The sequence below is a fragment of the Drechmeria coniospora genome, chromosome 02, assembly GCF_001625195.1.
Source record: "Drechmeria coniospora strain ARSEF 6962 chromosome 02, whole genome shotgun sequence".
NCBI lineage: Eukaryota > Fungi > Ascomycota > Sordariomycetes > Hypocreales > Ophiocordycipitaceae > Drechmeria > Drechmeria coniospora.
Window position 1 is genome coordinate 1,735,249 of NC_054390.1, and position 72,089 is coordinate 1,807,337.

Below are 72,089 nucleotides of genomic sequence, written 5' to 3' on the forward strand. Positions count from 1 at the left end.
TAGTTACCCGGGGTAACTAATTCTACCCCGTTCCGTCCCCTCCTTGGGTGTTTACCGGGTGCTTGCCGGGTGCCTAAGGCGCCTAGTATTACCTTGCTTTTCCCCCTTACTACTCCCTCTATGTTGCCTTCTCCGTTCCTATTCTATTGCGCTTCTTATTCCTTTTTCCTTTAACTATTGTACCTATTCGTTTTTTAGCTTCTTGCCGTATAATTATTATTAACTCCTTTACTGCCTTCTATTGCGCTTACTCCCCTATTGCTATTGTTCCTCCCCTGTAAGGTAGGTTACTGCTTCCTTGTTGGGGCCGTTCCGTATATCCTTTGGGCCGTTGGCTAATAAGCTAGTAATAATAGGAACTGTTGATCCTACTCTTACTGCTATTGCTCCTCCCTTGTAGAGGACTTATTTACCTTTTCGTTACCGCTACTGCTGCTATTATATCTACCGCTATAGGTACTCCTCCCCCCCCTTCTGGATGCGGTTTGGGCCCTCGTTATAGCTACTATACCGATAAGTCGGACCGCCGTTGCGCCCTAGGCGAATACCTAGTAGAGGGTAACTCCTCCGACGAGGAGTTTATACCTCCGGAGGAGGTGCGCGGAATATACCTCCCTTGCGTTAATCGCCTTGTTACTAGCGGCCGTAACGACTGCGTGCCGGGCCGTAGTGCTGGCTGCCGTACGTGCGCGTATGCGTACGCTAAATGCATTTAGGTATTGTATTTGTTTGCTGCGCGCCCTTAACTATGTTGCGCCCTGCGCGACCTTCGTACTTGCGCCTAGCGCAACGTCTATATCCTAGTCGAGGTCCGCCCTAAGGTCGGGGCCGTACCGGGCGCTTGCGCCGTCCTGTTGCTTGAGTTTCTGGCCCTGGGCCGGGTTTGGGCTTGCACCCTGGCTCTGGCCGAGATAGAGCCTGCTCCCGTGCGCCCCGCCTATACCCTTGCCCTCGTACCGGGTGTTGTCTCTCCCCCTGCCGCCGCTAACAATAACGATAACCCGAACTGTACCCTCGTCCTTACTGCTAACGCCTTAACCCTAACTCGAGCGGGTAGCCGTTCCGGCGCTATATCGAGCATATAGCTCGGCGTATTTGCCTAGGGCGTAGCTTGGGCCCTAACGGGCATCCAGAGTAACGTATACGGCCTTACCCGCCGTTAGCAGGCGCAGGAGGGCGTTAGTACCGAGTTGGTAGCCACTTTGGCCGAGATATACCGCAATATTTGTAAGTTGCGTAAGTCTTGCGCTAGCGGTTCCCCCTTAGTGCGCCGTCCCGCCCCCTCTACTCCCCGTATTGCCCGTAATTGCAATAGGTTGTACTCGTCCTACGTAGCTAATGTAACTCCGTTGCGCCGCCCTATTGCCTTCGCCCCTTATATTGCTTAAGTCGCCTGGTGCCTTCGTTTTATACCCCCGCCCCCGCCCCCCTTAGTTACGTCCCGCCCCCGCCCGAGTACTGTAACGGATAGTTTTAAGACCCTCCCTAAGGAGGATACTAAGGAGGATAAGAGTAAGGAGGATACGGAGACCGATAAGTCTAAGTAGTACGGCTAGCGTATATCCGTAGTAGTAGTATTGGGTCGGGCCCTTATTGGGGGCGCTCTAGGGCCGATTTTTTCCTTTGGTATAGTTAAAATTTTACATTTCGTTTTACAGCTTACCCGCGCTCTACCGTTTATATAGGGATCTCCCTATTACTGTATAAATTCCTTTAGGGCTTCCGTTTATACTAGAGCCTCTATTAGTTCCTAGGTTAGTTGTTCGTAACCTAGCTATTTTATAAGGGTATTGCGTTATCCCCCTCGGCCTTAGGCCCCCCTTATAGTAAGGATACATTCGACTTAGTATTCCTCTTGCAAGGTACTATCCTTATCTTAGACTAGTAGTAGGCCTAGCTCCAAATTCCGTACTACCTAACTGGGCAAGGGGTTATTTACTGCCCTTTCGATAAGGTCTATATAGAAGGTAGGGTATAAGCCCTAAGGAATATCTAGTATTACTATAAGTAGTATTAGTACTATTAGTACCGTAAACTTAGAAGCAACTTAGTCTAGCTTCCTGTATAGCCTGTTGGTTTTAATATATCTAAGGCTAAGCTAGACCTTATTGCCTACCTAGAACTTTTCTGCTAGGCGACCTAAAGCTACTGCCGACTTATATAAGCGTTATTATATAAAGGCAATAGCCGCTTGTATAATTTTTGTTCCTTCCCTTAGGTATTATAGGAAAGCAATAGCCCTCCCTTTTGGTATTGTTATACTTACCTAGTCGTCCTCTACCCTTAGTATTATACTAATTTCGTAGCCTAATAATAGCTTATTTGGGCTAACTCCTATAACTAAAGACTCCCTATTATTTAGGGCCAGCTGGTAGGCGGTTAGGTAGGCCGGTTAGTCGAACTGCTTAAACGAGATTAGGATCCTTAGGGTAGCTTAAATTTCTTGATTTACCCTCTCGGTACCCCTATTTGTCTAGGGGTAGTGTAAAGTTAATAGGAGTTACTTCGTACTAATAAGGGAGTATAGGGATATCTAGAACTTACTAAGCTAGTCTAATCCCCAATCTATTATAATCTAGGCGGGAAAACCCCTAAATTACTACCAATAGGTCTTAAACTGTTCCGTATAAGCCTTTGCGCTTATTGTAGTTATTGCCTTAAGTTGGATAAATTTAGAAAGGCGGTCTATAATAACTATTAAGAATTAGGGGTCCTTATCGTTCTATACTGGTAGGTTGGTTATAAAGTCGATTAATATCTGCTTTTAGTAACGGTTTAGTAGGGGGATTGGCTGTAGGAGTCCCTATCTCTATAGATAGCTCTTGCGGCTCCGGTAGTAGTAGTAATTCCGAATATACTGTACTACGTCCTGTAATATACTATCCTAGTAGAAGTCCCGCTAAAGTATACGGAATATTCCGTTACAACTAGGGTAGCTCGATATAGGTAATTCGTATACCTATTGTATTATTTGCATTATTAGTAGTTCCTAGGCAGGTACCTATAGGCGTCCCCTATAGTATATTGCGCCGTAGGTATTAATAGTATAATTGGTTGTTTGTTCTTTTGTTTTTGCTTCTACTGGGAATTTCCGCGCGCCTATTATTACTGCTTATTGTTAAGCTTCGTATGTTATATTGTTTTGTAACGCTTGGTCCTATAATTCCTATAGGTAGGGTTCCGGGAAGAGTAGTTGGCCGGCTGGTGTATCCTATAGAAATAGTATCTCCCTCCCTATTGGTCCCTGTACTGCTAGGAGTAGTCCCTGTACTGCTAGGAGGAGTTAGGATATATCGATAGCTCCCTATCCCCCTTTTGTCTCTAGACGGGCCCGGTCTGCCCCTGTATTTGTAGCTATTGTGTCTTAGGTACTTAGTACTTTATAGCCGGCCTGGGCCCGGTCTGTCCCTATATTCGCCCGATTTATACTTGTATTTATAATTGCTATATCCTAGGTATCCTGGGCGTTGGGACCTTCTTGCGCGGGTTGGCCTTTAGGCGCCTCCTGCAGTATAGAGATTAATACCGGCCGAAGTATTTATCCTAGGCGTAGTGCGTCCTCCTTATCCTATTCCCAATACAAGAGTACATTCGGCCGTTATACTTATAAGCCCAGTCTATACTATAGCGAGTAATTAAAGTTTGTAAGGACTTCTGCCTATCGTACCTATCGTTCTAATATCTTCCGTAGTTTAGTAAAGTATTTAAGGTTCTTATAGTTTGTTAGAATAGTAAATAGTTCCGTAATGCCTTATAGGTCTACCGACTACGCCTTAAGATAGCTAATAACTACTAGGAGTTCCTTGTTATAGATTGTATAATTCCTTTCTGCTAGTGTAAGTTTGGCTAAGTAGTAGGCTATTGGTTGTAGGACCCCTTTGCTATCGATTTGCAAGAGGTATCCGCCTAGTACCTTGCCTAAGCAATTAGTCTTAATAAGAGTTTTCCTATCTAGGTCCTATTATACTAGGATTGGGTATAACGAAAAGGTATGCTTAAGGGATTGGAAGGCTGCGTTTTCTTTAGGTCCCTAGCAAAATAGTATACCCCTCCCTGTAAGGGCTGTAAGTAGTTCTGTAAGGCTTGCAAAATTAGGAATAAATTTGCAGTAAAAGTTCGTAAAGCCTAGGAAGCTCCTAATCCCCCTTACCTTAGTAGGTAGTTACTATTCTTAAATTGCAGTAATTTTCGCTGGGTTAGGCCTAACCTTAATGCCTACTTGGATAATAAACCCAAGGTATTTAACTTCTGTTGTTGCGAATACGTACTTATCGAGATTTAGGTAAAGACCGGCTACCCGGAGCTGCTTAAGGATTTCCCTAACCTTAGTAATATGGTCGGCCTTCGATCCGGAGGTATAGATTAGGATATTGTTTAGATAGGCTATAACCTACGCCCTTAATTTATCCTATAATACCCCGTTAATATATCTCTAGAATAAAGCTAGTACTCCGGCTAGGCCGAAGGGATAGACTAACTATTCGAATAGACCAAATTGTATACGGAATACCGTAAGCGGTTTGTCTCCTAGCGCTATACGTAACTTATGGAATGCTACTTATACGTTTAGTTTGGTAAACTAGCGTACCCCTAAGAGTAAGCAGAGCGTTTCTTTAACTAGTAGGAGTAGGTAACGGTCCTGTTATATAATTTTATTTAGGGCTCAGTAGTCTATATATAGCCTTTATCCTCCGTTTTCTTTCTTAGTAAGTAGTATTAGTACTACTACTACTAATAAACTTACCTATATCTATCCCTTGTCCAGTAGGTTTGTAATCTACTTGCGGACTTCGAGTAGTTGGTCTTATAGTATATTATATAGTAGACCTTAGGGTAGTTATAGTATTTCTCCCTTATCGTTTTGTTATAGTCGGATGTAGTAGTCTTAGGAGCCCCGGTGTAGTAGTAGGCCTAAGGCCTATTCCTTATCGAAAAGGTTAGTATAGTTCTAAAGGGCTACCGGAAGAGTAGGTAGGGCTGTTATTGTTATATTTATGCTTCCGGGTGCTTGTAGTACTGTTTCTTATAGTTTCGTTACTATTTCTCGTAAGCTTATTACTATTAATACTCCCTGTTATTTCCGTAAAAAGGTTTATACTAGCGTAAGGTGTACCTCTTGGGATCCGTCGGGAGGGCAGATATTGTTTGCTTATACGATTTAGTTACCTACCGCCCTAATTGTAAGAGTCCGATCTATTGCGTTTAGGGTTACCCGTCGGTGTTCTATCTATAGTAGGCCTAGTATAGCGTCTCGACTTAGGCCTAGGATAACGTATAGTAGTATTGGGCTCTTCCAGCTATCTATATCGATTGTCGTACGGACTATATTAGTTATTGTAGGGTAGGCGAGGGTATTACTTATATTCCGCCGAGATATTATAATAGCCGTTTGGAGTAGCCGTTTTGTTAGGAGAGGGATAAGCTTAAGTTGCAAGCGTTAGGCTATCCTTTCGCTAATAGCCCTATAGCAATTGTAGCTACTATTAATTTAAATATTAAGGAACCTTATAGAATTTATAAGTATAGCAATAAGAAAGGGTAGTCTATTTATCCTTAGTATAATCTTTTTGAACTTAGTCTCCTAATTCCCCTAGTTCCTTATAGTCTGCTTACCTATAAACCCTTAGTACCTTTAAGTAAGACTTAGCTTAAAGGCGCCTTATTTCCTTCCTTTTCCTTAGTCTTTAATTCCTTATAAATATATTCTTCCCCTTAAGCAGCTTAAATGCTTATCCCTAGGGTATATAGGATTGCGGCTTATTGTAGGTATTATTGGATATAGTAGCCTCCCTCCCTGCAGTAGATATATATACTGGCCGCCTTATGCTTATCTCTTTCTTCCTGTATAACCTATTTTGCCTACTGTTAGGGCCCGCCTTAGCCTTAGTTTGTTTTCGTTATTGGTCTAGTTATAGCCGCCCTAGGCCCGGCCGTAGCCCTAGAGCCTACCGTATTAACCCCTAATATTGGGGTGTTGTTGTCCTTATTGGGTTAGGGGGTTGCCCTGGCCGTCCCTTAGCTAGGCCCGCCCTAGTCCTTAATTTTATCCTCTATGCATTACAATTCTATTTCGGATATAATTTGTTTATATATATCGACCGCCTTATTGTAGTTATCTATTGTAGTCCCCCGCTAGAGGATATAGTCCCTTATTCTCTTAGTTAGCCCAATACGGAGCTTTATAAGTTTTACCTTACTAGGCTAATGCATCCCTTCTGCTAGTATAAGCTTCTCTTCGAAGCGTATAAGGATGCTAGAAATAACTCCGACGTCCTTTGCCTAATATCCTTTAGTTCGATAACCGCTAGTCGCTGGTAGTAAGGGTTGCTATAAGCCGATTCGAGGTACGTTAGGAATTAGAACGGGTCGTAACCGATGCGGGAGCCTTTTTTAAAGTACGTTGTAACTTGTTGCTGGACTTTGGCCGAAAGGTTTTACTAAACGAAGATCTATTAGTCCTGGGCGGACCCAATAAAGTCCTTATCTACTTAGAGCTTGCGGTCTATGCAGAACTTCTAGGCTGCAAAGGTACCCTTATTGCCGTCGTACGGGTCCCCGACCGGAATCGGTTTGTATTTAATACGGGCCTGTAGTATACCCGACTCGTCCTTGGTCCGCTCCTGCTGGGGGTCGATTGTTAAGGTGTCTATTAGCTAGGCCGACGAATGCCCTGGGTCCTGCTGTACCTATTGCTGCCTATTCTTCTGTAGAGCTAAGATTTATATAGAGTACGTTTCTATTTAGGTATATATTTGGCCAAACTCTATGTAGACTTTTGCTATAAAGTCCTCTATAACTTACTGAAGGTTAATTTCTTTGGGCTTCCCCTTATCCATTTTAACTTACAATAGTTAGGCTTTTCCTTCCTCCTAACCGGTATAAGTAAAGTCTTTTAAATATTACGGAGTCGCTAGGCAACTGCTTTAGGACTCTTAATAATATTTATTAAAAGACTTAAAGGAGGGAAAACTACCTAACAACTAGGGCTTTTAGTTATATGCGTTCCTCCTAGTGGGTCCCTTGGTTCCCTTCGTTCTCCTATATCGGGCTAAGCCCGATACTATAACACCGGAGTAATAATTAATCTACTAAATTAAGCTAACCAATACCTTACAACAATTAAGCCTATTTTTCTATAATAGGTTACTATATAACGCAATACTATTTAGTCTTCTCGAGCCTTAGGACTTAAAATAAATACCCTAGGTTTATAATATCTTATAGTTAACCTTCTGGAAGAAAATCGAAACTCTAGTACTACTAGATTAAATATATTTAGCTATAAGATATTTTAAGTACCCAAGAAAAAGACGAAGGGAAATAGATCTACTAAATTTAGTTAATCCAATCAATCTAACAAAACAAGCCAATCTAGCAAAATAAGCCAATCCAATAAATCCAATAAATCGACTAAGTAATTAAAGGATACTATTAGTTTCCTAGTTAGTAACTACAGCCTAACCGCTAGCTATATAGACTTACCTAATTCCTATTAAGAATTAAATACCAATTCTAACTCTATATAAGAATTAGAAATATTACCTAACTTAAGTAATATTAGTACACTATATAGTATTACTAATACTAATATATACTATATAGGCCTACTTTACAATACTAGCTTAACCTACTATTTAGTAAATAATCGGTCTAAATTTACAACCTTTAGACTAATTGCAAAATCTTAGGCAAAACCAATTACTACTAAAGGTAGTCCAATCTACCCTAGTAGAATTAGAAACGCTAAATTTACAATATTAATTAATACCAATCTACTAACCTATAGTACTCTTATACTATAAGAGGTACTATATATTCCGAAACTAGAAGTTAATATTATTAGTAGGATACGTTACTATAGATTAGGGGGAATACTTATTAAGGAATCCCTATATAACTTAAACCGAAAAGTATATAGCCTACTTAACTTCTAAAGGTACGGCTTCTTCCTATAATAAGAAGGCCTAAATACGCCCTATTTAAGAAAACCAAACTTAGCCCACTTAAGCTACTACAGTAGCTACAGAATAATAGTAGAAATTCCCTTACAGTAACCTCCCTAGGCTAATAAGGCAGAAGACAAGTCGGTACCTAAATCGGTACCCTAGTCGGTACCTAGATCGGTGCCTAGGTTAGTACCTAAATCGGTGCTAAGGTCGGTATTTAGTCCAGTACCTAGACCGGGACCTAGACTAGGACCAGGTCCTAGCCCAACTACTAGTTCGGCTAATTCAAGGGACCTTACTAAGGCTACCCTACATAAAGACCCTATAGAGGACCTAATCCCTATAAAGGCAATAGACCTCCTAGCAGTCCCTACTATTAGTACTAAGGAATAAGCTATTCCGACTACTAGTACAGAATCCAGCAACTAGTCTTACTAAAGACTATTACAATAAGCAGGCATTTAGTATATCCAACTAGGATATATTAGTCTACTACTTCTAAAAAAGACTAGTAAAATTACTAGTAGGTTACCTAACTTTTCGTCTATTAAGGTTACTAATTTTCAATACCTTACCTATATACGGGTAAAATCTACTAAATAATAGTTAAGGGATCTAATTAAGGATCCAGACTATATACTTAACTTAATCGAAGGGGATATATTTAGGATTAAACCTATATCCTACAATCGGAAGTCTATTGGACTAATACTTATCGATTGCAAATCCTAATTCCGTTAGGTATATATCCTACCTAATAAGGAAGGACTAATAATCCTCTAGGCTATAAAGAACTTCTTTTAAAGCCTAAAAATATACTATAGCCGTTACCTAAAAAGGCTATTTTATAATAGAGGACCTAAAATTAATATACTGCTTTAGGACTAGTTAGGTACTAAAGGAATACTATTCAATACGTCTTACCCGTATACCCCCGAATAAAATAGACTTACCGAACGATCTATACAAGTTATTCTAGACCGGCTATAAGTAACTATAATCTAGGCCGGCCTCTTACTATTCCTTTAGTCTACTATACTTCCTGCTATAGTTAACCTAGTTAACTATACTGGAATTACCAATAGGAATCTAAGCCCCTACCAATTGCTTAAGCAGGAGTTACAAGGGCTAAAAACGCTACTAAACCTTATAGCCTATAAGGCTATTAGTGCCTACTGCGAAGTCCTAATCCCTTACCAGAAACGGATTCAAAGTACTAAATTAGCACAACGCATAGAACCAATAAGGCTACTAGTAATACTAGGTTTAAAAATATACCTTATATATATACCTTCCAGAAGGGTAGTTATAAAAACTACCTTCCTAAAAGTCCTAAAAGGTATTGGCCCTATCTCCCAAGGACTTTAATAACTACTAAGTCCTAGTCTCTAAGGACTAGAGTTAGAGGGGGAAATTGAAATAGAAGACTATATCTTGCAAAATACCTTTAGTCCCCTAATACCTAGGGAGATAGAGGGGGCCAACGGACCTACTAGCCCTACTAGGGCTAGTAGACCTACTAGTCCTACTAGGACTAGTAGACCTACTAGTCCTACTAGGACCAGTAGGTTGCAAGGAACTAACGGACCTACTAGCCCTACTAGGGCTAGTAGACCTATTAGTCCTACTAGGACCAGTAGGTTGCAAGGAACCAACGGACCTACTAGTCCTACTAGGACTAGTAGGTTGCAAGAAGCCAACGGACTAACTAGTCCTACTAGGACTAGCGCAACAAAGGGGGTCCTAGCCTAGCCAATAGAGGATCTACCAAATACCTCTCTTCTAGATATACTAGAACCAGAAGACAACCCTAACCCAATAGATCTTAACCTAGCGTATTGGATCCAGGACCTATACTACTAAGCTAAGGCAAAGCAACTACTAAATAGTAGCAAGCCTACTAGCTAGAAGTAGGTACTTAAGTTAGATAATAAAGACTAGTAGATAAGTACTATATTCTCGGAATTCTAGTAACTTATCTAAGTAGGGGTATTTTATTTTATCCCCCTTTAAGAAATACTAACTAGCAGATAACTTCTAAAAAGCTAACTTATACTATAAGTTAAAAAGGATTAATAGAATAACCCTATTAAATTTAAGGTACAACTAGTAGCTAAGGGATTTATGTAAATTAAAGGCCTTAATTATATTAAGACTTTTGCAACTACTAGTATTCTACCTACCTAAAGGATACTACTAGCCCTAGCCGCCTAGAACAACTAGTACGTTAAACAAATTGACTTTATTAGTACTTTCCTAAACAGTAAGCTACCTAAAGTCAATTACCTTAAAATTCCTAAGGGACTAAAAGTATTTATTAGTCTTAATAAGACTAATAATTTAGCTAAGCTACTAGCTAAGCTAGGCTATAACCCAGTAGTTAAATAAGGTATCCTTTTAAAAAAGGCACTCTACGGCCTAAAACAAGGACCTAGAGAGTAGTAGGAGGTACTTACCAAACTACTACACTAATACGGATATAGCCCTCTAGTATCTAATCCGGCTATCTACTATAACAATACTACTAGTACTTATATAGTTAGCTATATTAACAACTGCCTACTTATTGGACTAAACCTTATATATATTAATAAGTTAAAACAATAACTATACAAGGTATACCTAATTAAAGACTGCGGATAGGCCGCCTTCTTCTTAGGCGTACAGATTAGTCAAACGACTAAGGGTATTACCTTTAGCCAAAAAGGGTATATTAAGGAAGCCCTAACCCGATTTAGGTTAAAGGAGGCCAAGGCAGTAGTAATACCGCTATAGCTAGGAGTACTTAAGCAGGCTATTATAATGCCCCTTGCTCCCTTATCTACAACCGACTAACTGGTATACCAATAGATAGTAGGGACTTTAATATACCTTATACTATTAACCCGACTAGATATAGCCTTTGCAATCCAATAGCTATCTCGGTATATGCATTAGGCTACTAGTCTATAGCTATTAGCCGGTAAGAACCTCCTTCAATATCTAAAAGGAACTATAGATCTAGCTATCTACTACTAGTCTAAGTCCGTAGTACCTAACCTACTTGGATTTTCTAATAGCGACTTTATAGGTAACTTAGATTCTTCTAAGTCTACCTATAGGTACCTCTTTACCCTAGTAGGTAGACCAATCTACTAGAAATCAAAAAGGGCTAATACTATTACTCTTTCTACTATAGAGGTAGAATCGGATACCCTACTAAAAGCTATTCGGGAACTTAAATAGCTAGATAGTCTATTTACAGAAATAGGTAAGGGTTTTAAAAAGCCTATTCTACTTCTATATAACAATAATGGATCTATCTCTAATACCAATAACCCCAATTAGTACAACCGAATAAAGTATATACTACTAAAGTTCCGGTATATTCGGCAAGAAGCAGCAAACGGACTAACCAAAATCAGTTACCTAAACACTAAGTCTATGCCTACCGACGGCCTTACTAAGGCCCTTACCGCTAATCTCTTCTAACGCTACCTTAGCCTACTAGGTCTCCAAGGGATCCCTATTTAGCAGTAGTTATACTAGCTAAATAGAGGGGGTATTAAAAATACTAGTATTTATACTAGTAAGACTACCTAAATAGGATACTATCCTATTACTACTACTACTAGTAGCAACAGCTAGGAGTACTACTACTAGTAAATATACTATACTGTACTGTAAGTATTAGTAAGTATATAGAGTTAACTAATAGTATACAACATACTACTTCTCCGAACTATAACTCGGAGCGACTGCCGGTAGTACTACTATTAGCCAACCTACTACTATAACCTAACCTATATATATAGTAGTCAGTCGACTACTAGAGTTAATTAATCGGAATACCAATTAACATTCTCCTAACGACTACTAGCCGTTACCAGCTAAGAGTACTACTCTTAGTAATTTAAACTATAGTACAGGGATAACTAAGCCGGTAACTTACTGTACGAATACGACTAAGTAGGTAACCTACTGTACGGTATAATGGACTAGCCACCTAACTTAATAGGCTTATATATACGTACATTAGTATAGTAGTTATAGTCTCGACTCAGGCACACTAAGTTATCGCAGATCGTATATACGCATATTAATATAGCAGTTATAGTCTCGACCCAGGAACCTAAGGTTATCGAGGTACTACCTCCAAGATATAAATAGTCCTATTTCTCCTATACTGTACTTAATAGAATAATTGCATTCGTTTATATAATTTAGTACTACCAAGTTTGTACTCTTACCTAGTTACTAACTAGTACCTATTTTACTGTTACTAATAGCCTAATTAATTCCCTAGTCCGTACAATATACTTCTACTACCCCTCTTCTTGCGCATCCAAATTGCAAGAAGTTTTGCGTATTTAGGGAAGTTAAATGCCTTTTTATTTAGCGTATAGTTAGGATAGCCTTCCTCTACCCTATTGAGACTAGTACTAATACTAAGGGTAGACTCTATTAAATCTAGTCGTTCTTATATCCTTAGGATAATAGTATTAAGTTACTATAGCAGTTTGTCGATTTGCGTTTATTGTTCCTGTAAATATTTTTTAATTTCTAATAGGTTAGTCTTCTGACCTTAGTTATTGGGATCCATTTTTTAGTTAGTAACTAGATTCTAGTCTTACCTTACTTACCTAGCTAGTAATACTAGCAGTTAGGTCTCCTACTAGTAGTATTAGTAGGAAGAGGAGCTGTAGCTTAAAGATAACAAAGCGTTACTAGTAGTACTAGTAAAAATAAGAACTATAGCTTAGAGATAACTAAGCGTTACTAGTAGTACTAGTAGAAATAAGAACCGTAGCTTAGAGATAACTAAGCGTTACTAGTAGTACTAGTAGAAATAAGAACTATAGCTTAGAGATAACTAAGCGTTACTAATAGTACTAGTAGGTAACTGAGTAGGTTATAGAGTTTAACTAAGAATTACTAATAGTACTAGTAGGTAACTTAGTAAGTTACAGAAGTCGATCAATCGTTACCAGTAGTACTAGTAGGCGACTTAGTAAGTTGCAGAAGTCGATTAATCGTTACTAGTAGTACTAGTAGGCAACTTAGTAAGTCGTATAGATTAATTCTAGGGGATTAATTATAGTCCTTCCGGGCTTATAACCTTTTTGCAATTAATACAAAAGAGGAGGGAATAATAAAAGTATATTATACGGACTAGTAAATTAATTATACTATTAGTAACAGCAATAAGGGAAGTACCAGTTAGTAACTAAGCAAGAGTACACAATTAGTAGTACTAAATTATATAAACAAATACAATTATTTCTTCTAGCTATAGTATAGGAAAAAAGCAGCTATTTATATTTACAGAACAATCCCTAATAACGGCTTTATCGGAGATTCTATTGTAGATTAAAGGCACTATCGTACTATAGCTTAAATAGCTAAAACTATTATACAGTTGGATAACTGTTTTAGTTACTTATTAGTTAACTACTTCCGTTATAAGGTTGGATAGATTGTTTTAGTTATTAGCTTAGCTAATTCCATTACATAATAAATAGGTAGTCCGGCCTAAGTTAGTATTATAGGCTAGCAAGCGCTAGTAGCAATTGGGAGAGCAGCAATTATCGTTCCGATTAATTAGCTCTAGTAGTCAACTGGTTACTATATATATAGGTTATATTGCAGTAGTAAGTTAGTTGGTAGTAGTACTACTATACGTCGCTCCGAGTTATAGTTTGGAGAAGTAGTATATTGTATACTATTAGTTAACTTAATATACTTACTAATACTCGCAGTATAGTATAGTATCCGTACTAGTAGTACTAGTACTAATACTAATAGAATAGTATCCTATTTAGGTAGTCTTACTAGTATAAATACTAGTATTTTAACACCTACTGCTAGTACTAAGGAACAGGCTATTCCGACTACTAGTACGGAATTTAGTAACTAGTCTTACTAAAGACTACTGCAACAAGCAGGCATCTAGTATATTAGACTAGGATATATTAGTCTGCTATTATTGAAAAAGACTAGTAAGATTACTAATAGGTTACCTAACTTTTTATCTATTAAGGTTACTAATTTTTAATACCTTGCCTGTATATAGGCAAAATCTACTAAATACTAATTAAGGGATCCAATCGAGGATCCAGACTATATACTTAACTCAATCGAAGGGGATATATTTAGGATTAAACCTATATCCTATAATCGAAAGTCCACTGGACTAATCCTTATCGATTGCAAATCCTAATTCTATTAGGTATATATCCTACCCAATAAGGAAGGACTAATAATTCTTTAGGCTATAAAGAACTTCTTTTAAAGCCTAAAAATATACTATAGCCGTTACCTAAAAAGGCTATTTTATAATAGAGGACATAAAATCAATATACTGCTTTAGGACTAGTTAGGTACTAAAGGAATACTATTCGATACATCTTACCCGTATACCCCCGAATAAAATAGACTTACCGAACGGTCTATATAAGTTATTCTGGACCGGCTATAAGTAACTATAATTTAGGCTGGCCTCTTACAATTCCTTTAGTCTGCTATACTTCCTACTATAGTTAACCTAGTTAACTATACTATAATTACTAATAGGGATCTAAGCCCCTACTAATTGCTTAAGCAGGAGTTACAAGGGCTAAAAACACTACTAAACCTTATAGCCTATAAGGCTATTAGTACCTACTGCAAAGTCCTAATCCCTTATTAGAAACGGATTCAAAGTACCAAATTAGTACAACGCACAGAACCAGTAAGGCTACTAGTAACGCTAGGTTTAAAAACATACCTTATATATATACCTTCCAGAAGGGCAGTTACAAAAACTACCTTCCTTAAAGTCCTAGAAGGTATCGGCCCTATCTCCTAAGGACTTCAATAACTACTAAGTCCTAGTCTCTAAGGACTAGAGTTAGAGGGGGAAATTAAAATAAAAGACTATATTTTGCAAAATACCTCTAGTCCCCTAACACCTAGGGAGACAAAGGGGGCCAACGGACCTACTAGCCCTACTAGGGCTAGTAGACCTACTAGTCCTACTAGGACCAGTAGGTTACAAGGAATCAACGGACCTACTAGCCCTACTAGGGCTAGTAGACCTACTAGCCCTACTAGGGCTAGTAGACCTACTAGTCCTACTAGGACCAGTAGGTTGCAAGGAGCCAACGGACTAACTAGTCCTACTAGGACTAGCGCAACAGAGGGGGTCCTAGCCCAGCCAATAGAGGATCTACTAAATACCTTTCTTCCAGATATACTACTAGAACCAGAAGACAACCCTAACCTAATAGATCTCAACCTAGCGTATTGGATCCAGGACCTATACTACTAAGCTAAGGCAAAGCAACTACTAGTTAGTAGCAAGCCTACTAGCTAGAAATAAGTACTTAAGTCAAACAACAAAGACCAGTAGATAAGTACTATATTCTCGGAATTCTAGCAGCTTATCCAGGTAGGGGTATTTTATTTTATTCCCCTTTAAGAAATACTAACTAGCAAACGACTTCTAAAAAGCCAACTTATACTATAAGTCAAAAAGGATTAGCAGAATAACCCTATTAAATTTAAGGTATAACTAGTAGCTAAAGGATTTATACAAATTAAAGGCCTCAATTATATTAAGACTTTTGCAACTATTAGTATTCTACCTACCTAAAGGATACTACTAGCCCTAGCCGCCTAGAATAACTAGTACGTTAAATAGATCGACTTTATTAGTACTTTCCTAAACAGTAAGCTACCTAAAGTTAATTACCTTAAAATTCCCAAGGGACTAAAAGCATTTATTAGTCTTAATAAGACTAATAATTTAGCTAAGCTACTAGCTAAGCTAGGCTATAATCTAGCAGTTAAATAAGGTATCCTTTTAAAAAAGGCACTCTACGGCCTAAAACAAGGACCTAAAGAGTAGCAGGAGGTACTTACTAAACTACTATACTAATACGGATATAGCTCTCTAGTATTTAATCCGGCTATCTACTATAACAGTACTACTAGTACTTATATAGTTAGCTACGTTAATAACTACCTACTTATTGGACTAAACCTTATATATATTAACAGGTTAAAACAATAACTATATAAGGTCTACCCAATTAAAGACTACAGACAGGCTGCCTTCTTCTTAGGCGTATAGATTAGTCAAATAACTAAGGGTATTACTCTTAGTTAAAAAGGGTATATTAAGAAAGCCCTATCCCAATTTGGGTTAAAGGAGGCCAAGGCAATAGTAATACTACTACAGCCAGAAGTATTTAAGCAGGCTACTATAATACCCCTTACTCCCTTATCCGCAACCGACTAACTAGTATATTAGTAAATAGTAGGGACTTTAATATACCTTATACTATTAACCCGACTAAATATAGCCTTTGCAATCCAATAGCTATCTCGGTATATACACTAAGCTACTAGCCTATAGCTATTAGCCGGTAAGAACCTTCTTCGATATCTAAAAGGAACTATAGACCTAGCTATTTACTACTAGTTTAAGTCTATAGTATCTAAATCCAATCTACTTGGATTTTCCGATAGCGACTTTATAAGTAACTTAGACTCCTTTAAGTCTACCTATAGGTACCTCTTTACCCTAGTAGGTAGACCAATCTACTGGAAATTAAAAAGGGCTAATACTATTGCTCTTTCTACCGTAAAGGTAGAATCGAATACCCTACTAAAAGCTATTCGGGAACTTAAATAGCTAGATAGTCTATTTATAGAAATAGGAAAGGGTCTTAAAAAGCCTATTCCACTTTTATACAATAATAATAGATCTATCTCTAACGCTAATAATCCCAATTAGTATAACCGAACAAAGCATATACTGCTAAAGTTCCAGTATATTCGGCAAGAAGCAGCAAACAAACTAACCAAAATCAGTTACCTAAATACTAAGTCTATACCTACCGATAGCCTTACTAAGGCCCTTACCGCTAATCTCTTCTAACGCTACCTTAGCCTACTAAGTCTCTAAGGGATCCCTATTTAGCAGTAGTTATACTAATTAAATAAAGGGGGTATTAAAATACTAGTATTTATACTAGTAAGACTACCTAAATAGGATACTATCCTATTGTTACTAATAGTACTACTACTAGTAAAGATACTATACTATACTGTAAGTATTAGTAAGTATACCGAGTTAACTAATAGTATACAACATACTACTTCTCCGAACTACTACTCGGAACGACTAACGGTAGTACTACTACTAGCCAACTTACTACTACAATACAACTTATATACGTAGTAAGCCAGTCGACTACAGGAGCCAATTAATCGGAATAACAATTACTGCTCTTCCAGTTACTACTAGCTATTACCAGCCTACAGTACTACTAAGGGTAATTAAACTATTATACAACCGAAACGGCAATCAAACCATTATACAACCAAACGGGCAATTAAACTATTATACAACTAAACAGGCGATCAAACTATAATATAACTGCGCAAGCTACAATCTGGACCTATAAGGTACTACTCTGTAGGTATAAATAGCCGTACTTCCCTTGCACTTTAGTTAGAAGAATAATTGCATTTATTTATATAATTCGGTACTACCAATTGTATACTCTTACCCAGTTACTAACTAGTACCCCTTATACTATTACTAACAGCTTAATTAATTCCCTAGTCCGTACAATATACTTCTACTACCCCCTCCTCTTGTGCATCCAAATTGCAAGACTTTAGTTACTTAGTCGATTGGTTGGATTTATTGGATTGGCTTGTTTGGCTGGATTGGCTCGTTTTATTAGATAGCTAGGTTAACCGGATTTAGTAAATTTATTTCCTTTCTTCTTTTTCTTAGGTACTTAGGATACCTAGTAACTAAATGTATTTAATCCAGTAGTACTAGAGTTTTGATTTTCTTTTAGTAGGTTAGCTATAAGATATTATAGGTTAAGGATATCCGTTTAGAGTCCTAGGGCTCGAGAAGATATAAGGGTACTATTCTATATAGTAACCTATTATAGAAATATAGGTTTAACTATTATAAGGTAATAGTTAGTTTGGTTTAATAGGTTAATTATTATACCGGCTAGTTATAGCCTAGTAAGTCGACTATTAAATTTAGTATTAAATACATAAAGTATTCCTTTATACCCCTTAAATATAAGGTTATAGTAGGCCTTATATAGGTTAGAGCGTTTAGCTTTATAACCTTTAGAGTAATACTTATTCAATAGTAAGAAAATATCGGTTGGATTTTTAATATATATAGTTAATTTTAATATTTCTTTTAAGTAACTATCCCGTAGTAGTATAAGTAAATTAGCCTAATTTCTACTTAAAAAGCTAGAAGTAATTAAGGGCTTATCTAAAAAGCCTTTTAGGTTAAGAGCTTAAAGTTATATTAATAGGGATTGCTCCTATAACTTATAGTTCTTAGTACCTTTAAGTTTTATATATTTTAGGAATTAAAATACCTTTTTGTTTAGGGTATAGTTAGAGAAGGCATCCTTTGTCTTAATAATAGTAGTACTAGTACTAAGTATTAACTTAATAACGTTTAGTTATTTTTATATCTGTAGGATAATAGTATTAAGTTACTATAATAGTTTGTTAATTTATATTTATTGTACCTATAGATATTTTTTAATCTCCAATAGGTTAATCTTCTAACTTTAGTTAGTAGGATCCATTTTTTAGTTAGTAACTTAATTTAAATCTTACCTTACTTACCTAGCTAGTAGTACTAGCAATTAGGTCTCCTACTAGTAGTACTAGTAGGGAAAGGAGCTGTAGCTTAGAGACCAAGCGTTACTAGTAGTACTAGTAGGTAACGTACTAGTAGTACTAGTAGTTGGGGGAGCCGTAGTTTAGTAACCAAGAGTTACTAGTAGTACTAGTAGGTAATGTACTAGTAGTACTAGTAGTTAGGGGAGCTGTAGTTTAGTAACTAAGGATTACTAGTAGTACTAGTAGGTAACTTAGTAAGTTATAGATTCGACTAAGAGTTACTAGTTGTACTAGTAAGTAACTTAGTAAGTTACAGGATTTAATTAATCGTTACCAATAGTACTAGTAGGTAACTTAGTAAGTTATAGGATTTAATTAATCGTTACTAGTAGTACTAGTAGGTAACTTAGTAAGTTACAGAGATCGATCTGGACGATTTACCAATAGTACTAGTAGGCGACTTAGTAAGTCGTACAGATTAATTCCAAAGGATTAATTATAGTCCTTCCGGGCTTATAACCTCTTGCAATTTATATACACAAAAGGAAGGGGTAGTAAAAGTATATTATACGGACTAGGGAATTAATTAAGCTATTAGTAATAGCATAAGGGGTACCAATTAGTAACTAGGCAAGAGTGCAAACTTAGTAGTACCAATTTATATAAATAAATGCAATTATTCTTCTACCTAAAGTGCAAGGGAAGTACAGCTATTTATACCTATAGAGTAGTACCGTATAGGTCCAGATTATAGCTATACAGTTACACTATAGTTTAATCGCCCGTTTAGTCGCACAATGGTTTGATTACCTATTTAGTTGCATAATGGTTTAATTGCCTAATTGGTTGTACGATAGTTTGATTGCCGTTTCGGTTATATAATAGTTTAATTACCTGCAGTAGTACTGTAGGCTAGTAATAGCTAGTAGCAACTAGGAGAGCGGCAATTGTTATTCCGATCAATTGGCTCCTATAGTCGACTGGCTACTACGTATATAAGTTGTATTGTAGTAGTAAGTTGGCCGGCAGTAGTACTACCGTTAGTCGTTCCGAGTAGTAGTTTAGAGAAGTAGTATATTGTATACTATTGGTTAACTCGGTATGCTTACTAATACTTACAGTATAGTACAGCATCTTTACTAGTAGTAGTACTACTAGTAACAATAGGATAGTATCCTATTTAGGTAGTCTTACTAGTATAAATACTAGTATTTTAACATTAAGTACCTATAGTATTATTTTAGGTGCCTAGGGTAATTTATTTTCCTCCTCTAGGTACTTAAAGTACTTGTTTTAGCCCTACTGTTATACTTAGTAGCCTTATTCTATTTCTCTTTTCCCTTCTTATTATTGTAATAGTTATTGTTTTCCTTTCTGTTTCCTCCTTATACATTCTATTTAATATTTCTTATTGTATAAGAAAGGTATAAAAATAATAGGACGAAAGAGTTATCTATATCTATAGGCCTGTAATGGAAAGGGCGGTCTTTGTACTGTAAAATGCGGTTCAATTCGAATTTGTATACAGTAGAAGTGCCTGGTCCGCTAGTAAGCACTACCTATCGGTGGCGGGGCGTGGCACGAGGTACGGAGTACGCCAACTATACTTTGTGTGGGGCTTTTCGAGCTCGACTGGCAAGGCTGACGTGCGAATTGTTCATTAGTCAGCCAGGCTTTCAAAATCCCCAGTGAGCAACGTAACATGACTTAAAGAGCGAGGAAACTCCCACATTTGCCCGAGATACTGGCGCGTTGCCTTTAAGTCTCGCAGACAACGAAACGCACAAGATCTGGCAATGCCTACTGCGAAGCGGCAGAAGGGCAGTGGCATGGCCACATCCAGAAAGCCGAGAGAAACAAGCAGCAAAGCCGATACCGACCGCCCGACCCCTGCAGAGGTTGAAGAGGAGGAGCATCAATTTGTGCAGCTTGCTCGCAAACATTGGCTGAAGGTTGGAAAGAAGACGGCGAGGCCAAAGGTCAAGATCGAGGTAGTCAAACAGAGTATCTGGGATGTCCTAGAGAAGGAGAACTTTGAGTACAAATCTCTTGTGCTCCTCGAAAGCCTGCAGACCTTAGAGATGTATGAATCATCAGGACGTTGACAAAGAGGAGCCGACTTCTGACATTTTTGACGCAGCTACCTTTGGCCCGGATACGGAAATGAGTCGTCCAACTTCCAGGTTCTGCTCATGGTGTTGATAGCAAACGTCAAACGACGTGAGCATCTGGAGACATGGAGTGAGGATACATTGTACGTATATTTCACTTGAGTGCAAGCCTTCTAATGCAATCACAGGCATTTTCGAGAATAGACCAGACGATTTTTCGTCCCTTTTTCGACGCATACTATCCCTCTCGCTTGATCGAACCTTATCTGCGACAGTCCGGAAACATGTCATCTACTTTTTAATATCTGCGTTTCAAAGCCTAGACCGTGCAGTCATCAGAAAGGAATGTGCTCCCTTAGTTTCGATCGGTATCTGGCAAAACCTTTCGAGCGATAGTCTAAGGGAATCGTATCTTGACCAGGCCCCTCAGCTTAGGAAGGCCTGGAGGGCCTCCCTGAAGCGGTACGACGCAGCGGACGAGCCAACGAAAGCAAGGCTTCGTTTTGAGCGGTCATGGCTCTACTCACTTCTTCTGGACTACTTGAGTCTTATTTACCACAGCAAAAGCAAGCCTGGTAAGTAGATGGCACCGCGAGTACCATAGCGCTTACCCTCTAACATGCCCGCAGATGCTTTGTCTTACTGTGAACGATTCGCCGAGTTCACGTGCGATTTGCAAAGTCAGCTGCCGACGAGGCGGTACGTCAACGCACTGCTCCAAGATTTGCACCTCCTTCCCCTTATGAAACTCTCGCCGATGTACAACGACGAAGATAGCGGTCTACTACGCGAGCTCCATGCCCTCTTGTCTCACTACACATACTTCAAAGTGGACGACCAAACGGGCATTCAGCTGAGTTGCTCGGAGGCCTACAAAAATCATTGTTCATCGCTAGGCAGGTTGCAACGAGTGGCTCTGAAGCACTTCAAGGAAAAGCTGTCGGTACTGGCTCTGTCAAATTTCAATGCCATTGACAAACCAGATGAACTAGGGACGTTGTTGGGGACTTTGACTGATGGAGAATTGGCACATCTCCTGAAACTGCTTGATATCCGCTCATCCTTTCCTGACCACCTGGGGTTGCCCATTGACCGCAAGGCCCTCAACCACTTCATAGCGGCCAAATTCGAACGCAAGACTTCCTTTCAAGACTCGGCTTTGAAGATGTCACTATCACCCACTGAGAAGTCACTTTTCGACAGCAACTTCCGGAGGGCAGACGTCTATGACGGCTCGTATCCACTAGCCCTGCCAAAGATGAACCTTCAATATCTATCCATTGGCGACTTCCTCTGGAGAGCGTTTGTTCTGTGCCGCTGCGAATCGTTTTATGGGGTCCGCAAAGATCTAGAGTCTGCCTTGCGCCGCCTGCGCCCACGGGCCGGGCAGCAGGGAGAAGTTATTTTCGCCGGATTTTCCAGAATGGCCTTGCCAATCTCCAAGCCGACGTAGGTGATGCCGTGTTAGTATGCCACTATTACCCAAGATTACTGATTTGGAGCCACCAGAGTACTTGAAATTGTGCCGCCTCCAATTGGCAGTGACCAGTCATCGTCGGTAGTAGCCGAGGTGGTGGTTGATGTCCGGCATTTTGGAGACAAAGCGCGACAGGAGTGGGATTCTTTGCGGCCCGACGACGTTGTCTTTTTGGTTGCATTCGATCCTTCGCTGACCATCACAACCGCCGGTGTCGGCGAAGAGATGCAACCGGAATGCGAGAAGCTGGGCGTCTCGGCCGTCCGAACGGCGGAGATAATTGACATGACAAATTCCAGGGGGCATCATCTTAAGGAGGGGTCTGAAACCTTGGACGGCAAACGGCGCATCCAGCTCAGGCTTGATCAGGATACATGCACCAGAGATGCCCAGCATCCAGTGCCAGGAACACCAGGTGCGTATGGGTGCTTCAATCTTATCCTGAGGCGGAACCGGAGGGAAAATAACTTCAAGCCGGTTTTGGAATCAATTCGCAACTTGTTATTGTCGGAAGCACCACTTCCCCCATGGCTTCACGAGGTATTCCTTGGTTATGGTGACCCAGCGGGAGCCAGTGGGAAAAATTTGGCCAACAGAATAAGGAAGGTCGACTACCGTGACACTTTTCTGGACTGGCAGCATCTTGTGGAGAGCCTGCCTGGCAAAACTATTGAGCCTGGAGGCGATGTCTCCAGCAGCTTCGGTCCGCCATATATTCTGGAAGAAGCCGAGAGGCCAGAGGCACCCCGGTTGGCAAAAACCTCCAAAAAGCGACGGCGAGATGTCGAACCGGTCCTGAAGTCCGATATGGCCACCTTCAAAGTCCTGACATACAAGCCGCCAAACAATGGGCCTTTCCCCGCCGACGTTCCTCGCCTGAACGCCGTGCGATTTACGCCTGCTCAGGTTGAGGCTATCATGTCGGGCACTCAACCGGGCCTGACGGTCATCGTTGGACCGCCTGGAACGGGCAAAACCGATGTGGCAGCACAAATCATCAACAACATCTATCACAACTTTCCGGAACAGAAGACGTTGCTTCTTGCGCACAGCAACCAAGCCCTGAACCAGCTGTTTGCCAAGATCGTCGCACTTGATATTGACGAGAGGCACTTGCTGCGGCTGGGACATGGCGAGGAAGACCTAGATGCCGCCGGAAGTTTTGGCAAACAAGGTCGTGTTGAGTCGTACTTGGACAACCGCCAGCGGTGTCTGCGCGAAGTAAAGAAACTGGCCATTAGCCTGGGCGCACCTGGCGCCCATGACAACTCCGCCGAGACGGCGGGTTACTTCAACAAGGTCTACGTGGAGCCTGTCTGGTTGGTTTTCTTGCAAGCTGCATTGTCGGAAGATTCGAATGCGTCGGACTTGATGCGGGAATTTCCCTTTCACCACTACTTCGCCAATGCTCCACAGCCGTTGTTCCCATCAGACGCCGACAAACCTCAGGTGCTAGACATTGCCCACGGTTGCTATTCCCACATCGCCAAGATCTTTTCTGAACTTGCACACATTTTCCCCTTTGAGATTCTCCGGCGCGAACGAGACAAGGCCGACTATCTACTTACCAGTGAAGCTCGAATCATTGCGATGACTACAACACATGCAGCCATCAGAAGAGGTGAGATCGCTGCCTTGGGCTTCCATTATGACAACGTCATTCTGGAGGAGGGAGCCCAAATAACCGAGGTGGAGACATTCATGCCACTCGCAATGCAGAAGCCGGTCAATGGCCAGATGCCGCTCCAGAGAGTCGTGCTGTGCGGCGACCACTTCCAAAACTCTCCGGTAATTCAGAGTCTAGCATTCCGTCACCATTCCAACCTAGAACAATCGCTTTTTTCTCGATTAGTTCGACTAGGAGTTCCAACTATCACCTTGGATCAGCAAGGAAGAGCACGGCCTTCGATTGCGAAGTTGTATCAGTGGCGGTACCCCAACCTGGGAAATTTGCCAATCGTCGAAGCCCAGCCCGAGTTCCAGAGGGCAAACGCCGGTTTCAAATTCGACTACCAGTTTGTCAATGTGCCATCGTACAAAGGACGTGGAGAGGCGGAGCCAACGCCGCACTTTATTCAAAACCTTGGCGAGGCAGAATATGCTGTTGCAATCTTTCAATATATGAGACTACTCGGGTACCCAGCAGAAAAGATCAGTATTCTCACCACATACGCTGGACAGAGAGCACTGGTAATGGATGTGCTTTCCCACCGGTCTGCCAAAAACCCAATATTTGGTTTGCCTAAGGCGGTTGCAACGGTGGATAAATATCAAGGCGAGCAGAATGACTGTAAGGACTGATTTTCCCATTACATGAACTCGACAGATGTTGACAATACCGTTTGGATCTAGATATCATCCTCTCACTCACACGAACATCCCGAGTAGGGTATCTTCGAGACGTTCGCCGCATGACGGTAGCGATGTCGCGTGCTCGACTAGGGCTCTACGTGCTTGGTCGTCGAGAGGTGTTTGAGGCTTGTTCCGAACTACGGCCAGCCTTTGACATTTTGCTGGAACGACCAGACAAATTAACATTGGTAACTGGAGAGCTGTGGCCGACTCAACGACCTAATGCAAGCGATTCCTGTATTGATGGTGAGGTGGTGATGGAAAGCGTGGAGCATTTGGGGCAATATGTGTTTGAGATGACAAGCACCAGAATGGAGCAGCTGTCAGAGCACAACAAACCGATGGCACCGACTCCGAACTTCGAGATACCAGAGGATTCTGGTGAGGCCGCATGCTCTCGTGAGAATGAACAGGCGTTGGAACCAGACATTCTTGAAGTTCGAGAGGGTGACATTTAATCGGTGCCCTGGAAGGTAGCTGCCATAAGCGATACTTGACAGACAAGCAACCCAAACTGGAGTGGGGATTGGCAAGATAGGAACAAGCTTGGACACCTGAAATAGTGGCGAAGGTACAATGGGACACAATGTGTGTATACGGTTGAATTGGCAATGGCCACAACTGGTAGCATTACGGTAAATCGCATACTGCGGTATTTTCTTGGAAGCATTAGAGCTTCTGACATGTTTCATTGTGGATACTCGCACAGAATTGAGGGTGTACTGTATGTTGGTTGTGGTGGTATGGTTGGGCAGAAGCCGGTAGCGTAAGTAGCAAAGCTGATCGGGCCATGAAATGCCACAACCTAGCTAACAAATGGCTAGGTACGACCGAGGGCAATATCATAACCCCCATTTATCCGTAGATTGGTCCCTAATAAAGCATGCAAGCGAACTAACACTAAGTCGGACAATTGCGGATCGGCGACAGCTTTCTATTGGAATATCTAGGCTTTGGCACTGAAGCTTATAACCACGGTGGCTGCAAAGTGTCACTGGTGAATCGTTAGGTGTGGGGGCTCGGCCCATCGAGTTCAATCCACCTCTTTCGAACCTCATCAATGGCGCCTTGTGGGTCCGTGACAAGAGGGTTGCGTAGCTGCCATTCCATGCATATTTCGAGACCTTTCCCTGTCCATCGACCAGGTTTAGTACTGAGCGCCTTGGCTAAAGAACGACCATCCACGAGCCGCTGAATCGCTGGTGCATCATAGACATCGATCTCAACTAGGTGATTCACAAAGCTTTCCCATCCCACAATGAAAGTCTCGCGTGACTCCCGGCTTGGGTCCTCGTTTCTATCCAGCCGATCTGCCGAGGAGCAGAATGCACCACAGCCCGGTCCACTTGTGTCGATATGGAATCCACGGTCATCCCGTGGCTCGACCTGATCCATGGCTTCGACAAGCAAGGCGCTGAGAACCTGCAGAGTCCAATGGCCACCATGGGCTTCCCATCGCCGGATAGCCATTCCAAAAATGTCTCGCCGGTTCATGGTAGGCCCTTTGCTGCAAACCACTCGCTTGAGCTCAAGGATTTCTTTGCGATGTCGATGGCTTGCTGCCATGACATCTGTCAGCTTATTGGGAGCCTTAAACCCTTCTCGAGCAACTATAGCGACGGGGGGGAGCGAATTGGCCTTGCGGCTGTGATTCGGAGGGTCGTCGACGGTCATCCAAGGGCTGACCGCAGCAAGGCTCCATGCCAGGTACAACGAATCGGAGGAGCGGACAAGACGAGAGCCGACAGATTCAGGGTTATCGTTGCGCAATAAATAGTCAAGACACTCATAGGCATGATGCCACCGTGTGATTTCCGGGTATTGTAGGATGTCCCGCCCGGGGTCCGTGAATATGGCGTGGTATAAGCCAAGCCTGTCCAAGAGCTCCAGCGATCTGCGCGGAGAGTTACCTGCCAGGTTGGTGTTATTTTAGTGGTGAGCAATCTCGAACTCGGGGAATATGGAAAATGGAAATCCAGTGAAATGATTTGGGTAAACGCAGGGGATAGGTGTCGCTCACCTTTGAGCATTTTTTCAAGTTCGACGCCAACTCTCTCGCGGCTGATCTTGACCCTGAGCGCATGCATAACATCATTATGTGACATATAGCGTTCCGTACTGGGGTCAATGCTAAAGTTCAAACGGCTGGCGAAGCGCACGAGTCGAAGGACGCGTAAAGGGTCATCGGTGAAAGTCTGTAGGGGATCAAGTGGAGTGCGGATGGTACAAGCAGTCATGTCTGCCAGGCCACTGGTGAAGTCCTCAACGAAACCAGTGTTGAGGTTGTAGAAGAGGGCATTGATGGTCGCATCACGGCGCAGAGCATCTTCCTTAGGAGACCCAAACTCCATGAGAGGGTTCCGACTGTCGTCGGCGTACGTCTCCTTCCGCAAGTTGACAAAATCAACATCGAGTCCGAATATTTTGACCATGGTCGTCTCAAGGTGCTTAGACTTGTCCGGATTACGAGACACATTGTGGAGGTTTCCAACATCATGATCCCCAATTTCATGAGTTTCAATGGCAGCAGGGGTAGTGCAGAAGTCGCACATGCGCTGTGCAAATTGAATGCCCGTCATGGCATTGATAGCCACATCGATATCGTTGCTCTCGATTCCAAGCAGCTTGTCACGAACCCATCCACCGGCCCAACGTAGGACCAGGGGCTGACCGATATCGCCAGCACTATCGATAGAGCGGCAGACATCAAGAAGCAGGCTGCGAAGCTTTTGCTCACGAGGGTTGAGATTGATGGAACGAGGCCCAATCATAGTGCGGTCGTGGAATAAGTCGAGCTTCCTTCTCTTCATTGTAAGTCGAACACATTGACGACAGAGGACCGAAAGCATAGGCCTTCTGCGTCGATTTGATTCCCTAGAAACCAGGGGAAAGACCAGATGCTAGAAGTAATTCTCTTGGTAATACCTCTGTAGGATTATCGCTTAGCCTGGTTTGAGTAGTCTTGCGCATGCAGGAAAAGGTCGGATGTGGACAGGCCCAAGATAACACCAGGCTTTATTCGCCTACGCAATAGAGGAAAGATAACTGTCCGCTCTGCGTGATTAATCAATGTACGGTAGATTCACTCGCCATTCTTCCATGGTTGTGAACAAGGGCCAGTCTGGAAATGATAGTTGAAGTGATTTGCGGAACAATGTCGGCTGGATATCGATTTTGGATGGCACGAGACTGTGGTTCGAGTATTACGTAATAGATGCACAGGTTGTCGGTACTTGTACAACCCCACCATGAAGCATCCGTTCTGGTGCATCAAAAATTACAGTACTTGGTAATTTTACAGCTCCTCTCCCAACCCTTGCTCAACTAAGTAATTACAGTACATGCAAGTACTCCGTACGGTACATGGCACAAATAGTACGGCGTTCATCTGCTGTACATGCACAAGTGCTTGCAGTACTTATACGAGTACAGTCGTAGACATGCAATAATGCTTACTTGTGCTTGATTGCGCATGTGCATCGTGTTCCGTACATTGTGTCCTTGTCAGCGAACATGCAGCCTGTTCTAATTACTCCGTGCTCGTACCAATACATACATCTTATACATCTGTTCATGTGCGGAGTACTCGGTTGTAAGTACTGACAGAAACACTTGTCAGTAATGCTGTCTGTACTAACTCAGCACAAGGGCGGGTATTTGTGCTGTGGTACAAGTACTTTCAGCACGCTGCTGAACAGTACCGCTGGGCATTGCTATGTCGATGTGCATGTACTGTAGTTGCAGAACTTGTACTTATGTGAACAGTACTGCTCTTGTACGAGTACAACTAGATACCCATACAGTAGTTACAGCAGCACAAGCATGCAAGGCTGATGCGGTAATGGACATGCATGTGCTCCGTAATACTGGTCGGAATTCGCTCAGCAGCGTCGGCCGTTGATATGAATGTTCAAAAGGACTTGCACCTGAGTGATACTCGAAGGTGTGCTTGTATACTTCCTGTACGGAGTAAGTACATGTATTTGCATTGTACGGAGTACAAGTAAGTACAGTATTCCGGACCAGGACATGTATGTACTTGTACGCCGGCGCATTATTGCGCTTGCTTTTACTTGCAATGCACTGTACGTCTATTGTATATGTATATCGCATGCGCTGTGCAAATTGAATGCCCGTCATGGCATTAATAGCCACATCAATATCGTTACTCTTAATTCTAAGCAGCTTATTACAAACGCATCTACCGGCCCAATATAGGCTGACCGACATTGCTAGTACTATCGATAGAGCGGTAGATATTAAGAAGCAAGCTGTAAAGCTTTTTCTCGTAAAGGTTGAGATTGATAGAACAAGGCCTAATTATAGTATGGTTGTGGAATAAGTCGAGGGCCAGTCTGGGAATGATGGTTGAAGTGATTTGCGGAACAATATCGGCTGGATAGATATCGATTGCGTATGGCACGAGACGGTTCCACATCCTGTTGAACAGCACTTCACATTGAAGGTCGGTCGCCAACAAATCACGCAACACACTTGCATACGCTTGTAGGAACGGATGCGGATCCATACATGTAATCGCATGCTGGATTCATGACGTCAATGGCAACATGAGTGAGAGCCCACTCACGTACCACCAACAGCCACTTCTTGACCAAGAGGCCCGTTCGAAGTACAGGGGGGAAGGCAAGCGGGGCGTGGCGTCGCTAACGGAAGGACAATTGACGGAATGAGAACGCCAAGTTGGAGACAACAGACCATGAATGGCTATGTTATGCTGCGGCCGGTTGTCGTCCTGCGGGGTAAACTTTCAATGCCCCCAGCTGATTGAGAATACGATGTACATTGTGCTCCAGTTCAAATTATATATAGTAAGGTGCCTCCGAATATCTGGACGCCCGCATTTTAAGGACACCTCTGATGGCCGACTTCCCCACGTTGTTGATGTCCTGTCTATATACGTATCATCTCCTGTCATCCCCCTTTACTCGCTCTTGATTCTCAATCTCCACACTTCATCAGGCAGATATAAATAACGTCAAGATGATGTCACCATCCACGACAGAGCACCACGCTGAAGAGCAGCAAGCTACGACCGTTCAATCTCCCACCGGCTTGGCGGAGTCGCCCGTCAGCGAGGTCAAGCAGGATCGCAGATTGAGTGATGAATGGGGTTCGTTCATTGTGGCCCTCTTCTTCCCCACCCTTACACCCTCGAACAGGCAGCTTGGGTCAAAAGTTTGCCTTCGTCTCATCATCCATCTCTTGGGTCCCCTCCAGTTGCCATGTAACCAGAAGTGCTGAGCATAACCAGATGCCTCCAAGGTCCCACCCAGCCGCTTTCAGAAACGCAAAGGGTCAATATATGCCACGCCCAATTCCCGCGATGGCCACATCGACAGGAACTATGCCGAAAAGTACCATGCCAAGATCGCCGAGATGAAAGGCGGCAAGTGAGCCGTGCCCATCTTTGCAACCGATGTGTTACTCCAAGTAGCGTATGGTGGAATAATAATCAGGTGGGAGAAATGGTCTCGCCCTTGTTGTGTAGCTACTTTGGGGGAGGTCCAATGAGAAGGGGGGTGCAGACCATAACAGCCGGCAAGAGTGTTATCAGCGTTGGCATGCCCTCCTTAGGTATTGATAATATACATAACTGTCCCGAAACTTGCGTGCATGAGCAGGAAGTGAAGAGCGGTTTTTTTATAATCAGTCAGTTGCCGAAATCAATCAAGGTCAATCACATCCGGGTTCGGTACCAAGTCAGATGCAGCTTGCACCCCGGTACCTCCTGCTGGCGCAGAACTAGAAGCTACGAACCCCTCCGGTACCTTCACATCGATTTCAGATGCTTCTGACATCGTCATAACATCCGACATCTCGTTGCGGGTGTCGGTTCGCTGCTGGCTCCGAGCTAAGGCTTGAGATGCGATAAAGTTGACGTCCGTGTTGTACTGCGCTTGAACACTCCGCTTGATTCGCAGCATTTCTTTGAAGGTATCCTCATTGCCATGTTGCACCTCGAATTGCTCCCACTTGGTCCAGAAGTCGGCATTTGTTCTGGGGTCGCAAAATTGCGAGGCATGACCGTAGATTGCTCGCGCCCGGTCGATTTCTCCCAGCCGTTTTTCCATATCTGCAAACTTGAGGCACATGCCCTTGGCCTCTAGATCCGGGAGAGACGTGATAGCTCTTTCGTAGATCGGTCGCGTCGAGGGAAGACCAAAGTTGGACGCAGACTTGGTAATATAAAAGATGAACATATCGGCACGATCCTCATCTGCAACAGCTCGTGTTGCCCTCTCATATATGCGCATGGCGTGACGCGCAAGACCTCGTTCCTCCTCCAGATTACCGTACATCAGATAGATGATCTTGGCAAACTTAGGCGGACAGTTTTCGACTGCTTGCTCAAACAAGTCTCTCAATCGCTCCATGCCGATTTTGCGGTCCACAGCTTTCGTCAGATACAAGTTCCACAGCTCAAAGGCCACAGGGTAGCTGAAAAGGTCCAGGCCACGTTCGTACACTTTGAATGACTCCTCGTAGTACTGGTGCTCCTCCAGAAGGTTGGCATAGTTCACCACTGTCTGTGGCGTGGCGATCCGAAGCTCAAATATCCTCTCGTAGACCTTGCGCACCTCCTCCAATGTGGATACACTTTCCACGAGGTCCACATAAAAGCTCCAAAGCCTCCAACTCTTGTGCACTCGCTGCTGCGGGGATAGCGTCTCGTCGAAGTAGTCCACGGTAGATCTTCTGGGGGCTTGGACAGCCTTTGCCATTATTCGAACCGCGTCGTCGAAATTCTCATTGCGGAGCTCCATTTCTGCCCATTCGACCCACATGTCTGCCAACTCACTGACCGACTTGAAGGGCACCTTAACAGCCTTCTCCAGGACTACTCGTGCATTCCGTAAATCGCCGCCTTTTTCGTAGAGCCGAGCGTAATTGGCCCAAAGAGAGTGAAAGGACCCTAATGCTCGATTCGGGTTGATGGCGGCAATTGCATCAGTGTAGGTCTGCACTGCCTCTGCCTTGTTCTCGCCCCAGAGCGCTACTCGCTTCTCCCACTCGAGAACATTGTTCGGGTTCTGGCGTAAGAGAACGTCATTGAGAAGAAAGGGGCGGCGATCCATCAAATGTTCAAAGCGCATCATCCTAAGGTCAAGCTCAAAGTCTGCGTCCTCGTCCGGTATTCCCTTTTCAGCTCGGACGGATGTAACGTCCATAAGGGTACCAATAACTGATTCCTCGAATTCCACGTAGGAATCGAAGACAAGGGTGAAGTCTCTGACCGTCATTACAGTCGTCAGGCCTTCTTCGAACGTGTCTCGAGCTCGTTCGAAACTGCTCCGCCGAATCCAGTAAGTAGCCAAACCGCACCAGAGTTTACCTCTCCGATCGGTAAATCGGGCAATTCCACTTCGAATTATGCGTTCAACATTCAGCCCCGTTTCGTGCTCCGTGTCTATTTCTGGCGCATTCTCTACCAGTATATCAATCATCTCACTCCAAAGCTCGTAATGAGCCTTTCCGTGCTTGCTAGAAAAGCGTGAGTTGTTGAGTAGGTCAATGAATAGTCTCCCAGCCTCTGTGTATGCGCCGGTTCCCACTAGTAGTTCGATGAAGTCTTCGGCATCTTCTGGGTGCACCTGCACATATCGTCTCCAAACCTTAACAGCTGTCTCACTAGAAGCAGCATTGGCAAAGGTGAGATAAAGGGTCCAAATACGATCGTGCTGTGTTAATGGAAGCGATCGCAGTGCTCGGTCAAAGGTTCGTCGTGTGATCGTGAGAACAGGTTGCTGCATGAGAAATTGGAGATACATTTCCCAAATTCGTGGCATCTTGTGAAGAAGGGTGAGGGACTTCTCAAATAGAGCGTTTACCTTCCTGAACTCCGCCGCAAATATGACAGGATTCAGCTTGGCCAGGTGCTTCATCCTGAAGCTAAGAAACTGACTCTGTAAGCGGCACTCAATGAATATGCGATGGAGGAACTTACGAGCTTCCAGAGTTTATACGACCGTGGTAGCTGGGCACATGCGCGTGCCATGACCAAATTCTGCTCGAAAATAGTCCCGCTTCGAAGTTTAAGGTTGATGTATGTCAACCAAGGCTTAGCACTAGCCCCATCACGGAGGATGTCTTGTTCGTAAACAGAGTCTTCACTGGCCTGGAAAATTCCACGTTAGCGACATTCATCTCACATGAAGTGAATACTCACAACAACATGCAAATCAGGTCCCATTTGCCTAACAACAGCTTCTACTGCAACACCCATGACAGCCAACCTCGACGAGGCACTTCAGAGGTGCCGCCGTTGCAATATTGGGAGCAAATATTGCGCAAAGGTTATGAATGCACTGTCAAGGGCAAAGCAGACAGCACGTCCAAGCCAGGTGGCTCAACGCTTCCCGAAGAAATAGTCTCAAGGATCGTGAACTCGTTCAGTTGTGGTCCATAGCTTGCGCCTCAGATTTTGGCAGGTCGATGCGAAAGAGCCTGTGCAGAAACTGGTATGCGAAGGAATAACCACTCGCAATTCAGCTGATGGAAAGGTGCGGTGCGACAGTCAACTAGGAGGCAATCTTGTGAACCATTGGTAGAACAACCCCAGGTTCGGATTCCTGATGCTAACTACTGTAAGAATAGCTTAATGCCACACCTTATGATGCCAATAGCCCCGGTATATGGATAAAATTTAACTAAATGATGTGTCATGTACATACATACACCACTCTGTACCATATGAGCATGTTGGCAGGGGTACTGGGTACATGTACGTGGAAGTATGTGTACTCTACTTGCTGTACGGAGTACTCGGCGTGCACTATACTTACACACTTATACAGTAATTAGTAAGTACTTACATACATGCATGCTCCTGCCATTCAAGGTTACGAGCTGTCCATTACCATGCCGTCCGCCTCCGCCGTTCCTCGGAATTTCACAACGAGAAAGACCTAACTGATCATTATCACCCATCATGTCTGGTGCCGCCGTAATCGACCCTCCCACTCCATTTGTGTATAGTTCATGCAGCTGGCTAACAATTGATGCAGGAGCGAGAATCCGTCTTCCCGACCCGGCAGTCGCTGGGCATAATGAAAGCAAAGCTTAAAGGTGCAGAAACAGGCCATAGCTTGCTGAAAAGGAAGAGTGAGGCTCTTACAAAGTATTCAAACTGGCGTTGATTTGGTGCGGCATACAAGCTAACGGTGCTACTTTTGTTTAGACGATTCCGAGGTCAACTATTACTCTCCCCAGCAACCCAGCCGCATATTTCCTTGTCTCTTGGCTAATTATGTGGTTTTGTAGAAATTACCAAACGAATAGATGAGGCAAAGCGGAAAATGGGACGTGTGATGCAGATTGCGGCTTTCTCGCTCGCCGAAGTCACCTATGCCGTTGGAACAGACATCGGCTATCAGGTCCAAGAATCGGCAAAGTCGGCACGATTTCGGATCCGTACAAGACAGGAAAATGTATCTGGAGTGCTTTTGCCCGCTTTCGAGAGTCATCTTGCCGAAGGCAGCAACGATTTTGGTTTGACAGGACTGGGCAAAGGAGGGCAGCAAGTCCAACGTTGCAGAGAGACGTACGCAAGAGCTGTCGAGGCACTCGTAGAGCTCGCTAGCCTTCAAACTGCTTTTGTGATACTTGATGAGGTCATTAAGGTGGTTAATCGACGCGGTGGGCTCAACCCAGGATGCCACGGTCAGACAACCGAGCCGAATTTGCATTGCTAATAGCCAGCTAGTCAACGCGATTGAACATGTCATTATACCACGGACAGAGAACACTATCAAGTACATTAACTCGGAGTTGGATGAGCTGGATCGCGAGGAGTTTTATAGACTCAAGAAGGCAGGCATCCTAATATCCCTGGTCCTGGTTGCCAGCTAGGTCTAACACCATTGACAACCAATAGGTGGCGAACAAGAAGCACCGCGATACGGCTGCTGCAGACGCTGAGATGAAAGCAAAGCGTAAGGTATCATCACTAGAACAGCGGAATGAGGCGCATGAGGGTCATGTGGAAAATTCAAGGGATATTCTGGCTGCGGACGAGGATGAGGACATCATTTTTTAAGTTTGCTGTTGGGATGCATAGTAACTGCGATTCGCTCAGGAGAAGTGACATAGCCATCACCAGAGACTTCTGAATGGTTTGCTCTGACAAAACTGTATTCATATCCTGCCTGTCTGCCTGTCGTCACCGGGGCATTCGACCAACTGCATTACAATTGGCAGATTAGGTTACCCGGCTTGAAAACCCAAACTATTGTCGTTGATACGTTACTTTAATAGGATTATCCCCTAGCATCATTCCAGCGGTGTTTTCTTTCGCTGTAATCGCGCCCTGTTCTGTTTCGTACTCTACAAAGGCAATACCGCGCCGACCTGGGACTGGTCTGATCTCGCGAAGTCTCTCAAATCGGCCAAATATAGTCGTCAATGCCTCGGCATCATACTCATCTGGAATATTCTGCAGGAACAATGTCTTGTTTGGTGGCAAGTACTCGTCAGGAACGATATTTGCGGTCGTAGCCGTCGACTTGAGCCCAGACGGCTTTGCAACTTTCGACGGGCGGGTCTCCAGTGTCCCCAAAGCGCATCTCTTTGGGAATCTCTGACTCTCAGAGGCCTCAAATGCCTTGCGTTTGTCTGGACAGACGTTTCATGTTAGCGCTCTATGGGCATTTGAGTGGGAAATTGTGCACGCTTGCCTTTCTCTGCATGACGACGCCGCTTGTGCGCTTCAAATTCTTCGGCAGTGCTCTTCGATTCTATAGTCTTGTCGCTCGGTGTCCGAGCTATCGATAGCCTCATAGGTTTTCCAAATAGCTCGAAACTTTGTGCATCTTCAATGGCCGTCGCCGCATCGTCGGGATTGGCAAATACAACGAAGGCTTGACCTTTGGCTCGAAGATTCCGCTTGGCAATAATGTCGACAACCAGACCAAACTCGGAGAAAAGAACCTTCAGTGCTTCCGTTATTGGGGTAATCTTGACTCTCTCTTCTAAGTTCTGGACGTAGACACTGTAAGCTTGTCAGCCGCGACGCCGCCTTTGCGTGTCGGAGTGCAATGACACGCACGTTGAAACCAGCTTTTCAGTGGCCATTATTTGTCACTTTCAAGCTCTGATAGGAAGATTTCAACGAGAAATAGGCTTGGTCACCACGTCATGAGAATGATCGCTGGGGAACAAAGGAAGTTGCTGATGTCTGAGTCTGAATATGCTGAATAGTAATTAGTTCGGAGGTAGTGGGCAGCTCCCGCATCCCAATAGTAATGCCACCATAACTAAACCAGCAACAAGCCAAGCACTTGGGCGCCTAGCATATTTTACAGCAATAAATTAACTTTAGTGAATCTATTAAAGAATAAATTTAGGTAACAGCCATAGTATGTATTAACAGTTTTAAATAAGTCCTCTATTATTAATACAATATTTAGTACTTCTTAATTTAATAAGATTAGTATCTAGTATAATTAAGACAGTTAATTAATTAAGATAAGCCCTTTATCTTTAAGATATAGCATACTGACTAAAATCTAAAGGTATATCCTTCTATTAAATTACGTACTCAGTTTAAATCTTTTAATAGCTTTCATAATTTTACTTATATTAGTTATACTTTTAATTTGCATTCAAAAAGTATAGTTAAAGTATATTGCACTGACTAAAACTTCAATTAATACTATTAGTAATAGCAAAATAGGCACTAGTTAGTAATTAAGCAAGGAATACGAATTTAAAGTCAAATTGTATTTTTAAAAGAGCAATATTCTATATAATAGAAGTACAGGAGAAGTAGGACTATTTATACCTTAAGGGTAGTACTTTAATCAGTATAGTATACATATTAAGAGTCTTACTATATATATCTGGAAGTTGTTATAATGTTAGGCTTTGCCTGACAGAATTATATTATAGGATAGAGTTATATACTAGGGTACGTAACTCTTACCCTATAACTAAGTAGGTATTAGAGTATAAGAACTCTAATACCTTATAGAGTTAGAGCTTTATAGATTTTTAATAATTATTTTTAACTACTAAGTACTAATAGTACTAGTAACTCTATGATATTTAAGAAATCTCCCCTTATTACAGTAAGTAGTACGCCGTAAATTATTAAATAATAGACTATTAAGATAATAATATACTACCTAGTAATTACAATACTACTATTATTTATGTACTAATCGAATAGCATAAAGAGTTTTAGTAAATATACTAATAAGTTATAATATTAGTATAGTAATAGTACTAAGCGTTCTCAGAAGTATAGCTTAGTACTATACTATAATTAATACGGATGCCCTTAACTATTAATAATATATTAATACTACCCTAAGTCTAATGTAAATTACTACTAATAGGAGTACTATATAATAAAAATAAGTCTATACTAATAGCCTAAAAGATATAAAGAATAGCAATATGCAAATAATAGGAAGTAATATAGTAACTATTGGGTACTATTATCTAATAACCTAGGGAATAAGGACTAGCTAAAAGTAACTATTGAGCTAGTATATAACCTAGGTACCCTATAGTATAATTAATATATATAAAGAGAAGGGCTCTTATTTATACTACAGATTTAAATAGTACTTTATTAAGAATTATAAGATTTAGCCTCTATAGTATAATAAAAATATAATCTATCTATATATTAAGTAAATATAGAAAGGGAGAATATATAGAAAGGATTTTTAAACTCGTTTTTAGAAAATAATATACTCTTAAGCTAAGTGTCTTATATAGGGGTAAGATAGTATAAGTAAGAACTAAGGTAAAAGGAATAAGTATCGAAGGGAGTAGGTTTATAAACTTAAGGTATAGCTAAATAGACTATTATTTTTTATTTTAATACTTATAAATTCTTCTTACTTCTTAAATATTTAATTTAATTATAGATATAACTATTATAGTATAATTAGTAAATATATAGCCTAAAGTCTATATCTTAAGCTTATCCTACTACTAATATAGTACTAATTAAAGATAACTATAATAGTAATATACTATAGGGGTTACCTAACTAAGGTATACCTATATATTTTATATATATTCCAAGTTATACTTCATATAAATAGCTAGGAGTCCCTAGTAGTACTATATATAGTATTAGGCCATAATTAAGATATAATACTAGGCCTACTACAAATAGAGTACTATAGTATTAACCAAAATATAGCTAAATATTGCTTTATAATTAGAGTAATAGGAGGTTAGGTAGTATAAGTAGTAAATATATATTTAGAATATAGTAGCTATAACCTTAGAATTATAACTATTTTATTTATTATAATAGAACTAAAGACCTAAATAGTAATTACTAGCTTAATAAAAATTTTAGTAGTACTTTATTAAGTAGTACTAAAAATTAAGTATAATAGGATAGGGGGGTAATTATTCACTTACTTAAAGGAGTTTACTAACTTATTTAATAAAATATAGGCCTTTAGTCTTCCATTATACTAGGGATTATGGAACTACTATATTCAGCTATAATATAAGCCTAACGAGGAGCCCCTAGAGCAACTATAAGGACCCTTATATAATATACTATAGGACTAGTTATAATAAGTATAATAGTAAATTATTAAACTATTAAATAAAAGGTAAATATATACTAATTCCTTAGCGGTAGTAGTACTAATCTTATTAGTTAAAAATCTAAAGGAGGAGTAGTATATATATATAAATTATTATATATTAAATAAAATTAAAATATAAAATAAGTACCTATTACTATTAATAAAAGAAATACTATACTCCCTATTAGAAGCCTATTAGTTTATAAAACTTAATATATAGGTGTAGTCTTTTATAAGATTTATATTATACCTAATAGTTAGTACCTTATAGTATTTTATACTTATATAAGCTTATTTAAATAGTTAATCTACCTATTTAAACTTATAAGTACTCCTATAATATTTTAGTATTATATTAATAAGGTAATTAGAACGGACTTAAGTAATTTTGTAATAGCTTTTTAAAATAATATTCTAGTCTATATAAGTAGTTCTAAGGTAAACTATATATAGAATATTAAAAGGGTACTTTAATACCTATATAAGATAGGCCTATACTTAGACTTAATAAGTATACCTTTATTATAAAAGTAGTTAAGTACTTTAGCTATATTACCTAAGTAAGAGTAGAAATTTAAATTAATTTATCTAAAGTAGTTACTATTAATAATTAAGAAGTACTAAAAACTATTTAAGGGGTATATAGTTTTTTAAGAGTTAATAACTTTTACTAAGAGTATATCCCTTAGTTTATAAAATTAATATTATTTTTATTTTAGCTTACTTATAAAGAGTAGCTATTTTACTAAATAAATAATAAAAGGAATATACTTAAAGAGCTTAAGTACTTATTTATATTATACTTAATACTAATATAATATAATTATTACGAAGCTGACTAGCAGGAAGGCAGTATATGCAAAGACTATAGAATTTCCGAACTAAGGAGGAAGAAAAGAGACAGAAAACAGTAAGGGCGGAGAGGAAGGGCCTATATACTCAGACGGTCCGCGCGTTACGTAATAGAGAGTGTAGGGTAGGCTAGGAAGAGAATACAATATACAATATTGTTATAATAATATAGAAAAACTAATACTTACAAAAGTAAATTATTTTAGTATAGCTTTAGGAGTATACCTATTATAGGTAAATAAAAAAAGTATTTTATACTTAGTTATATATTATTTAATAAAATTAATAGCTATAGAGTCTAACTATATAGTATATAATAAGGAACTCTTAGTAGTAGTATATGTTAAAAATACTAGTATTTATACTAGTAAGACTACCCAAATAGGATACTATCCTATTGCTACTACTACTAGTAGCAACAGCTAGGAGTACTACTACTAGCAAATATGCTATACTATACTGCGAGTATTAGTAAGTATATAGAGTTAACTAATAGTATACAATATACTACTTCTCCGAACTACGACTCGGAGCGACTGCCGGTAGTACTACTGTTAGCCAACCTACTACTACAACCTAACCTATATATATAGTAGTTAGTCGACTACTGGAGTTAATTGATCGGAATACTAATTGATATTCTCCTAACGACTACCAGCCGTTGCTAGCTAAGAGTACTACTCTTAGCAATTTGAACTATAGTACAGGGATAACTAAGCCGGTAACTTACTGTACGAATACGACTAAGTAGGTGACCTACTGCGCGGTATAATGGACTGGCCACCTGACTTAATAGGCTTATATATGCGTACCTTAGTACGGTAATTATAGTCTCGACTTAGGTATACTGGGTTATCGCAGATCGTATATACGCATATTAGTATAGTAGTTATAGTCTCGACCTAGGTATACTAAGTTATTGCAAATTGTATATACGTATATTAGTATAGTAGTTATAGTCTCGACCCAGGAACCTAAGGTTGTTAAGGTACTACCTCTAAGATATAAATAGTCCTATTTCTCCTGTACTGTACTTAATAGAATAATTATATTCGTTTGTATAATTTAGTACTACTAAGCTTGTACTCTTACCTAGTTACTAACTAGTACCTATTTTACTATTACTAATAGCCTAATTGATTCCTTAGTCCGTACGATATACTTCTACTACCCTTCTTCTTATGTATCTAAATTGCAAGAGGTTATAAGCCCAAAAGGACTATAATTAATCCTCCGGAATTAATCTTTGCAACTTACTAAGTTACCTACTAGTACTACTAGTAATAATTAATTAAATCCTATAACTTACTAAGTTACCTATTAGTACTACTAGTAATGCTTAGTTACTAAACTACGGCTCCCCTAACTACTAGTACTACTAGTACGTTATTTACTAATACTACTAGTAATTCTTAGTTATTAAACTACGGCTTCCCTAACTATTAGTACTACTAGTACGTTATCTACTAGTACTACTAGTAACGCTCGGTCTCTAAGCTATAGCTCCCTTCCCTATTAGTACTACTAGTAGGATACCTAATTACTAATATTACTAGCTAGGTAAGTAAGGTAAGATTGGAATTTAGTTACTAACTAGAAAATAGATCCTACCAACCGAGGTTAGGGAACTAACCTATTGGAAATCGAAAAACGTTTACTAGTATAGTAAATATAAATCGATAAACTTTTATAATAATATACTTAATCTATACAATAACTTAATACTATTATTCTATAGATATAAGATTAACTAAATATAATTAAGTTAACTCTTAGCAATCTTAGTAATAGTACTACTATTATAAAGATAAAGGATTCTAACTTTAGCTATAAGTTAAACAAAAAAGTCTATTAATTCCCAAAATACGCAAAACTTAAAGGTACTAAGAATTATAAGCTATAGGAGTAATTCCTATTAATTTAACTTTAAGCCCTAGACCTAAAAAGTTTTCTAAATAAACCTTTAATTATATTTAACTTCTTAAGTAGAAATTAGGCCTATTTACTTATACTATTATAGGATAGCTATACGGAAGAAACCTTAGTATCTATTATATAGATTAAAAACCTAACTAAGGTTTTCCTACTATTAAAAAAATAATACTCTAAAGGTTATAAAGCTAAACGCTCTAACCTATACAATACTTACTATACCCTTATATTTAAGGAGTATAAAGGAATACTTAAGGTATTTAATACTAAATTTAATAGTTAACTTACTAGGCTATAACTAGCTAGAGTAATAATTAATCTACTAAATTAAGCTAACTAATACCTTATAATAGTTAAGCCTATTTTTCTATAATAGGTTGCTATACAATACAATACTATTTAGTCTTCCCGAGCCTTAGGACTTAAAACAGATACCCTAGGTTTACAATACCTTATAATTAACCTTCTAGAAGAAAATCGAAACTCTAGTACTACTGGATTAAATATATTTAGCTATAAGGTATCCTAAGTACCTAAGAAAAAGAAGAAGGGAAATAAATCTACTAAATTTAGTTAATTTAGTTAATCTAGCAAAATAAGCTAATCTAGTAAAACAAGCTAATCCAATAAATCCAATAAATCGATTAAGTAATTAAAGGATACTATTAGTTTCCTAGTTAGTAACTATAGCCTAACCGCTAGCTATATAGACTTACCTAATTCCTATTAAGAATTAAATACTAATTCTAACTCTATATAAGAATTAAAAATATTACCTAACTTAGGTAATATTAGTATACTATATAGTATTACTAATACTAATATATACTATATAGGCCTACTTTACGATACTAGCTTAACCTACTATTTAGTAAATAATTAGTTTAAGTTTATAACCTTTAGACTAATTGCAAAATCTTAGGCAAAACTAATTACTACTAAAGGTAGTCCAATCTACCTTAGTAGAATTAGAAATACTAAATTTACGGTATTAATTAATACCAATCTACTAACCTATAGTACTCTTATACTACAAAAGGTACTATATATTCCGAAACTAAAAGTTAATATTATTAGTAGGATATATTACTATAAATTAAGGGGAATACTTATTAAGGAATTCCTATATAACTCGAACCGAAAAGTATATAGCCTACTTAACTTCTAGAGGTACGGATTCTTCCTATAATAAGAAGGCCTAAATATACTCTATCTAAAAAAACTAAACTTAGCCTACTTAAGCTACTATAGTAGCTACGGAATAGTAGTAGAAATTCCCTTACAGTAACCTCCCTAGGCTAATAAGGCAAAAGACTAGTCGGTACCTAAATCAGTACCCTAGTCGGTACCTAAATCGGTACCTAGGTCGGTACCTAGATCGGTACTAAGGTCGGTATCTAGTCCAGTACCTAGACCGGGACCTAGACTAAGACTAGGTCCTAGCCTAACTACTAATTCGGCTAATTCAAGGGACCTTACTAAGGCTGCCCTATACAAAGACCCTATAGAGGACCTAATCCCTATAGAGGCAATAGACCTACTAGCAGTCCCTACTATTAGTACTAAGGAACAGGCTATTCCGACTATTAGTACGGAATCCAATAACCAGTCTTACCAAAGACTATTACAATAAGCAGGCATTTAGTATATCTAACTAAAATACATTAGTCTACTACTTTTAAAAAAGACTAGTAAAATTACTAGTAGGTTACCTAACTTTTCGTTTATTAAGGTTACCGATTTTCAATACCTTACCTATATACGGGCAAAATTTACTAAATAATAGTTAAGGGATCCAATTAAGAATCCAAACTATATACTTAACTTAATCGAAAGGGATACATTCGGGATTAAACCTATATCCTACAATCGGAAGTCTATTAGACTAATACTTATTAATTGCAAATCCTAATTCCATTAAGTATATATCCTACCCAATAAGGAAGGACTAATAATCCTTTAGGCTATAAAGAACTTCTTTTAAAGCCTAAAAACATACTATAGCTATTACCCAAAAAGGCTATTTTATAATAAAGGACCTAAAATTAATATACTGCTTTAGGACTAGTTAGGTACTAAAGGAATACTATTCAATACGTCTTACCTATATACCCCCGAATAAAATAGACTTACCGAACAATCTATATAAGTTATTCTGGACTAGCTATAAGTAACTATAATTTAGGCCGGCCTCTTACTATTCCTTTAGTCTACTATACTTCCTACTATAGTTAACCTAGTTAACTATACTGCAATTACTAATAGGGATCTAAGCCCCTACTAATTGCTTAAGCAGGAGTTATAAGGGCTAAAAACGCTACTAAACCTTACAGCCTATAAGGCTATTAGTACCTATTGTAAAGTTCTAATCCCTTACCAGAAACGGATTTAAAGTACCAAATTAGTATAATGCATAGAACTAGTAAGGCTACTAGTAACGCTAGGTTCAAAAATATACCTTATATATATACCTTCTAGAAGGGTAGTTATAAAAACTACCTTCCTAAAAGTCCTAGAAGGTATTAGCCCTATCTCCCAAGGACTTTAATAACTACTAAGTCCTAGTCTCCAAGGACTAAAGTTAAAGAGGGAAATTAAGATAGAAGACTATATCTTGCAAAATACCTCTAGTCCCCTAACACCTAGGGAAACAAAGGGGGCCAACGGACCTACTAGCCCTACTAAAGCTAGTAGACCTACTAGTCCTACTAGGACCAGTAGGTTGCAAGGAACCAACGGACCTACTAGCCCTACTAGGGCTAGTAGACCTATTAGTCCTACTAGGACTAGTAGGTTGCAAGAAACCAACGGACCTACTAGTCCTACTAGGACTAGTAGACCTACTAGTCCTACTAGGACTAGTAAGTTACAAGAAGCTAACGGACCAACTAGTCCTACTAGGACTAGCACAATAAAGGGGGTCCTAGCCCAGCTAATAAAGGATCTACTAAATACCTTTCTTCTAAATGTACTAAAACCAAAAGACAACCCTAACCCAATAGATCTTAACCTAGCGTATTGGATCCAGGACCTATACTACTAAGCTAAGGTAAAGTAACTACTAAATAGTAGTAAGCCTACTAGCTAAAAGCAGGTACTTAAGTTAAATAACAAAGACTAGTAGATAAGTATTATATTCTTAGAATTCTAGTAACTTATCTAGGTAGGGGTATTTTATTTTATCCCCCTTTAAGAAATACTAACTAGTAGATAACTTCTAAAAAGCTAACTTATACTATAAGTTAAAAAGGATTAGTAAAATAACCCTATTAAATTTAAGGTATAACTAATAGCTAAGGGATTTATATAAATTAAAGGCCTTAATTATATTAAGACTTTTATAACTACTAGTATTCTACCTACCTAAAGGATACTACTAGCCCTAGCCGCCTAAAATAACTAGTATATTAAATAGATTAACTTTATTAGTACTTTCCTAAACAGTAAGCTACCTAAAGTTAATTACCTTAAAATTCCTAAGGGACTAGAAGTATTTATTAGTCTTAATAAGACTAATAATTTAGCTAAGCTACTAGCTAAGCTAGGCTATAACCCAGTAGTTAAACAAGGTATCCTTTTAAAAAAGGCACTCTATAGCCTAAAATAAGGACCTAAAAAGTAACAGGAGGTACTTACCAAACTACTATACCAATACGGATACAGCCCTTTAGTATTTAATCTAGCTATCTAATATAATAGTACTACTAGTACTTATATAGTTAGCTATATTAACGACTACCTACTTATTGGACTAAACCTTATATATATTAATAAGTTAAAACAATAACTATATAAGGTATACCTAATTAAAGACTACGGATAGGCCGCCTTCTTCTTAAGTATATAGATTAGTTAAATAACTAAGGGTATTACCCTTAGCCAAAAAGGGTATATTAAGGAAGCCCTAATCCAATTTAGGTTAAACGAGGCTAAAGTAGTAGTAATACCGCTATAGCTAAGAGTACTTAAGCAGGCTATTACAATACCCCTTGCTCCCTTATCTGCAACCGACTAACTAATATACTAATAGATAGTAGGGACTTTAATATACCTTATGCTATTAACCTAACTAAATATAGCCTTTATAATCCAATAGCTATCTTAGTATATATATTAGGCTATTAGTCTATAGCTATTAGCCGGTAAGAACCTCCTTCGATATCTAAAAGGAACTATAGATCTAGCTATTTACTATTAGTCTAAGTCTATAGTACCTAACCTACTTAGATTTTCTAATAGTAACTTTATAGGTAACTTAGATTCTTTTAAGTCTACCTATAGGTACCTCTTTACCCTAGTAGGTAGACTAATTTACTAAAAATTAAAAAGGGCTAATACTATTGCTCTTTTTACTGTAAAGGTAAAATCGGATACCCTACTAAAAGCTATTCGGGAACTTTAATAGCTAAATAGTCTATTTATAGAAATAGGTAAGGGTCTTAAGAAGCCTATTCTACTTTTATATAATAATAATAAATCTATCTCTAATACTAATAACCCTAATTAATATAACCGAATAAAGTATATACTACTAAAGTTCCAGTATATTCGGTAAGAAGCAGTAAACGGACTAGCTAAAATTAGTTACCTAAATACTAAGTCTATACCTACCGACAGCCTTACTAAGGCCCTTACCGCTAATCTCTTCTAACGCTACCTTAGCCTACTAAGTCTCTAAGGGATCCCTATTTAGCAATAGTTATACTAGCTAAATAGAGGAGGTATTAAAAATACTAATATTTATATTAGTAAGACTACCTAAATAGGATACTATCCTATTGCTACTACTACTAGTAGTAATAGCTAGGAGTACTACTACTAGTAAATATACTATACTATACTGTAAGTATTAGTAAGTATATAGAGTTAACTAATAGTATACAATATACTACTTTTCCGAACTATAACTTAAAGTAACTACCGGTAGTACTACTGTTAGCCAACCTACTACTACAACCTAACCTATATATATAGTAGTTAGTCGACTACTAAAGTTAATTAATCGGAATACTAATTAATATTCTCCTAACAACTACCAGCCGTTACTAGCTAAAAGTACTACTCTTAGCAATTTAAACTATAGTATAGGGATAACTAAGCCGGTAACTTACTGTATAAATACAACTAAGTAGGTAACCTACTGTACAGTATAATAGACTAGCTACCTAACTTAACAGGCTTATATATACGTACCTTAGTACGGTAATTATAGTCTCGACTTAGGTATACTAGGTTATTGCAAATCGTATATATATATATTAGTATAGCAGTTATAGTCTCGACCTAGGAACCTAAGGTTATTAAGGTACTACCTTTAAGATATAAATAGTCCTATTTCTCCTATACTATACTTAATAGAATAATTGTATTTATTTATATAATTTAGTACTACTAAGTTTGCACTCTTACCCAGTTACTAACTAGTGCCTATTTTGCTATTACTAATAGTCTGATTAATTCCCTAGTCCGTACAATATACTTCTACTACCCCTCTTCTTATGCATCCAAATTGTAAGAGTATATTACCTAGAAGTATAGTAAGTAAATCTATAAGGTATATTTATATTACTTATAGTCTTAATTAAGTATAAGAGCCTAAAGTACTTTACTTAACTATAGGAAATCTCTAAGTACTAGGTATAATAGGTTAAGAAATTCTTATAGTTTAATTTTTACTTATAATATAAACCTAAATCTTAAGTATAATAACTAAATATACTATTATTATAATACATATGGGGAGGTATGCCTATATAGACAATAGACTAGTTAACCGTTCGACTAAATGGCTAAACTGTTAAAAGATCCGCTAGTATCCGCACTTAGTACGGGTACTGTACCTTACATTCGCTTATAAGGCCTATACGCTTATAGCGCGCCTTACAACTATCCCCTCTCCTAACAATACGGTCCCTTGTATTGCTAGGTACCTTAGTTAGCTGAGGTTAAGGGTCTAACGAATGCGAACCCCTAGGTTCTTAGGCAAATAAGCTGCGGCCCGGCTAGCGCGCCTATATCTTCCTTGTTCCTATAAGCCTAACGTAGAGCCCGTTGCTGTAGAGTTCTTTTTAGTATTATAGTAGTGCTCTGGCTCGAACCTATAACCCTCGCTCGTATGTATACGTAACCTAGAAGACCTACTAAGTGCGGATATAATTGTAATACATATAGGGAGGTATACCTATATGGACAATAGACTAGTTAACCATTCGACTAAATGGCCAAACTATTAAAAGATCCACTAGTATCCGCACTTAGTGCGGGTACTGCACCTTACATTCGCTTATAAGGCCTATACGCCTGTAGCGCGCCTTACAATTATTATAAGTAGTAAGATATAAAGTACTAACCCTAAGCTATATAATAAGTATTATAACCTATATTAATTAATAATTTCTAGAGTTATTCTAGTACCTATAGTATATTTATAGAGTAGCTATTTAGTAATTTACTATTAGGATTATAGTTATTTCAAGACCTTAACTTATAGAAGCTATAGGACGAAGTAGTTATAAAGAACTAAATATATATAGTATACTTAAATACTATATATTATAAAGCCTATAAGTTCATTTATAAAGTAAATTATTATAGTATTAGGCTTAGCCTAATATATAAGAACAAAGGGAACTAAGGGACGTACTAGGAAGAATATATATAACTAAAAGCCCTAGTTATTAAGTAGTTTTCTTTTTTTAAAGTTTTTTAATAAATATTATTAAGAGCCCTAAAGTAATTACTAAATAACTTTATAATATTTAAAAGACTATACTTATATTAGTTAGGAGGAAGGAAAAACCTAACTATTATAAGTTAAATAAATAAGGGGAAGCCTAAAGAAATTAACTTTTAGTAAGTTATAGAGGACTTTATAGTAAAAGTCTATATAGAGTTTAACTAAATATATACCTAAATAGAAATATACTTTTTTAAATCTTAGCCCTATAGAAGAATAAATAGTAATAGGTATAGTAAGACCTAAAGTACTTATTCTTGCAATTTAGGTACGTAAGAGGAGGAGTAATAAAAGTATATTGTACGGACTAAGGAATTAATTAAGCTATTAGTAATAGTATAAGGGGAACCAGTTAGTAACTGGATAAGAGTATAAACTTAGTAGTACTAAATTATATAAATAAATATAATTATATTTAAAAGGAAAAACTATTTTAAGGGAATAGCTACTGCCTTATATAGGTATAGAAGTATAGTAAAGACTGTTCCGGCTTATTCTAAGAAGTTCTAGCTTATTCTATAAGTAGGGTAAGTAATATTCCGGCTTATTCTAAGAAGTTCTAGTACATTCTATAAGTAGGGTATAGAATATTCTAGAATATTCTAGAATATTTTAGAGTATTCTGTACTATACCTAATTAGGTAAGTATTTTTAATAATAGTTTAGAGAAATAGTATATTATATACTATTAGTTAGCTCTATATACTTACTTATACTCTTAGTATAGTATAGTATATCTACTAGTAGTAGTACTTCTAATAGTTACTACTAGTAGTAGTAATAATAGGATAGTATTCTATTTAGGTAGTCTTACTAGTATAAATCCTAGTATTTTAATACCCCCTCTATTTAGCTAGTATAACTACTACTAAATAGGGATCCCTTAGAGACCTAGTAGGCTAAGGTAGCATTAAAAGAGATTAGCAGTAAGGGCCTTAGTAAGACTATTAGTAGGTATAGACTTAGTATTTAGGTAATTGATTTTGGCTAGCCTATTAGTTACTTCTTACCGAATATACTGGAACTTTAGTAGTATATGCTTTATTCGGTTATACTAATTGGGATTATTAGCGTTAGAGATAGATCCGTTGTTATTGTATAAAAGTAGGATAGGTTTTTTAAGGCCTTTATCGATTTCTATAAATAGACTGTCTAGCTATTTAAGTTCCCGAATTACTTCCAGTAAGGCATCCGATTCTGCCTTTATAGTAGAAAGAGTAATAGTACTAGCCCTTTTTAATTTCTAGTAGATTAGTCTACTTACTAGGGTAAAGAAGTACTTATAGGTAGACTTAAAAGAGTTTAAGTTACCTGTAAAGTTGCTATTAGAATATTTAGATAGGTTAGGTATTATTAACTTAGACTAATAGTAAATAGCTAGGTCTATAGTTCCTTTTAGGTATTAAAGGAAGTTCTTACCGGCTAATAGCTATAGACTAGTAGCCTAATATATATACTGAGATAGCTATTGGACAGTAAAGGCTATATTTAGTTAGGTTAGTAGTATAAGATATATTAAAGTCCCTATTATTTGTTAGTATACTAGTTAGTCGGTTGCGGATAATAGAGTAAGAGTTATTATTAAAATACTAGTATTTATATTAGTAAGACTACCTAAATAGAATGCTATCCTATTAGTATTAGTACTAGTTCTTGCAATTTGGATGCGCAAGAAGAGGGGTAGTAGAAGTATATCGTACGGACTAGGGAATTAATTAGGCTATTGGTAATAGCAAAATGGGTACCAGTTAGTAACTAGGTAAGAGTATAAACTTAGTAGTACTAAATTATATAAACGAATGCAATTATTCTATTAAGTATAGTATAGGAGAAATAGGACTATTTATGTCTTGGAGGTAGTACCTCGATAACCTTAGGTTCTTAGGTTAAGACTATAACTGCTATACTAATGTACGTATATACGATTTGCGATAACTTAGTATGCCTAAGTTAAGACTATAACTGTTATACTAATATACGTATATATAAGCCTGTTAAGTTAGGTGGCTAGTCTATTATACCGTATAGTAGGTTACCTGCTTAGTTATATTTATATAGTAAGTTACTAGCTTAGTTATCCCTGTACTATAGTTTAAATTGCTAAGAGTAGTACTCTTAGCTAGTAACGGCTAGTAGTTGTTAGGAGAATATTAATTGGTATTCCGATTAATTAACTCTAGTAGTTAACTGACTACTATATATATAGGTTAGGTTGTAGTAGTAGGTTAGCTAATAGTAGTACTACTAGTAGTTGCTTCGAGTTGTAGTTCGGAGAAGTAGTATATTGTATACTATTAGTTAACTCTATATACTTACTAATACTTATAGTATAGTATAGTATATTTACTAGTAGTAGTACTCCTAGCTATTACTACTAGTAGTAGTAGCAATAGGATAGTATCCTATTTAGGTAGTCTTATTAGTATAAATACTAGTATTGTAATACCCCCTCTATTTAGCTAGTATAACTACTGCTAAATAGGGATCCCTTAGAAACCTAGTAGGCTAAGGTAGTATTAGAAGAGATTAGCAGTAAGGGCCTTAGTAAGGCCGTTGGTAGGTATAGACTTAGTATTTAGGTAACTAATTTTAGCTAGTCCGTTTGCTGCTTCTTACTAAATATACCGGAACTTTAGTAGTATATACTTTATTTGGTTATACTAATTAGAGTTATTAGTATTAGAGATAGATTTATTATTATTATATAGAAGTAGAATAGGCTTCTTAAGACCCTTACCTATTTCTGAAAATAGACTATCTAGCTATTTAAGTTTCCGAATAGCTTTTAGTAGGGTATCTAATTCTACCTCTATAGTAAAAAGAGTAATAGTATTAGCCCTTTTTAATTTCTAGTAGATTGGTCTACCTACTAGGGTAAAGAGGTACTTATAGGTAGACTTAGAAGAATTTAAGTTACTTATAAAGTTATTATTGGAAAATCTAAGTAGGTTAGGTACTGTAGACTTAGACTAGTAGTAAATAGCTAGATTTATAGTTCCTTTTAGATATTAAAGGAGGTTCTTACCGGCTAATAGCTATAGACTAGTAGCTTAGTGTATATATCGAGATAGCTATTGGATTGCAAAGGCTATATTTAGTCGGGTTAATAGCATAAGGTATATTAAAGTCCCTACTATCTATTAGTATACTAGTTAGTTAGTTGTAGATAAGGGAGTAAAGGGTATTGTAATAGCCTGCTTAAGTACTTCTAGCTGTAGCGGTATTACTATTACCTTGGCCTCCTTTAACCTAAATTGAGTTAGGGCTTCCTTAATATACCCTTTTTAGCTAAGGGTAATACCCTTAGTTGTTTAATTAATCTATATGCTTAAGAAAAAGGCAGCCTATTTATAGTCTTTAATTAGGTATACCTTATATAGTTATTATTTTAACTTATTAATATATATAAGGTTTGGTTTAATAAGTAGGTAGTTATTAATATAGCTAACTATATAAGTACTAGTAGTACTATTATAGTAGATAGCCGGATTAAATACTAGAGGGCTATATCTGTATTAGTATAGTAGTTTGGTAAGTGCCTCTTGCTACTCTTTAGGTCCTTGTTTTAGGCTATAGAGTACCTTTTTTAAAAGGATACCTTATTTAACTACTAGGTTATAGCCTAGCTTAGCTAGTAGCTTAGTTAAATTATTAGTCTTATTAAGATTAATAAATACTTTTAGTCCCTTAGGAATTTTAAAGTAATTAACTTTAGGTAGCTTACTGTTTAGGAAAGTACTAATAAAGTTAATTTATTTAATATACTAGTTGTTCTAAGCGGCTAGGGCTAGTAGTATCCTTTAGGTAGGTAGAATACTAGTAGTTACAAAAGTCTTAATATAATTAAGGCCTTTAATTTGTATAAATCCCTTAGCTACTAGTTATACCTTAAATTTAATAGGGTTATTCTGCTAATCCTTTTTAACTTATAGTATAAGTTAGCTTTTTAGAAGTTATCTACTAGTTAGTATTTCTTAAAGGGGGATAAAATAAAATACCCCTGCCTAGATAAGTTACTGGAATTCTAAGAATATAGTACTTATTTACTAGTCTTTATTGTTTAATTTAAGTACTTACTTCCAGCTAGTAGGCTTATTACTATTTAGTAGTTACTTTACCTTAGCTTAGTAGTATAGGTCCTGGATCCAATACGCTAGGTTAAGATCTATTGGGTTAGGGTTATCTTTTGGTTTTAGTGCATTTGGAAGAAAGGTATTTAGTAGATCCTCTATTGGCTAGGCTAGGACCCCCTCTATTGCGCTAGTCCTAGTAGGACTAGTTGGTCCGTTGGCTTCTTGCAACCTACTGGTCCTAGTAGGACTAATAGGTCTACTAGTCCTAGTAGGACTAGTAGGTCCGTTGGTTCCTTGCAACCTACTGGTCCTAGTAGGACTAATAGGTTTACTAGCCCTAGTAGGGCTAGTAGGTCCGTTGGTTCCTTGCAACCTACTGGTCCTAGTAGGACTAGTAGGTCTACTAGCCTTAGTAGGGCTAGTAGGTCTGTTGGCCCCCTTTGTCTCCCTAGGTATTAGGGGACTAGAGGTATTTTGCGAGATATAGTCTTTTATCTTAATTTCCCCCTCTAACTTTAGTCCTTAGAGATTAGGACTTAGTAGTTATTAAAGTCCTTAGGAGATAGGGCCGATACCTTTTAGGACTTTTAGGAAAGTAGTTTTTATAATTGCCCTTCTAGAAGGTATATATATAAGGTATGTTTTTAAACCTAGCGTTACTAGTAGCCTTACTGGTTTTATGCGTTGTACTAATTTGGTACTTTAAATCCGTTTCTGGTAAGGGATTAGGACTTTGCAGTAGGTACTAATAGCCTTATAGGCTGTAAGGTTTAGTAGCGTTTTTAGCCCTTGTAACTCCTGCTTAAGTAATTAGTAGGGGCTTAGATCCCTATTAGTAATTGCAGTATAGTTAACTAGGTTAACTATAGTAGGAAGTATAGTAGACTAAAGGAATAGTAGGAGGCTAGCCTAAATTATAGTTACTTATAGCCGGTCTAGAATAACTGATATAGATTGTTCGGTAAGTCTATTTTGTTTAGGGGTATATAGGTAAGACGTATTGAATAGTATTCCTTTAGTACCTAACTAGTCCTAAAGCAGTATATTAATTTTAGGTCCTTTATTATAAAATAGCCTTTTTGGGTAACGGCTATAGTATGTTTTTAGGCTTTAAAAGAAGTTCTTTATAGCCTAAAGGATTATTAGTCCTTCCTTATTAGGAAGAATATATACCTAATAGAATTAGGATTTATAATCGATAAGTATTAGTCTAATAGACTTCTAATTATAGGATATAAGTTTAATCCTAAATATATTCCCTTTGATTAAGTTAAGTATATAGTCTGGATCCTTAATTGGATCCCTTAACTATTGTTTAGTAGATTTTGCCCGTATATAGGTAAGGTATTAAAAATCGGTAACCTTAATAGACGAAAAGTTAGGTAACCTACTAGTAATTTTACTAGTCTTTTTTAGAAGTAGTAGACTAATATGTCCTAGTCGGATGTACTAGATGCTTGCTTATTGCAATAGTCTTTGGTAAGACTGATTGCTGGATTCCGTACTAGTAGTCGGAATAGCCTATTCCTTAGTACTAACAGTAGGGACTGTTAAGAGGTCTATTGCCTCTATAGGGATTAGGTCCTCTATAGGGTCTTTATATAGGGTAGCTTTAGTAAGGTCCCTTGAATTAGCCGAACTAGTAGTTGGGCTAGGACCTGGTCCTAGTCTAGGTTCCGGTCTAGGTACTGGACTAAATACCGACCTTAGTACCGATTTAGGTACCGACCTAGGCACTAATCTAGGTACCGACTGGGGTACCAATTTAGGTACCGACTAGTCTTCTGCCTCGTTGGCCTAGGGAGGTTACTGTAAGGGAATTTCTACTACTATTCTATAGCTATTTTAGTAGCTTAAGTAGGCTAAGTTTAGTTTTCTTAGATAGGGCGTATTTAGGCCTTCTTGTTATAGGAAGAAGCCGTACCTCTAGAAGTTAAGTAGGCTATATACTTTTCGGTTTAAGTTATATAGGGATTCCTTAATAAGCGTTCCTCTTAATTTATAGTAATATATCCTATTAATAATATTAACTTTTAGTTTTAGAATATATAGTACCTTTTATAGTATAAGAGTACTATAGGTTAGTAGATTAGTATTAATTAATACTATAAATTTAGCGTTTCTAATTCTACTAGAGTAAATTGGACTACCTTTAGTAGTAATTAGTTTTGCCTAAGATTTTGCAATTAGTCTAAAGGTTATAAACTTAGACCGATTATTTACTAAATAGTAGGTTAAGCTAGTATTGTAAAGTAGGCCTATATAGTATATATTAGTATTAGTAATACTATATAGTATACTAATATTACTTAAGCTAGGTAATATTTCTAATTCTTATATAGAGTTAGAATTGGTATTTAATTCTTAATAGGAATTAGGTAAGTCTATACAGCCGGCGGTTAGGCTGTAGTTACTAACTAGGAAACTAGTAGTATTCTTTAATTACTTAGTCGATTTGTTAGATTTATTGGATTAGCTTATTTTATTGGATTAGCTTATTTTATTAAATTAACTAGGTTAACTAGATTTAGTAGATCTATTTCCCTTCTTTTTTTTCTTAGGTACTTAGGATACTTTATAGCTAAATATATTCGATTTAGTAGTACTAAAGTTTTAATTTTTTTCTAAAAGGTTAACTATAAGGTATTGTAAACCTAGGGTATTTGTTTTAAGTCCTAAGGCTCGGGAAGACTAAATAGTATTGCGTTATATAGCAACCTATTGTAGAAAAATAGGCTTAACTATTATAAGGTATCGGTTAGCTTAATCTAGTAGATTAATTATTACTTCGGTTAGTTATAGCCTAGTAAGTTAACTATTAAATTTAGTAATAAATACCTTAAGTATTCCTTTGTACCCCTTAAATATAAGGGTATAGTAAGCGTTATATAGGTTAGAGCATTTAGCTTTATAACCTTTAGAGTATTATTTTTTTAATAGTAGGAAAACCTTAGTTAGGTTTTTAATCTATACAATAGATACTAAGGTTTCTTCCGTATAGCTATCCCGTAATAGTATAAATAAATAGGCCTAATTTTTGCTTAAGAAGTTAGATATAATTAAAGGTTTATTTAAAAAACTTTCTAGGTCTAGGGCTTAAAGTTAAATTAATAGGGATTGCTCCTATAGCTTGTAATTTTCGGTACCTTTAAGTTTTGCGTATTCTAGGAATTAATAGACTTTTTTATTTAACTTATAGCTAGAGTTAGAATCCTTTATCTTTATAATAGTAGTATTATTACTAAGATTGCTAAGAGTTAACTTAATTATATTTAGTTAATCTTATATCTATAGAATAATAGTATTAAGTTATTATATAGATTAAGTATATTATTGTAAAAGTTTATTAATTTGTATTTACTGTATTAGTAGATATTTTTCGATTTCCGATAGGTTAGTTCCCTAACTTTAGTTGGTAGGATTTATTTTCTAGTTAGTAATTAGATTCCGATCTTACCTTACTTACCTAGCTAGTAATATTAGTAATTGGGTATCCTACTAGTAGTACTAGTAGGAAAGGGAGCTATAGCTTAGAGACCGAGCGTTACTAGTAGTACTAGTAGATAACGTACTAGTAGTACTAGTAGTTAGGGAAGCTGTAGTTTAATAACTAAGAATTACTAGTAGTACTAGTAGATAACGTACTAATAGTACTAGTAGTTAGGGGAGCTATAGTTTAGTAACTAAGCGTTACTAATAGTACTAGTAGGTAACTTAGTAAGTTATAGGATTCGATTAATTGTTACTAGTAGTATTGGTAGGTAACTTAGTAAGTTGCAAAGATTAATTCTAGAGAATTAATTGTAGTCCTTTTGGGCTTATAACTTCTTGCAATTTAGATATGTAAGAAGAGGGGTAGTAGAAGTATATTGTACGGACTAAGGAATTAATTAGGCTGTTAGTAATAGCAAAATAGGTACTAGTTAGTAATTGGATAAGAGTATAAACTTAGTAGTACTAAATTATATAAATAAATGCAATTATTCTATTAAGTATAGTATAGGAGAAATAGGACTATTTATATCTTGGAGGTAGTACCTCGATAACCTTAGGTTCCTAGGTCGAGACTATAACTGCTATACTAATATACGTATATACGATTTGCGATAACTTAGTATACCTAAGTCGAGACTATAACTGCTATACTAATATACGTATATATAAGCCTGTTAAGTTAGGTGGCCAGTCTATTATACCGTATAGTAGGTTACCTGCTTAGTTGTATTTGTACGGTAAGTTACCGGCTTGGTTGTCCCTATACTATAGTTTAAATTGCTAAGAGTAGTACTCTTAGCTAGCAACGGCTAGTAGTTGTTGGGAGAATATTAATTAGTATTCCGATTAATTAACTTTAGTAGTCGACTGACTACTATATATATAGGTGTTACGGAGTCGCTAGGCGACTGCTCTAGGACTCTCAATAATGTTTATTAAAAGACTTGAAGGAGGGAAAACTACCTAACAACTAGGGCTTCTAGTTGTGTGCGTTCCTCCTAGTGGGTCCCTTGGTTCCCTTCGTTCTCCTATATCGGGCTAAGCCCGATACCATAACAATAGGTTAGGTTATAGTAGTAGGTTGGCTAATAGTAGTACTGCCGGCAGTTGCTTTAAGTTGTAGTTCGGAGAAGTAGTATGTTGTATACTATTAGTTAACTCTATATACTTACTAATACTCGCAGTATAGTATAGTATATTTGCTAGTAGTAGTACTCCTAGCTGTTGCTATTAGTAGTAGTAGCAATAGGATAGTATCCTATTTAGGTAGTCTTACTAGTATAAATACTAGTATTTTTAATACTAGTACTACTAGTACGGATACTATACTATACTGTAAGTATTAGTAAGTATATTGAGTTAACTAATAGTATATAATATACTACTTCTCCAAACTATAACTCGGAGCGATATACAGTAGTACTACTACCGACTAACTTACTACTGCAATATAACCTATATATATAGTAGCCAGTCGACTACTAGAGCTAATTAATTGGTACGATAATTGCTGCTCTTCTAATTGCTATTAGCGCTTACCAGCCTATAATACTAACTTAGGCCGGACTACCTATTTATTATATAATGGAATTAGCTAAGCTAATAACTAAAATAATCCATTTAACCTTATAATAGAAGCAGTTAACTAACGAGTAACTAAAACAGTTATCCAACTGTATAATAGTTTTAGCTATTTAAGCTATAGTATAATAGTACCTTTAATCTACGATAGAATCTCTAATAAAGCCGTTATTAGGGATTGTTCTATAGATATAAATAGCCGCTCTTTTCCTATACTATAGCTAGAAGAAATAATTATATTCGTTTATATAATTCGGTACTACTAATTGTATACTCTTGCCCAGTTACTAACTAGTACTTCCCTTATTGCTGTTACTAATAGTATAATTAATTTACTAGTCTATACAATATACTTTTACTATCCCCTCCTCTTGCGCATTAATTACAAAGAGGTTATAAGCCCGGAAGGACTATAATTAATCCCCTAGAATTAATCTATATAACTTACTAAGTCGCCTACTAGTACTACTAGTAAATCGTTTAAGAACGACTATTATAACTTATTAAGTTACCTACTAGTACTATTAGTAACTCTTGGTCTAACTTAGTAACTTACTAAGTTACCTACTAGTACTACTAGTAACTGTTAAAAATACTAGTATTTATACTAGTAAGACTACCCAAATAGGATACTATCCTATTGCTACTACTACTAGTAGCAATAGCTAGGAGTACTACTACTAGCAAATATACTATACTATACTGTAAGTATTAGTAAGCATATAGAGTTAACTGATAGTATACAATATACTACTTCTCCGAACTATAACTCGGAGCGACTACCGGTAGTACTACTGTCAGCCAACCTACTACTACAACCTAACCTACATATATAGTAGTCAGTCGACTACTGGAGTCAATTGATCGGAACACTAATTAATATTCTCCTAACGACTACCAGCCGTTGCCAGCTAAGAGTACTACTCTTAGCAATTTGAACTATAGTACAGGGACAACCAAGCCGGTAACTCACCGTACGAATACGACCAAGCAGGTAACCTACTGCGCGGTATAATGGACTAGCCACCTAACTTAATAGGCTCATATATACGCACATTAGTATAGCAGTTATAGTTTCGACTCAGGTATACTAAGTTATCGCAGATCGTATATATACACATTAGTATAGCAGTTATAGTCTTAACCCAGGAACCTAAGGTTATCGAGGTACTACCTCCAAGATATAAATAGTCCTATTTCTCCTATACTATACTTAATAGAATAATTGCATTTATTTATATAATTTGGTACTACTAAGTTTGTACTCTTACCTAGTTACTAACTAGTACCCATTTTGCTATTACTAACAGCCTGATTGATTCCTTAGTCCGTACGATATACTTCTACTACCCCTCTTCTTGCGCATCCAAATTGCAAGAGTAACGCTTAGTTATCTCTAAGCTACAGTTCTTATACCTACTAGTACTACTAGTAACGCTTAGTTATCTCCAAGCTACGGTTCTTATACCTACCAGTACTACTAGTAACGCTTAGTTATCTCTAAGCTACAGTTCTTATACCTACCAGTACTACTAGTAACGCTTAGTTATCTCCAAGCTACAGTTCTTATTTCTACTAGTACTACTAATAACGCTTAGTTATCTCTAAGCTATAGCTCCTCTTCCTATTAGTACTACTAGTAGGAGACCTAACTGCTAGTATTACTAGCTAGGTAAGTAAGGTAAGACTAGAATCTAGTTACTAACTAGAAAATAAATCCCAATAACTAAGGTCAGAAGACCAACCTATTAAAAATTAAAAAACATCTATAGGAATAATAAATACAAATCAACAAACTACTATAGCAACTTAATACTATTATCCCAAGGATATAAGAACGACTAGATTTAATAGAGTCTACCCTTAGTACTAGTACTAGTCTTAATAGGGTAAAGGAAGGCTATTCTAACTATACGCTAAATAAAAAGGCATTTAACTTCCCTAAATATACAAAACTTAAAGGTACTAAGAACTATAAGCTATAGGAGCAATCCCTAGCAATATACCTTTAAGCCCTTAATCTAGAAGGTTTTTTAGATAAACCTTCTATAGCATTTAGTTTTTCAGGCAGGAATTAAGCCAATTTACTTATACTACTACGGGATAGCTATTCGAAAGAAATCTTAGTATTAACTACTTATATTAAAAATCTAACTTAAATTTATCTATTATTAAAGAAGCATTACTATAAAGGCTATAAAGCTAAGCGCTCCAACCTATATAAGGCCTACTATAGTCTTATATTTAAGGGGTATAAAGGAACACTTAATGTATTTAATACTAAATTCAATAGTCGACTTACTAAGCTATTACTAGCTAGAGCAATAATTAATCTATTAAACTAGACTAATTATTACCTTATATCTATTAAACCTGTATTTCTATATTAGGTAGCTATTTAGGAAAATAATCTTATATCTTCTAAAGCACTAGGACTCCAATGAAATATCTTTAACCTATAATATCTTATGGCTAACCTAATAAAAGAAAATCGAAACTTTAGTACTACTGGAACGAATACATTTAGTTACTAAATATCTTAAGGACCTAAGAAAAAGAAGAAAGGAAATAAGTTTAATAAATCTAACTAATTAAGTTAACCTAATAAATTAATTTAATCTAAGAAACTAAATAAATCCAACTAATCGACTAAGCAACTAAAGGATACTATTAGTTTCTTAGTTAGTAACTATAGCCTAACTGTTAGCTATATAGACTTACCTAATTCCTACTAAGAATTAAATACTAATTCTATATAAGAATTAGAAATATTACCTAACTTAAATAATATCGGTACACTATATAGTATTATTAATACTAATATATACAATTAGGGCCTAATTTACAATACTAGCTCGACCTACTATTTAGTAAACAATCGGTCTAAGTTTTTAAATTTCTAACTAATTATAAAATCCTAGTTAAAACTAATTATAACTAGAGGTAGTCCTATCTACCCTAGTAGAATTAGGAATATAGAATTTATAGTATTAATTAATACTAACCTACTAACCTATAGTATACTTATACTAAAGGAGGTACTATATATTCTGAAGCTAGAAGTTAATATTATTAGTAGGATATATTACTACGGATTAGGGGGAATACTTATTAAGGAATCCCTATATAACTTAAACCGAAAAGTATATAGCCTACTAAACTTCTAAAGGTACGGCTTCTTCCTACAATAAGAAGGTCTAGATACACCTACTTTAAATAAGTCGGATTTAGCCTACTTCTACTACTATAGTAGCTACGGAATTATAGTAGAAATTCCTACGCAATAACCTTACTAGGCCAACGAGGCAGAAGACTATACGATACCTAAATTGGTGCTTAGGTCGGTACCTAGATCGGTGCCTAGGTCGGTACCTAGATCGGTACCTAGGTCGGTACTTAGATTAGTACCTAAGTCGGTACCTAGTCCTGTACCAAGACCGGGACCTAGACCAAGACCAAGTCCTAGCCCAACTACTAGTTCGGCTAGTATAAGGGACCTTACTAAGGCTACCTTATATAAAGACCCTATAGAGGACCCAGTCCCTATAGAGGCAACAGACCTACTAGTAGCTCTAACTACTAGTACTAAGGAACAAGCTATTCTAACTACCAGTACGGAATCTAGCAACTAGTCTTACCAAAGACTATTGCAACAAGCAGGCATTTAGCACATACGACTAGGATATATTAGTTTACTACTTTTAAAAAAGACTAATAAAATTACTAATAGGCTACCTAACTTTATATCTATTAAGGTTACCGACTTCCAATGTATTACTTATATACGGGCAAAATCCATAAGACGCTAGTTAAGGGAACTAATTAAGGACCCAGACTATATACTTAACTTAATCGAAGGGGATATATTTAGGATTAAACCTATATCCTATAATCGAAAATCTATTGGATTAATACTAATTAATCGAAAATCCCAATTCCGTTAGGTATATATCCTACCCAATAAGGAAGGACTAATAATTCTTTAGGCTATAAAGAACTTCTTTTAAAGCCTAAAAACATACTATAGCCGTTACCCAAAAAGGCTATTCTATAATAGAGGACCTAAAATTAATACATTATTATAGGACTAGCTAGGTACTAAAGGAATACTAGTTAATATATCTTACCTATATACCCCTAAACAAAACAGACTTACCGAACGGTCTATACAAGTTATTCTAGACTAGCTATAAGTAACTATAATTTAGGCTAGCCTTCTACTTTTCCTCTAGTCTACTATACTTCCTGCTATAGTTAACTTAGTTAACTATACTGCAATTACTAATAGGGACCTAAGCCCCTATTAATTACTTAAGCAAGAACTACAAGGGCTAAAAACACCACCAAACCTTATAGCCTATAAGGCTATTAGTACCTACTGCAAAGTCCTAATCCCTTATTAGAAACGGATTTAAAGTACTAAATTAGTACAATGCACAGAACTAGCAAGGCTACTAGTAACGCTAGGTTCAAAAACATACCTTATATATATACCTTCCAGAAGGGTAGTTACAAAAACTACCTTCCTAAAAATCCTAAAAGGTATTAGCCCTATCTCCTAAGGACTTTAATAACTACTAAGTCCTAGTCCCTAAGGACTAGAGTTAGAGGGGGAAATTAAAATAGAAGATTATATCTTATAAACTACCTTTAGTCCCCAAACACCTAGGGAGACAGAGGGGGTCAATAGACCTACTAGTCCTACTAGGACCAGTAGACCTACTAGTCCTACTGGGACCAGTAGACCTACCAGTCCTACTAGGACTAGTAGACCTACTAGTCCTACTAGGACTAGTAGGCCTACTAGGACTAGCAGACCTACTAGACCTACTAGGACCAGTAGGCTGCAAGAAGCCAACGGACCAACTAGTCCTACTAGGACTAGTACAACCAAGGGGGTCCTAGCCCAGCCAACAAAGGATCTACTAAATACCTCCCTTCTAAATGCACTAGAACTAAAAGACAACCCTAACCTAATAGATCTTAACCTAACGTATTGGATCCAGGACCTATACTACCAAGCCAAAGCAAAGTAAATACTAGTTAGCAGCAAGCCTACTAGCTAGAAATAGGTACTTAAGTTAGACAACAAAGACCAGTAGATTAGTACTATATTCTTAGAATTCCAGCAGCTTATTTAGGTAGGGGTATTTTATTTTATTCCCCTTTAAGAAATACTAACTAGCAGACGACTTCTAAAAAGCTAACTTATACTATAAGTCAAAAAGGATCAGTAGAATAACCCTATTAAATTTAAGGTACGACTAGTAGCTAAGGGATTTATACAAATTAAAGGCCTTAACTATATAAAGACTTTTACAACTACTAGTATTCTACCTACCTAAAGGATACTATTAGCCCTAGCTGCCTAAAATAACTAATACGTTAAGCAAATTAACTTTATTGGTACCTTCCTAAATAGTAAGCTACCTAAAGTTAATTATTTTAAAATTCCCAAGGGACTAAAAGCATTTATTAGTCTTAATAAGAATAATAACTTAGCTAAGCTACTAGCTAAGCTAGGCTATAACCTAATAGTTAAACAAGGTATCCTTTTAAAAAGGGCACTCTACAATCTAAAACAAGGACCTAAAGAGTAGCAGGAGGCACTAGCCAAACTACTACAACAATACGGATATAGCCCTCTTATATCTAATCCGGCTATTTACTATAATAATACTACTAGTACTTATATAGTTAGCTATATCGACAATTACCTACTTATTAGACCAGACCTTATATATATTAACTAGCTAAAATAGCAACTATACAAGGTTTACCTAATTAAAAATCGTAGGTAGGCTGCTTTCTTCCTAGGTATATAGATTAATCGAACAACCAAGGGAATTACTCTTAGTCAAAAAGGGTATATTAAGAAAGCCCTATCCCAATTTAGGCTAACGGAGGCTAAGGCAGTAGTAATCCTACTATAGCTAGGGGTACTTAAACAGGCTATTACTATACCCCTTCCTCCCTTATCCGCTACCGACCAACTAGTATACTAACAAATAGTAGGGACCCTAATATACCTTATACTATTAACCTGACCAAATATAGCCTTTACAATACAATAGTTATCTCGGTATATACACTAGGCTACTAGCCTACAGCTATCAGCCGGCAAGAACCTCCTCCAATATCTAAAAGGAACTATAGATCTAGCTATTTACTACTAGTCTAATTCCTTAGTACCTAATCTATTTGGATTTTCCAATAGCAATTTTGCAGGGGACTTAGATTCCTTTAAGTCAACCTACGGATACCTCTTTACCTTAGCAGGCGGACCTATCTACTGGAAATCAAAAAAAGCTAGTACTATTACTCTTTCTACCATAAAGGTAGAATCGGATACCCTATTAAAAGCTATTCGGAAACTTAAATAGCTAGATAGTCTATTTACTAAAATAAGTAAAAGTCTCTAAAAACTTATTCTACTATTATATAACAATAATAGATCTATCTCTAATACCAATAACCCTAATTAGTATAACCGAACAAAGCATATATTGCTAAAGTTCCGGTATATACAGCAAGAAGTAACTAACGGACTAGCTAAAATTAGCTACCTAAATACTAAGTCTATACCTACCGATAGCCTTACTAAGGCTCTTACTACTAATCTCTTCCAATACTACCTTAGCCTACTAGGTCTCCAAGGAATCCCCATTTAGTAGTAGTTATACTAGCTAAATAGAGGGAGTATTAAAATACTAATATTTATACTAATAAGACTACCTAAATAGAATACTATCCTATTAGTATTAGTACTAGTACTACTAGTACAGATACTATACTATACTGTAAGTATTAGTAAGCATATTAAGTTAACTAATAGTATATAATATACTACTTCTCCGAACTATAACTTAGAGCAATATACAGCAGTACTACTACCGACTAACTTACTACTGTAATATAACCTATATATATAGTAGCCAGTCGACCACTAAAGCTAATTAATCGGTACAATAATTACTGCTCTCCCAATCGCTACTAGCGCTTACCAGCCCACAATACTAACTTAGGCCGGACTACCTATTTATTATATAATAGAATCAGCTAAGCTAATAACTAAAACAATCCATCCAACCTTATAACGGAAGCAGTTAACTAAGAAGTAACTAAAACAGTTATCCAACTGTATAATAGTTTTAGCTATTTAAGCTATAGTACAATAGCGCCTTTAATCTACAATAGAATCTCCAATAAAGCCGTTATTAGGAATTATTCTATAAATATAAATAGCCGCTCTTTTTCTATACTATAGCTAGAAGAAATAATCGTATTCGTTTATATAACTCGGTACTATTAATTGTATACTCTTACCCAATTACTAACTAGTACTTCCCTTATTGCTATTACTAATAGTATAATTGATTTACTAGTCCGTGCAATATACTTCTACTATCCCCTCCTCTTACGCATCAATTGCAAAGAGTTATTACTATAGCCTGCTTAAGTACTTCTAGCTATAGCGGTATTACTATTGCCTTAGACTCCTTTAACCTAAATTGGAATAGGGCTTCCTTAATATACCCTTTTTGGCTAAGGGTAATACCCTTAGTTATTCGACTAATTTATATGCCTAGGAAGAAGGCGGCCTATCCATAGTCTTCAATTGGGTAAACCTTATATAATTGTTACTTTAACTTATTAATATATATAAGGTTTAGTCCAATAAGTAGGTAGTTATTAATATAGCTAACTATATAAGTACTAGTAGTACTATTATAGTAGATAGCCGGATTAGATATAAGGGGGCTATATCCATATTATTATAGTAGTTTAGTAAGTACCTCCTGCTATTCTTTAGGTCCTTATTTTAGGCCGTAGAGTGCCTTTTTTAAAAGGATACCTTGTTTAACTACCGGATTATAGCCTAGCTTAGCTAGTAGCTTAGTTAAATTATTAGTCTTATTAAGACTAATAAATGCTTTTAGTCCCTTAGGGATTTTAAGATAATTAACTTTAGGTAGCTTACTATTTAGAAAAGTACTAATAAAGTTAATCTATTCGATATACTAGTTATTCTAAGCAGTAAGGGCTAGTAGTATCCTTTAGGTAGGTAGAATACTAGTAGTTATAAAAGTCTCTATATAGTTAAGGCCTTCGATTTATATAAATCCCTTAGCTACTAGTTGTACCTTAAATTTAATAAGGTTATTTTACTAGTCCTTTTTAACTTATAGTATAAGTTGGCTTTTTAGAAGTTATCTATTAGTTAGTGTTTCTCAAAGGGGAATAAAATAAAATACCCCTGCTTAAATAAGTTGCTAAAACTCGGAGAATATAGCCCTTATCTATTGGTCTTTGTTATTTAACTTAAGTACCTGCTTTTAGCTAGTAGGCTTATTAGTATTTAGTAGTTGCTTGGCCTTAGCTTAATAGTATAGGTCCTGGATTCAATATACTAGGTTAAGATCTATTGGGTTAGGGTTATCTTTTAGTTTTAGTATATCTAGAAGTAAGGTATTTAATAGATCCTCTATTGGCTGTACTAGGACCCCCTTTATTATACTAGTCCTAGTAGGACTAGTAGGTCCGTTGGCTCCTTACAGCCTACTAGTCCTAGTAGGACTAGTAGGTCCGCTAGTCCTAGTAGGACTAGTAGCCCCCTTTGTCTCCCTTAGTAGTAGGGGACTAGGGATACCTTATAGTCTACTAGTCCTAGTAGGACTAGTAAGTCTATTGGCCCCCTCTATTTCCCTAGGTATTAAGGGACTAAAGGTATTTTGCAAGATATAATTTTCTATTTTAATTTTCCCCTCTAACTTTAGTTCTTAAAGACTAGAACTTAGTAGTTGTTAAAGTCCTTAGGAGATAGGGCCTATACCTTTTAGGATTTTTAGGAAAGTAGTTTTTATAACTACCTTCCTAAAAGGTATATATATAAGGTATGTTTTTGAACCTAGCGTTACTAGTAGCCTTACTGGTTCTGTACGTTGTACTAATTTAGTACTTTAAATCCGTTTTTAGTATAGGATTAGGACTTTGCAGTAGGTACTAATAGCCTTATAGGCTGTAAGGTTTAGTGGTATTTTTAGCCCTTGTAATTTCTGCTTAAGTAATTAGTAGGGGCTTAAATCCCTATTGGTAATTGCAGTATAGTTAACTAGGTTAACTATAGTAGGAAGTATAGTAGACTAAAGGAAAAGTAGGAGGCCGGCCTAGATTATTATTGCGCGTAGTCGGTCTAGAATAACTTATATAGACCGTTCGGTAAGTCCGTTTTGTTTAAGGTTATATAGGTAAGATATATTAAATAGTATTCCTTTAGTACCTAACTAGTCCTAAAGCAATATGTTAATTTTAGGTCCTTTATTATAAAATAGCCTTTTTGGATAACGGTTATAGTATATTTTTAGGCTTTAAAAGAAGTTCTTTATAGCCTAGAGAATAGTTAGTCCTTCCTTATTAGGTAAGATATATACCTAATAGAATTAGGATTTTTAATCGATAAGTATTAGTTTAATAGATTTTCGGTTGTAGGATATAGGTTTAATCCTAAATATATCCCCTTCGATAGAATTAAGTATACAGTCTGGATCCTTAATTAGATCTTTTAACTATTATTTAGTAGATTTTACCTATATATAAGTAAGGTATTAAAAATCAATAGCCTTAATAGATAAGAAGTTAGGTAGCCCGTTAGTAATTTTACTAGTCTTTTTTAAAAGTAGTAGACTAATGTATTCTAATTGGATATACTAAATACCTGCTTATTGCAATAGTCTTTGGTAAGACTAGTTGCTAGATTCCGTACTAGTAGTTGGAATAGCCTGTTCCTTGGTACTAGTAGTAGGGACTACTAGTAGGTCTATTGCCTCTATAAAGATTAGGTCCTCTATAGGGTCTTTATATAGGGTAGCCTTAGTAAGGTCCCTTGATCCAGCCGAACTAGTAGTTGGGCTAGGATTTAGTCCTAGTATAGGTACTTAACTAGGTACCGACCTAAGTATAGATCTAGGTACCGGACTAGGTACCGATCTAGGTACCGGACTAGGTACCGATCTAGGTACCGTTTAGTCTTCTGCCTTATTGGCCTAGGAAGATAATTACAAAGGAATTTCTACTATTATTCCGTGGCTACTATAGTAGCTAAAGTAGGCTAAGTCTAATTTGCTTAGATAGAGCGTATTTTAGCCTTTTTGTTATAAGAAGAAGCCGTACCTCTAGAAGTTAAGTAGACTATATACTTATTGGTTCGAGTTATATAGGGATTCCTTAATAAGTATTCCCTTCAATCCGTAGTAGCGGATTCTACTAATAATATTAACTTCTATTTTCGGAATATATAGTGTATCTTATAGTATAAGAGTACTATAGGTTAGTGGATTAGTATTAATTAATACCGTAAATTCTATATTTCTAATTCTACTAGGGTAAATTGGACTACCTTTAGTTATAATTAGTTGTACCTAGGATTTTATAATTAGTCGGAAGGTTATAAACTTAGACTAATTATTTACTAAATAGTAGGTTAAGCTAGTATTATAGAGTAGGCCTATATAGTATATATTAGCATTAGTAACGTTATATAGTATATTAATATTACCTAAGTTAGGTAATATTTCTAATTCTTCTGTATAGTTAGAATCGGTATTTATTTCTAGTAGGAATAAGATAAATCCATACAGCTAGCGGTTAGACTATAGTTACTAACTAGGAAACTAATAGTATCCTTTGGTTAGTTAGTTAATTAGTTGGATTTCTTTTTATTAGTTTAGCTTAACTGGTTAGATTTCTTTTTATTAGTTTAATTCGATTTAATAAATTTCCCTTTCTTCTTTTTCTTAGGTACTTAGGATACCTTATGGCTAAATGTATTTAATCTAGTAGTACTGGAGTTTTAATTTTCTTCTAAAAGGTTAACTATAAGGTATTATAGACCTAGGGTATCTATTTTAAGTCCTAAGGCTTAGGAAGACTAAATAGTATTGCATTATATAGTAACCTATTGTAGAAAAATAGGCTTAACTATTGTAAGGTATTAGTTAGCTTAATTCAGTAGATTAATTATTACTCCGGCTAGTTATAGCCTAGTAAGTTAACTATTAAATTTAGCGTTAAATGCCTTAAGTATTCCTTTGTACCCTTTAAATATAAGGGTATAATAAGCGTTATATAAGTTAGAGCGTTTAGCTTTATAACCTTTAGAGTATTGTTTTTTTAGTAATAGGAAAACATCCGTTAGGTTTTTAATCTATACAATAGATACTAAAGTTTCTTTAGTATAGCTATCCTATAGTAGTATAAGCAGACGGGCTTAATTTTTACTTAAAAAGTTAGCTATAATTAAAGGTTTATCTAGGAAACTTTTTAGATCTAGGGCTTAAAGTTAAATTAATAGGGATTGCTCCTATAGCTTGTAATTCTTAGTACCTTTAAGTTTTATATATTTCGGGAATTAATAGACTTTTTTGTTTAACTTATAGCTAGAGTTAGAATCCTTTATTTTTATAATAGTAGTACTATTACTAAGATTGCTAAGAATTAACTTAATTATATTTAGTCGATCTTATATCTATAGAATAATAGTATTAAGTTATTATATAGATTAAGTATATTATTGTAAAAGTTTATTGATTTGTATTTACTGTACTAGTAGATATTTTTTAATTTCTAATAGGTTAGTTCCCTAACCTTAATTAGTAGGATCTATTTTTTAGTTAGTAACTAAATTCCGATTTTACCTTACCTACCTAACTAGTAGTACTAGTAATAGGTCTTCTACTAGTAGTACTAGTAGGAGTTAAAGCTATAGTTAGGTAACTAACAGTTACTAGTAGTATTAGTAAGCAACGTATTAGTAGTACTAGTAGTTAGGGGAGCTATTATTTAGTAGTTAACTAAGGGTTACCAGTAGTACTAGTAGGTAACTCAGTAAGTTATAGAATTTGACTATAAGTTACTAGTAGTACTAGTATGTAACTTAGTAAGTTACAGAGGTCGATTTAAAGGTTACTAGTAGTACTAGTATGTAACTTAGTAAGTTATAAAGGTTAATCCAAGGTTACTAGTAGTACTAATAGGTAGCTTAGTAAGCTGTAGAGATCGATCTAGGGGGATTAATTATAGTCCTTCCGGGCTTATAACCTCTTGCAATTTAGGTACGTAAGAGGAGGGGTAGTAGAAGTATATTATATAAACTAGGGAATTAATTAAGCTATTAGTAATAGTATAAGGGGAACTAGTTAGTAACTGGATAAGAGTATAAATTTAGTAGTACTAAATTATATAAACGAATATAATTATATTTAAAAGGAGAAACTATTCTAAGGGAATAGCTACTACCTTATATAGGTATAGAAGTATATTAAAGACTATTCCGGCTTATTCCAAGAAGTTCTAGCTTATTCTATAAGTAGGGTAAGTAATATTCCGGCTTATTCCAAGAAGTTCTAGTATATTCTATAAGTAGGGTATAGAATATTCTAGAATATTCTAGAATGTTCTAGAGTATTCTGTATTATACTTAATTAGGTAAGTATCTTTAACAATAGTTTAGAGAAATAGTATATTATATACTATTAGTTAGCTCTATATACTTACTTATACTCTTAGTATAGTATAGTATATCTACTAGCAGTAGTACTTCTAATAATTACTACTAGTTATAGCAATAATAGGATAGTATCCTATTTGGGTAGTCTTACTAGTATATATCCTAGTATTTTAATACTTATTAGCCTAATTAATAAATACCTTAATAATTAAATTTTAGTTGGAATAAACTAAGAATAAGTTAAATATACTATAGGCTTATATTAAATATAAAATAATTTTAATTAAGAACCTATATAATAATAATAAGGGTACCTTTATAACCTAAAGGTTTTATATAGACTAAAAGCTCTAAGTAAATAAGGACTTTATTAGGTTTACCTAAAACTAATAGATTTTTATTTAGTAAATTTATTTAGCTAAAGTCTAATAATAAGCTATAATATACTTTAAGGAAAGTACCTATAATAGTTATAACCTATTTTAACTACCAATATACCTTAAATTAGCTTATAATAACCCTTACTATTAGTAACTAATAGTTATTAAACTAAAGGATATTAAGTAAAGAATATTAAAATTATTTTTAATATTCCTTATATACTTTAAAGAAAAGCTTATACTAATAGAAAGGATATACTAACCTAATAAGGTAAAACTTATAAAGCTTTATATTAAGTTAACTAAGAAAATAAAGAATTATATTTTTTAGTAAGGAATTATTATAAATAACTATAATAAAATAATTAATATTTATAAATAAATTATATTTAAAATATAATTATAATATATAGAGGATAATGTTAAGAACTAAAGTAGGCCTAGCTAAGGAATAACTAAAGTAACCCCCTAACCTAATAAGAATAATAATACTTTAATATTAAGGGTTAATATAATAGGCTTTAGGATTATAGCTAAGCCTAAAGTAGCTATAATTAAGCTAATAATAAAAATAAACTAAAGCTAAAGTAGGCCCTAATAGTAAATAAAATAAGTTATATAGGAAAAAAGAAATAAATATAAGGTAGTTAATATATATATTTACTATAAGAAGGAAAGCTATTATATTTAAAAAGCTAAACTAAGTAATAGTAAAGTATATAGTTATAGCTATACTAACCCCTTTAACTATTATACTAAATATCCCTTAAGGTATATACCCTACCTTTTACGTAAACTTAGTAAAGTAAGCTATAATAAATCTACTATTTAGTTAAGCCTTAATAAATACTAAGCTAGAGCTACTTTTAATAAAGAAGAAGGATAAAGTACTATAGGATAAATATATTATAAAGGAAATCTTAACTATAAAGAATATATAAGGATAAGGTAAGTATTATAATATTTTAGTTAAATAGGCTAGGTATAATTAACCTATATAGGAATTACAAAAAAACCTATAGGAAACTAAAGTATTAGTAAACTATAAGTAAAAATAAGGTAGTATACTTACCTATAATAAACTAATCTTTTTATAATAATAATATTAGTATAGCTTATATTTACTTAACCTAAAAGGAGTATAAATAACTTTCTTACTTTAAATTAGAATATCTTAAGATAAAGGACCTAAGCTAGCCTTAATAAATTCCTAGCCCTAATTAAGGTACTATAAGTAAAACAAAATTTTAGTACTATAATATATACGTATTAGGCCCTTAATAACTAGGGGGAGAAAATAGCTTACTTAAGTTATTCTTAACTAAGGACAAAAGGTAAAAGGGTTAGGTTAGTACTAGGAGGCTATTTATAAATAAAATATAATAGGTATAAGTACTACTAAGGGTAGTAAAAGGTAAGATAATAGTAAGGTAAAATAAGCTAAAGTAATTAGTAATAGTATAATAAAAAGAGAAAAAGAATTAAGGTCCTTAATAAGAAGGGTAAGGTAAATATAATACGCTTACCTTATAGGTATAGTAGGTAGTAATTAGCTCTTTATAGATTATAGCTATAAGGCTTAATTGTTATAGAGTTACTAGGCGACTGCTCTAGGACTCTTAATAAAGTTTATTAAAAGACTTAAAGGAGGGAAAACTACTTAATAACTAGGGCTACTAGTTATATGCGTTCCTTTTAGTAGGTCCCTTAGTTCCCTTTGTTCTCCTATATTAGGCTAAGCCTAATACTATAATATATTGTCTTACTCTAACCGTTTAAAGTAAAGTCTAGTTATAGCTGTAGCTAAACCGCCCTTCCTAAGGCTAGTTTTCTTAGTTTGTAGCTCCCTTAAAAAAAACAATTTTTTTTAGGTATTTATTAGGTACTTAGTGTATATAGTTTCCTTTCTGTATTGTTCCCTATTTAAAGTTTACTAGTTACTTAGGGTAACTAACTTTACCTTACTTTATCCCCTCCTTAGGTATTCCCTAGGTATTCCCTAGGTACCTAAGGTACCTAGCGTTACCTTACTTTTCCCCCTTACTACTCTCTTTATATTACTCTTTTTATTCCTTTCCTATTATACTTTATTATTCCTTTTTCTTTTAACTATTATACCTATTTGTTTTTTTAGCTTTTTGTTATATAATTTATTATTAACTCCTTTACTATTTCCTACTATACTTACTCCTTTATTACTATTATTTCTCTCCCGTAAGGTAGGTTATTACTTCCTTATTAGGGCCGTTTTATATATCCTTTAGGCTATTAGCTAATAAGCTAGTAATAATAGGAACTATTAATCCTATTCTTACTATTATTGCTCCTCCCTTATAGAGGAATTATTTACCTTTTTATTACTACTATTACTGCTATTATATCTACTACTATAGGTACTCCCCCCCCCCCCTGGATATAGTTTAGGACC

The 72,089-nt window shown here is 36.7% G+C and overlaps 6 protein-coding genes across 6 annotated transcripts; 3 read left to right on the forward strand and 3 right to left on the reverse strand.

Moving 5' to 3' along the window:
* Window positions 1-20,383: 20,383 nt before the first annotated feature.
* Window positions 20,384-24,985, forward strand: DCS_03707 (DEAD helicases superfamily protein; the record flags this gene model as incomplete). The annotated part of the gene is made up of 6 exons (XM_040801023.1): window positions 20,384-20,670; window positions 20,728-20,828; window positions 20,887-21,273; window positions 21,328-22,147; window positions 22,208-24,465; window positions 24,528-24,985. The coding sequence occupies 6 exons, from the start codon at window positions 20,384-20,386 to the stop codon at window positions 24,983-24,985; spliced, it is 4,311 nt and encodes a 1,436-aa protein (XP_040656056.1).
* A 547-nt stretch (window positions 24,986-25,532) lies between these two features.
* Window positions 25,533-27,298, reverse strand: DCS_03708 (putative tRNA nucleotidyltransferase; the record flags this gene model as incomplete). The annotated part of the gene is made up of 2 exons (XM_040801024.1): window positions 25,533-26,312; window positions 26,687-27,298. 2 exons carry the CDS (start codon window positions 27,296-27,298, stop codon window positions 25,533-25,535), a joined length of 1,392 nt encoding a protein of 463 aa, XP_040656057.1.
* Window positions 27,299-29,528: 2,230 nt separating this feature from the next.
* Window positions 29,529-29,942, forward strand: DCS_03709 (uncharacterized protein; the record flags this gene model as incomplete). Its single annotated transcript, XM_040801025.1, has 2 exons — window positions 29,529-29,658; window positions 29,800-29,942. 2 exons carry the CDS (start codon window positions 29,529-29,531, stop codon window positions 29,940-29,942), a joined length of 273 nt encoding a protein of 90 aa, XP_040656058.1.
* A 269-nt stretch (window positions 29,943-30,211) lies between these two features.
* On the reverse strand, window positions 30,212-32,772 carry DCS_03710 (Pre-mRNA-splicing factor syf-1; the record flags this gene model as incomplete). Its single annotated transcript, XM_040801026.1, has 3 exons — window positions 30,212-32,446; window positions 32,494-32,664; window positions 32,716-32,772. The coding sequence occupies 3 exons, from the start codon at window positions 32,770-32,772 to the stop codon at window positions 30,212-30,214; spliced, it is 2,463 nt and encodes an 820-aa protein (XP_040656059.1).
* A 705-nt stretch (window positions 32,773-33,477) lies between these two features.
* Window positions 33,478-34,584, forward strand: DCS_03711 (uncharacterized protein; the record flags this gene model as incomplete). Its single annotated transcript, XM_040801027.1, has 5 exons — window positions 33,478-33,492; window positions 33,554-33,666; window positions 33,727-33,737; window positions 33,810-34,168; window positions 34,423-34,584. 5 exons carry the CDS (start codon window positions 33,478-33,480, stop codon window positions 34,582-34,584), a joined length of 660 nt encoding a protein of 219 aa, XP_040656060.1.
* Window positions 34,585-34,773: 189 nt separating this feature from the next.
* On the reverse strand, window positions 34,774-35,618 carry DCS_03712 (small nuclear ribonucleoprotein; the record flags this gene model as incomplete). Its single annotated transcript, XM_040801028.1, has 3 exons — window positions 34,774-35,159; window positions 35,216-35,535; window positions 35,593-35,618. The coding sequence occupies 3 exons, from the start codon at window positions 35,616-35,618 to the stop codon at window positions 34,774-34,776; spliced, it is 732 nt and encodes a 243-aa protein (XP_040656061.1).
* Window positions 35,619-72,089: the final 36,471 nt, after the last annotated feature.